Below are 72,089 nucleotides of genomic sequence, written 5' to 3' on the forward strand. Positions count from 1 at the left end.
AGCAGATAGGACAGGACTCCTCCATCAGATCCTGCACTTCTCTGTCCAGCTATGTACAGCGCTCCTCTGGTCCTCCTCCAGACCTTGCATTTTCTGCTTCCCAGCTCAAGCCCCCAGTTAATTTCCTGGCAGCAGCACAAGGCAAGGGGGTGCACTGATGTAAGGGATAGTGGGGGGGGGAAGCTCAACTTCTGATGGTGGGGGGGGGTCTTGACATCTGATGTAAGGGGGGTGGGGTGCTGATACAACCGGCCCTTTTAAAGGGCAACCATAATGCTGATGTGGCCCACAAGGAAATGGAGTTTTGACACCCCTGTCCTAGAGGGATCACCTGTATCATGTAGGTGCTGGATGGCAGCTGATGGCCAATAGTAAGGCGTTGCCGGCACAAGCCTTACGATAAATGTGAGTGTGTGTAAAGTCCCCGTTGAGCTACATCCCTCCAGTGTAATGTCCAGAATATGTAATGACGCCATCATGACAAATCAAGATTCAAATGATTGTCATTGACAAAAGTTACAAAGGGTACAATGTTGTCTGGAGGACCTTCCCATATAAAGGAGCAGGTCATCTATAAAGCGACCGTACCACTTAATGCAATTTTTTTTTTCTTATTTATTTTACTTAATTTTTTCTTAATTTTGACACTGTTTTAAAAAAATAAATAAATAAATAGGGTCACTTTTATTCCTATTACAAGGAATGTAAACATCCCTTGTAATAGCAAAAAGCATGACAGGTCCTCTTATATATGAGATCTGGGTTCAAAAAGACCTCAGATCTCAAATTTACACTAAAATGCAAAACAAAACAAAAAATAAAATAAATGTCCCTTTTTAATCACTTAACTACTTGCCTACTGGGCACTTAAACCCCCCCTCCTGCCCAGACCAATTTTCAGCTTTCAGCGCTCTCACACTTTGAATGACAATTACTCAGTCATGTAATACTGTACCCAAATGAATTTTTTGTCCTTTTTTTAATACAAATAGAGCTTTCTTTTGGTGGTATTTGATCACCTCTGGGTTTTTTATTTTTTGCGCTATAAATGAAAAAGGACCAAAAATTTTGAAAAAAAAACGCATTTTTCTTAGTTTCTGTGATAAATTGTTAATTTTTCTTCATAAATTTTGGCCACAATTTATACTGCTACATATCTTTAGTAAAAATAACCCAAATTAGTGGATATTATTTGGTCCGTGTGAAAGTTAGAGAGTCTACAAGCTGTGGTGCAAATCATAAAAAATTGATCACACCTGATGCACTGGTGGCCTATCTCATTTCTTGCGACACGAACAAGTCGGGAAAGTACAAATACCCCCCAAATGACCCCTTTTTTGAAAGTAGACATTCTAAGGTATTTAGTAAGATGCATAGTGAGGTTTTTGATGTTGTCATTTTTTCCCACAATTCTTTGCAAAATGAAGATTTTTTTATTTTTATTTTTTCCCACAAAATTGTGATTGTAATAGGTTATTCCTCTCACATGGCATGTATAAACCACAAATAATACCCCAAAATACATTCTGCTACTTCTCCTGAGTATTACGATACCACATGTGTGGGACTTTTTCACTGCCTGGCCACATACAGAGGCCCAACATGCAGGAAGCACCATCAGGTGTTCTAGGAGCATAAATTACACATCTAACTTGTTGACTACCTATTACACTTTTGTGGGGCCCTGGAGCACCAGGACAATGACACGTGACACTGACGTGGCACTGATGACAGATGGCACTAATACATGGCACTGATGACACGTGACACTGATGACAGATGGCACTGATACGTGGCACTGATGACACATGACACTGATGACAGATGCCACTGATATGTGGCACTGATGACACGTGACACTGATAACAGATGGCACGTGACACTGACAGGTGGCCCTGATGACAGATGGCACTAATATGTGGCACTGATGACAGATGGCACTGATGACAGATGACAGTGGGGACAGATGGCAGTGGGGACAGATGACAGATGACAGTGGGGACGGATGGCACTGACGTGACTTTTTTTTCGTTTTCTTTTTCACTCACCGTTGCAGCGGTTCGCTCTCCCTCCTCACACGCTGTCTCTGTGTGAGGAGGGAGAGCCGGCGATGAGAGAGGATCTCATATGTTTACATATGAGATCCTCTCTCATCGGCACCGCCGATCGCACTGTAAACGGAGACGACCAGCATAGAACTTTCCCGATGCGCGCCAGCGGGAGCGCGCATCGCGGAAGTAAACAGCAGGACATCCAGGGACGGCCACCCGGCAGTTAGCGTCCGCGTTGCAGACGTCCTTCGGCTATAGCGCAGGTGCGACTTGGTTAAGGACCGAGCCTCTTTCTGAGATTTGTTGTTTACAAGTAAAAAACAAGTTTTTTTTTGCTAGGAAATTACTTAGAAAAAAATGTGTAATATTTGAGGGTTCTAACACCCTAGAGAATAAAATGGCAGTCGTTCCAATACTTTTTGTCACACCGTATTTGCGCAGCAGTCTTACAAGCGCACTTTTTTTTTGGAAAAAAATACACTTTTTGAATTAAAAAATAAGACAACAGTAAAGTTAGCCCATCTTTTTTTTTATTGTGAAAGATAATGTTACGCAGAGTAAATTGATACCCAACATGTCAGGCGATGTTTATAAAAATTCTACAGGTTGCATGTTTTGAGTTACAGGGGAGGTCTAGGGCTAGAATTGATATGGCAAAGTACTAATGCGCTACCAAAAGTGTATCAATACAAATAGTGCTAATTAATAAAGTGCATACATATAAAGTGCTAAAGTGCTATAAAGTGCTAAATGAAAAAAGCAGCTAAACTTCTATAGTGTAACCAACACCTCTAAAAATGTATATCGTGTAGTGAAGTAGCGCTAATATAGCACATAAAAAAAAATATATATATATATATATATATATATATATATATATATATATATATATATATATATATATATATATATATATATATATACATATATATATATATAAAGGAATTTCTCAAATGCTCATGGCAAATATAAACTCATATAAAGGTGTTCAAAGTCCTAAAAAGGTGCATCCCATAATATATATCTGAGCAATAATGCATTGAAATCCAGTAAAGTGTATCACATAAAACTAAACTAAAAGTAAATTGTTTCCCAGGACTAATAATAATAAGGGGGATAAGGACAGGTGAAATAGTCCAAATTAAAAATGTGAGATGGTAAACATGTCTTTCTGCAATCCTCCTCCAGTAGTGCTAGCCTCTCACCTTATACAGTCAGGTCCATAAATATTGGGACATCAACACAATTCTAATCTTTTTGGCTCTATACACCACCACAATGGATTTGAATGTGCTTTAACTGCAGACTTTCAGCTTTAATTTAAGGGTATTTACATCCAAATCAGGTGAACAGTGTAGGAATTACAACAGTTTGTATATGTGCCTCACACTTTTTAAGGGACCAAAAGTAATGGGACAATTGGCTGCTCAGCTGTTCCATGGCCAGGTGTGTGTTATTCCCTCATTATCCCATTTACAAGGAGCAGATAAAAGGTCCAGAGTTCATTTCAAGTGTGCTATTTGCATTTGGAATCTGTTGCTGTCAGCTCTCAATATGAGATCCAAAGAGCTGTCACTATCAGTGAAGCAAACCATCATTAGGCTGAAAAATCAAAACAAACCCATCAGAGAGATAGCAAAAACATTAGGTGTGGCCAAATCAACTGTTTGGAACATCCTTAAAAAGAAAGAACGCACCGGTGAGCTCAGCAACACCAAAAGACCCGGAAGACCACGGAAAACAACTGTGGTGGATGACTAAAGAATTCTGTCCCTGGTGAAAAAAAAAACACCCTTCACAACAGTTGGCCAGATCAAGAACACTCTCCAGGAGGTAGGTGTATGTGTGTCAAAGTCAACAATCAAGAGAAGACTTCACCAGAATGAATACAGAGGGTTCACCACAACATGTAAACCATTGGTGAGCCTCAAAAACAGGAAGGCCAGATTAGAGTTTTCCAAACAACATTTGGAAAAAGCCTTCACAGTTCTGGAACAACATCCTATGGACAGATGAGACCAAGATCAACTTGTACCAGAGTGATGGGAAGAGAAGAGTATGGAGAAGGAAAGGCACTGCTCATGATCCAAAGCATACCACCTCATCAGTGAAGCATGGTGGTGGTAGTGTCATGGCGTGGGCATGTATGGCTGCCAATGGAACTGGTTCTCTTGTATTTATTGATGATGTGACTGCTGACAAAAGCAGCAGGATGAATTCTGAAGTGTTTCGGGCAATATTATCTGCTCATATTCAGCAAAATGCTTCAGAACTCTTCGGACGGTGCTTCACAGTGCAGATGGACAATGACCCGAAACATACTGCAAAAGCAACCAAAGAGTTTTTTAAGGGAAAGAAGTGGAATGTTATGCAATGGCCAAGTCAATCACCTGACCTAAATCCGATTGAGCATGCATTTCACTTGCTGAAGACAAAACTGAAGGGAAAATGCCCCAAGAACAAGCAGGAACTGAAGACAGTTGCAGTAGAGGCCTGGCAGAGCATCACCAGGGATGAAACCCAGCGTCTGGTATTGTCTATGCGTTCCAGACTTCAGGCTGTAATTGACTGCAAAGGATTTGCAGCCAAGTATTAAAAAGTTTGATGGATGATTGTTAATCTGTCCCATTACTTTTGGTCCCTTAAAAAGTGGGAGGCACAGATACAATCTGTTGGAATTCCTACACCGTTCACCTGATTTGGATGTAAATACCCTCAAATTAAAGCTGAAAGTCGGCAGTTAAAGCACATCTTGTTTGTTTCACTTCTGATCCATTGTGGTGGTGTATAGAGCCAAAAAGTTTAGAATTGTGTTGATGTCCCAATATTTATGGACCTGAAAGTATGCAGGCATAGGACAAACCCCTTGCCACGCCCCCTTAAAGGAAAATTGTACAAAAAAACAATATTAATATATAAATAATAATAATAATATATAATAATATTATATGTTATTTTTCATACGCCCCAGGTGACCCCCCCCCCCCGGGTGTACACTCATTGGCGCTGGGTTATTATCGTTGCTGTTTGTACAAAAAAATAAGATTGCTTTATATTGGCTTTTGGAATTTACAAATGTAGCAATTTAGAAATCAGATTTTTTTGATAGATAAAAAGTGCATTTTATATACGGCTATATAGATCAGACCAAAATGAGGGACAAATGAGGAGGAATGAGGGACAGAGGGACATTGTTCCAAAATAGGGACAGTCCCTCGAAGTCTGGGACAGTTGGGAGCTATGGCGTAACAGAGTTTACAACCACTTTAAAGTCCTTGTAAAAAACACGTAATCTGTTTTGTAAAAAGATTATATAATATGCAGTCTGTCTCCTTGTGTAACTTTATTGTGGAAAATACCTTATTTACAGTGCCGCTAGGTGCTCACGTGACCCCCTGGAAATCTTCTCCTCTCCTCCCGGCCCCTCCTCAGCGGGCCCTCTCTCTGCAGCACTCAGAGCGAGCTGATATCAGCGGGGATCTCGGCCCCTCCCTCTGCAGTATTTGGAGCGGGGAAGAAGAGCTCCAGGGGGTCACGTGAGCGCCCAGCGGTGCTGTAAATAAGGTATTTTCCACAATAAGGTTACACAAGCAGACACACTGCACATTATATAATCTTTTTTTTACAGAATGGATTACATAATTTTTAAAAGACTTTAACCAAGGTTTTGGGATTACAGAATTTCAAAATGCTGGCTCCTGAGCTGACAGGGGAAGAAAAGACAGGGGACACAGGAACTTTTAAAAAAAAAATGTATTGTTTTATTCCAGGTTTTATAGACCATAAGACCCCTTTCACACTGAGGTGCTTTGCAGGCGCTATTAAAAAAACGCCCCGCCGTTAAAACCGGCCCGTTAGTGGCCGAATATCGCCGCTAAAACGATGGTAAAGCGGCGCTAAAAATAGCGCCGCTTTAACGCTGATGCCGGGGCGGCACAGTGTGAAAGGGGTCTCAAGAGGGGTAACTCTGTGTCTGCATGTGCTGTCTATCAGGATTTTTTTTTTTCCAGAAGAAGATGACATGACTGTATTTGAATAAATTTAGATTATTGTACATACCGTAAATTCCCTGAAAATAAGCCCTAGTGTGTTTTTTGTAGCAAAAATGAATAGAAGACTCGGTGTTATTTTCGGGGAAACACAGTATATGTGTTTTACTAATGCACGCATTAGTATATGCGTGTGGGGGTGCCATTGAGAATAAATGGCACCACCACTTTCTTATGCACAGAAAAAGGTGCATGCGCTATTTTTTGTAACGCAGCGCACCACAACACACTGTAGTGCTTTATCGTGTCTTGTGGTGCACTGGAACTCACGTGCATTGGCAGGGCCATGCCAGGGGCAGATACTGACAGAGGCTGCCATTTTTATTGTAAACACCCGCCTGCCAGTCATTGCTAGTATGCAGTCAGCTGAGTCACACAGATACCTTGGTTCCTAGGATGTAGTCAGCTGGGCCACACAACACCTTTGGTTGCTAGGATGCAGATACTGAGTAACAGAGCGACTTCAGTTGCTAGGATGCAGTCAGCTGGGCCACACAGAGACTTTGGTTCCTAAGACACTGTCAGCTGGGCCACACAACACCTTTCATTGCTAGGATGCAGATGCTGAGCCACATAGCGACTTCAATTGCTAAGATGCAGTCAGCTGGGCAACACAGCGACTTTGGTTGCTAGGACACAGTCAGCTTGGCCACACAGCTTCTTTGGTTGCTAGGATGCAGATGCTGAGTGACTTCAGTTGCTAAGATGTAGTCAGCTGGGTCACATAACAACTTTGGTTGCTAGGATGCAGTTAACTGGACCACACAACAACTTTGGTTGCTAGGATGCAGTCAGCTGGGCCACACAACAACTTTGGTTGCTAGGATGCAGTCAGCTGGGCCGCACAACAACTTTGGTTGTTAGGATGCAGTCAGCTGGGCCACACAACAACTTTGGTTGCTAGGATGCAATCAACTGGGCCACACAACAACTTTGGTTGCTAGGATGCAATCAATTGGGGCACAAAACAACTTTGGTTGCTACGATGTAGTCAGCTCGGGCCACACAACGATTTTGGTTGCTAGGATGGAGAAGCTGAGCCACACAGCGACTTTGGTTGCTAAGATGCAGATGATGAACCACAGAGCGACTTCAGTTGCTAAGATGCAGTCAACTCGGCCACACAACAACTTTGGTTGCTAGGATGCAGGCAGCTGAGCCACATAGTGACTTTAGTGGCTAGGATGCAGATGGCTGGGCCACATAGTGTCATTGGTTGCTATGGTGCAAGCATCATAACAACCAGTGATGCTGCGCAACCTGGGGACTGAACATACACAGGGCTGCATATACACTGAGGAAGGAGTGCCCCGGTATGGACACTTTGGCCTCTGTGCCGCCCCCTCCCTCATTGCCTCCATGAGAGCAGGCAAATCATTGACAGAAATGAAATCCCTACAGGGGTTCTAACACTTCACCACTCCACCCTAAACATAATATTATCCACTTATGGACCGCCCGCCACAGTTTTAAGGCGGTACTTTGAGTGTAAATATGAGATCTGAGTTCTTTTTGATCCCAGATCTCATATTTAAGAGGTCCTGTCATGCTTTTTTTTTTCTATTAGGGCTCTTTCACACGGGGCGGATCAGTGATGATCCGCCCCGTGAACACCCGCTGGCTCAGCGGGGATCGCTCCGCCGATCCCCGCTGAGCAGAAAGATGACAGGTCCATCGCTGCACGCTGTGCAGCTACGGACCTGTCAGAGCGCTGCTCTCCCCTATGGGGGATCGGATGATGACGGACCGTAGTGTCCGTCGTCACCCGATCCGATCCGAAAACGGATGGAAAAGTAGGTTTTTCCTCCGTTACACTTTTCGGATCGGAGCGGCGTCGGATGTCAGCGGACATGTCACCGCTGACATCCGACGCTCCATAGGGATACATGTATGTCCGTTTTTCATCCGAAAACGGAAGGATGAAAAACGGACATACGGATCCCCCGTGTGAAAGAGCCCTTACAAGGGATGTTTACATTCCTTACAATAGGAATAAAAGTGACACATTTTTTTTTTTTTTTTAAAGAACAGTGTAAAAATAAAAAGCAAAAGGTAAAATAAATAAGAAAAAAATATTTTTTTTAATGCTCCCCGTCCCACTGAGCTTGCGTGCAGAAGCGAACGCATATGTGAGTAGCGCCCGCATATGAAAACAGTGTTCAAACCACCCATGTGAGGTATCGCCGTGATCAGTAGAGCGAGAGCAATAATTCTAGCCCTAGACCCCCTCTGTAACTCAAAACATGCAACCTGTAGAATTTTTTAAACGTCGTCTATGGAGATTTTTTAAAGTGGAGGGCCACCCTGAAAAAAAAAATTGCACCAAAAATCCTAAAAAAATTAAAAAAAAAAAAACATTTGAAAAAAAAATGTTTTTTAAACTTACCTGAACCCTTGTTGCTAGGCAGTCTTCCTAGTCTGCCTCTTCCTATTCCACGGCGTGTCCTGTTCCTCGGTGAGCGGCCCCGTGAGCGGCACGCATGCGCAGTAGGAAACTGGCAGTGAAGCCGCAAGGCTCCACTGCCTGTTTCCCTTAGTTAGGGTGGCGGTGCTGGGACCCGAGAGCCGAAGGATGGGTCGGCCTCGGGTGGCCGACATCGCGGGAACCCAGGACAGGTAAGTGTACTTATTTAAAGTCAGCAGCTACAGTGTTTGTAGCTGCTGACTTCAAAAAAAAAATATTCGCTGGCCGGAATCCCGCTTTAAGGGTAAAAGTTTGTCGCCATTCCACGAGCGGGCGCAGTTTTGAAGCGTGACATGTTGGGTATCATTTTACTCGACGTAACATTATCTTTCACAATAAAAAAAAAATTGGGCTAACTCTACTGTTGTCTTATTTTTTAATTCAAAAAAGTATATTTTTTCCAAAAAAGGTGCTCTTGTAAGACCGCTGCGCAAATACGGTGTGACAGAAAGTATCGCAACGCCCGCCATTTTATTCTCTAGGGTGTTAGAAAAAAATATATAAAGTTTTGGGGTTCTATGTAATTTTCTAGCAAAAAAAACTGTTTTTAACTTGTCAGAAATAGGCTTGGTCTTTAAGTTGTGAGTGGAGTCAGGCTTTGTTCAGGAACAGTCACTGTATGTGAATATGTGGGTCCTGGGATGTTCCTGGAGATGGAGGACATGTAGCAGGGTCACTGTCATCTTTATTATTCTCACAAATGTATAATATTCAACCTTGAGGGCTACAAATAAAGGTCACGTGACCTATGCCAAATAGCACTAATGTGTCCTCATCACCCTCTCTTATACCACTACTGTCTATCAGAGGTTACTAGGTGACAGCAGGCCACTCCTCCTAGAGACAGGGGACCACGCCCTCGGTCGTCTATTACTGGTTATTAGGTGACAGGAAGCCACACCCACCGGCTGCTATAAGCGAATGTATTATGACAGGAGGCCACACCCCTCGTCCCGCCTATTAGTTAGTGTACTGTGACAGCAGGCCACGCCCCAGGACTTCTATCATTGATTGCCGGGCGATAACCCGCCCCTCTCTTCTGGCACCGTCACATGGCTGTCAGAAGATGTGGGTAGGGCCGACGTTGCCATCAGCGTGATGACGCGTAGGCGTACGCAAAGGTGAGAGGTCACGGCGGTGGACGCGGTGTGCGTCTTCTCGTTCCGTTATATGAGAGATCGTTATCCGTCCGCCCGGGCTCTCTCCATGCGGGGGCAGAACGGGCGAGAGCATGACCCGGAGAGCAGTTAGCAGGAAGAGGAAAGCGGCCCCGGGAACCGGAGATCAGGTGACATACGGCGGGGCGGGCCTGTGAAGGCGGCTGGGGCCTTGTGTGTGTGTGTGTTGTCAGGGGTGACGGATGTGGGGTTGTGTCCTCAGTGTGTGAGAGGTAGGCAGATAATTGGTGATGGGGAGGTCTTTGATCGTTCTGGAATAAGGAGATGACATCTGCAAATGTTGGATGTCTGCGGTTTGTAGGGGAGGGGATAGCGGCGCCTGTGGTTGTTGGGGAGGGGAAAGCGGCGCCTGCGATTTGTTGGGGGTGGGACAGCGGCGCCTGCGATTTGTTGGGGGTGGGACAGCGGCGCCTGCGGTTGTTGGGGAGGGGACAGCGGCGCCTGCGGTTGTTGGGGAGGGGACAGCGGCGCCTGCGGTTGTTGGGGAGGGGACAGCGGCACCTGTGATTTGTTGGGGAGGGGACAGTGGCGGTTGTTGGGGAGGGGACTGCGGCGCCTGTGATTTGTTGGGGAGGGGACTGCGGCGCTTGTGATTTGTTGGGGAGGGGACTGCGGCGCCTGTGATTTGTTGGGGAGGGGACTGCGGCGCCTGTGATTTGTTGGGGAGGGGACTGCGGCGCCTGTGATTTGTTGGGGAGGGGACTGCGGCGCCTGTGATTTGTTGGGGAGGGGACTGCGGCGCCTGTGATTTGTTGGGGAGGGGACTGCGGCGCCTGTGATTTGTTGGGGAGGGGACTGCGGCGCCTGTGATTTGTTGGGGAGGGGACTGCGGCGCCTGTGGTTGGGGAGGGGAGGACAGCGGCGGTTGTTGGGGAGGGGACAGCGGCGGTTGTTGGGGAGGGGACAGCGGCGCCTGCGGTTGTTGGGGAGGGGACAGCGGCGCCTGCGGTTGTTGGGGAGGGGACTATGGCAGTTGTTGGGGGGGGGGGGGACACGGACATCGGCGGTTGTTGGGAAGGGGACATCGGCGGTTGTTGGGAAGGGGACAGCGGCGCCTGTGATGTTGTTGGGAAGGGGACAGCGGCGCCTGTGATGTTGTTGGGGAGGGGACAGCGGCGCCTGTGATGTTGTTGGGGAGGGGACAGCGGCTGTTGTTGGGGAGGGGACTGCGGCGCCTGTGATTTTGTTGGGGAGGGGACAGCGGCGCCTGCGGTTGTTGGGGATGAAGGGGTGGAGTTTGCGATTTGTTGGGAGTGGGTTAACGGCGTCTGTAATTGTTGGGGATAGCATTTACGAGTTGTTGGGAATGGGATAAAAGCGTCTTCGATTGTTGTCATCCCCCCATCTCCAGTTGCAATTATTGATTGTTGGGGATGGGATAGCAGCATCTGCAAATGTTGGGGATGAAGGGATGGAGTCTGCGATTGTTGAGGATGTGATAACCATGTATGCGATTTGTTGTGAGGGAGGGGATGGTGTCTGCCTTTATTGGGGACGAAGTGATTGCGTTTTTGATTGTTGGTCATGGGATAACAGCATCTGCGGTTGTTGGGGGTGAGGGGTTCTGGTCTCTGGTTGGAATGGGATAGCGGTGCCTCCTGCGATGATTGGGAACAGGAAGGATAGCAGCACCTGGAAATGTTGGCGACGGAGGGAACATCCTCTGCGATTCTTGGGGATGGCGTCTGCAATTGTTGGAAATGAGATGGCGACGTCTGATATTGTTGGGGAGAAGGTGACGGCGTCTGGTCTTGGGGAGGAGGTGACGGCGTCTGGTATTGTTAGGGCCAAAAGGATGGAGTCAGCGATTGTTGGTAATGGGATAGCAGCATCTGTGATTGTTGGGAATGGGATGACAGCGCCTTGCAGTTGTTGGGGATGACATCCACGATTGTTGAGGGATCGGCGCCTGCGGTTGTTGGGGGGAGGGGACATCGGAGCCCTTCGCGTTGTTGGGGAGGGGACATCGGAGCCCTTCGCGTTGTTGGGGAGGGGACATCGGAGCCCTTCGCGTTGTTGGGTGGGGACGGCGGAGCCCTTCGCGTTGTTGGGGAGGGGACGGCGGAGCCCTTCGCGTTGTTGGGGAGGGGACGGCGGAGCCCTTCGCGTTGTTGGGGAGGGGACGGCGGTGCCCTTCGCGTTGTTGGGGACGACATCCGCCATTGTTGAGGGGCGAGGTATCGGCGCCTGTGTGTGTTGGGGGAATGGGATGGCACCTTGGGTTGTTAGAAGAAGGGGTCATGGCGTTTCTAATTGTTTGGGATATGGGGACTATGTCTGCTGTTGGGGATGGAGCCATGGTGTCTGATTTGTTTGGGACAACAACTCCTGCGGTTGCTGGGTGATGCTACCATTGTGTCTGTTGGTATCGCAGCACCTACAGTTGTTATGGGACGGGACTGTTCTGTCAGTGATTGTTGGGGTAAGGGTGCCTAAGGTTATTAGGGGATGGGTCGATGGTGTCTGAGGTTGTTAGGGACGGGAAGGCTGCCCCTGTGGGTGTCTGTGAATTTGTCTGTAAGCAGAATGCATTTCTCATATTAGCTCAGTGATGGTGTAAAAGATGGGACTTCAGCTGTGATCATTGTCTTAGTCTGGATCAGTATGTGGGGGAGGGGGAGAGTCCATGAACACATTGTGATGTCAGAGCTTTGGCTTCTCATTGGCTGGTCTTTCCTCTGATCTGGAAAGCGTGTGAAGTGATTTGCAGATCAATGTCCATCTACTGAGTGTGCCTGTATGCAGGGCAATATACATACGTTTTTCAATTTGGCTTATTGAAGTCAATGTACTGTATATCAATGATTACAATAAATGTGAACAAGAGACTGGAACTTAGTACAGAATGCTACAGCTAGCATTTTGTTGGAACCATATCTGTCTTTACCGTAACATGGAATTAGTGTCTGTTAAATTAAGCTCTGATATTTTTTTTTTTTTTTCAAAGTAGATCTGTGGCCATGTATAGCCACCCAACTATTTATATATTCTTAATGAGCAATAAAAATGCTTTCTATTTCTATAGAGACTACAAGCATTCCACGGGAGGTGGCCAGAGGCTGCGGCCAGAGGCTGCCGTAGGTGGCCAGAGGCTGCCGTAGGTGGCCAGAGGCTGCGGCCAGAGGCTGCTGTAGGTGGCCAGAGGCTGCGGCCAGAGGCTGCCGTAGGTGGCCAGAGGCTGCGGGCGCACTGCAGGAAGTGCTTTTATCAGTGCCACACTGTCTATTCTGGAAATCTTCTCCACATGGACCTGTAAACTTGTGCCGCAGTGAATGTTGTTTATTCATCACTTGTTTGTCATTTTGGGCATCGTAGCTCATCACCTTTTCACAAGTGCACACAATTTTATCTTGACACTGTCTTATTTTTCTATTTAATGAAAAATTCCAATTTGTATGTGTTCACTCAAAATTTGTGTTCCTCTTCCAGGCTGACTGGGACCATGCCCCTCAGAAGCGGAGGAGGCTTCCTCTACAGAAGAAGTCCGTGGTGTATTACCTGAAAACGAGGGAACTGAAAGCTCCGGGTGACAGCAGCTACCACCACCTGTTGCGTAGCTGCGCTGCTCAGACGCTCCCCGGGATTCTCAAGGAGAGCGAGTTTAATCTTGGCACACTCAACAAGGTGTTTGCTTCGCAATGGCTAAACCATCGGCAGGTTGTTTGTGGAACCAAATGCAATACGGTAAGTTTATTTCTGGTCGAATGTTGTATATAATAGAGAGTTCTACTGGCTGTACACTCAAGTGAAACACGAGATAGCAATTTATTATGTAGTCTCCTTTTACCCTATTTTATAGCATAAATCATTTTAAAGAATATTTAAGGGGGTAACATGTAACATGCTCCTACTCACCCACCTCCCGTGCTCCCTTCTCTGACAGGCAGGGGATCCTCTCCCTGCATCGGCTGTTTGAATTTGAAAACAGCGCGGCCCTGTGCGGCTATGCCAACACGGCCTTGTTGTTCATTCAGTTTCCTGTGAATGAATAGACTAGTACCATCATCCATTGTGGCTGATGGCTTGTTCTCAATGGACTGCGAGGGTGCTAGTGTGCACCCTCATAGTTCATTGATTCTTCCTGCCATTCAGTCAGGCTGGGTTCAGATATATGCGAATTGGATGCGTTTTAAACCGCATCCAATCCGCATGACTTGTGAGCATGACCAGCTCTCAATGGAGCTGGTTCACACATGTCGGGGGGGGGGGGGCGTCACTGTGGTGCTGTTTCAAAAAGGGTCCTGTGTGTTTTTGGGTCTGGTTCAGGTGCGAATTCAGGCAAAAATTTGCAACTGAACCAAGGAACAGGAACGCTCTGGACTCCAGACTGCAAACCGCAGCCACACATATGTGAACCCGGCCTGCCTGTATCAGAGGTACAGGCAGATGGTGTACAGAGTCTGCAGGATCCAGGCATTGAATCCACGATCTGCTGATTGCGGTTGCAATGTTAATATTAAAGTTAATTTATTTTTTAAGCTAAACACTAGCTTTTTCAGTCTTGCACAGCTGTACAGGCTCCTCTCCTGGACTGAGATAGCTTTTTCAGACTTTTTTGACCAATTGTAGAGGGGACTCTTGTCCACTTATGGTCCAAATCTGGCACCCAGGGGACCTACAGCCGTCCGATACCGACTCCCCAAAGATGGCGCCCCCTAGACACCCATTTAACATTGGGATCTATGGGAAAACTGGGTCAGCTTGGGACACGGTTGCTCCACGGCCATAGGTCTCCTGGACCCCAAACTTTGACGACTTGTAGAGGGGACTCTTGGCTACATATGGTCCAAATCTGGGGCCCTTGGCTTACATTGCTGGCATGGTTCCTGTGTGCTGGCACGACTCGCTCATGTGCATGCACAGGAGTTCTGTCATCCTGTGCTGGCCAATCGATATGCCTGAAGAATGCCACCCGGGGAGAAGGCTCTGGTGATGGAATCAATCCATTAGAGAGGAGGTAAGTAAAGTGCCTTCAGTTCCGCTGTAACCCTAGGTTCACACCCCTAGGTTCATTTCTATGGGCTGCTCTGTCTGCGTTTCTAAAAAAAAAAAAAAGGGGGCATGTACTTTTTCAAAAACACTGCCGCAGGGAAATCACATGGAGGGTAATCTCCCCAATGGGACACTGTCTGGACTACCCCCAATTTATCAGGGCTCAAAAATAGCGGTGTAGGTAAAAAGTACTCTACTGGGTTAAATGATGGTTATTTAGAAACTTCAAGTACCTAAGTACCCAGTTTCAGCATCTGATTGCAGCGCATTATAAAGCCAGTGGCATTCTGACTACCACTGTTTGGGGGTGGAGGAGGTGAGGGCGTTTTTCCCACTGACCACCACCAATGGTAGGGGTTTTTCCCAATGAGACCCAGCCAGCCCCAAATGGATCTTAATCTTAGCAGGGGTAAAAAGGTTGAGAGTCGGCGCTAGATTTTTTTGGCAGTAGGCCTGTTATCTTGTTGGCTCCATTAACAATGCTCTCTTTCTTTCTCTCACAGTTGTTTGTGGTGGACGTCTATACTGGGCAGATTACGAAGATTCCCATATTAAAGGATCGTGAACCGGCCAATACGGCACTACAGAGCTGCGGCATCCATGCCATCGAGCTCAATCCTTCCCGAACTCTACTGGCTACCGGAGGTGATAACCCCAACAGCCTGGCCGTCTACCGGCTTCCTACCCTGGATCCTGTCTGTGTGGGAGATGTGAGCTGCATTACTTTGTTTATTTGTACATGCAGGTCTTTGTCTTGTATAGTTTGAGGTTTTTAGGTGAAGATCTTCTCTGGTGTGGTAATCGTGGGCACTGTACCTTCTGAAATCCTCTTGGCTCAGGGCTTGACAAATGTGCTTTGAATCTAGGAGCCAGCTAAAAAAAAAAAGTTGGGAGCAATTTTTTTTTTTTTTTTTTAACAAAGCTTACGGGTAGAACATGTTGCATGTTCCCGAAGGTGTGCTTATCCTTCAACCCGTTCACTGCCAGAGCAGTTTCTTGCACACATTTAAAAAATCATTTAAGGCTTGAAGATGACATAAAACATTACATATTTTCTGAATGCAGACACCTTAGAGAATAAAATAGTGGTAGTTCAATAAATATATATATATATTTTTTTTTTTGCCACACAATATTACCACAAAATTACAGTAAAAAACACATTCAAGTTAATTTTAGGGGGCACAAAAACGCCATAAATTACCTGATTTTTTTTTTTTTTTTACTTGTACTCGGACAAATGCTCCGATGCTTAATCCGATACCTGGACAGTCAGGGGTAATCGGTGCGGAGCTGGGGAGGAGTTAGAATCACCGATCTCCCTGTATACATTTCAATAACAGCTGACAGCCATGGGAGGGAGAGGAGGAGAAGCGGCTGTCAGCTGCTTTATTGAAATAAACAGAGAGATCAGTGATTGTAACTCCTCCCCAGCGCCACAACGATCACCCCTGACTGTCCCCCATATCCTCCTCCAGTCCCCCTCTGTACTCCTCTGTCCTCGATCTGTCAGGATGGAGAGTGGAGGAAGGAGCTGGTAAATATGTAATTTGCCACCTCCTTCCTTTTCCGAATGCAATGTTCATTCATAACTGTCACTGAGCATCGTAAACTTTATTTACGATGCTTCAGTTTATGAATGGAGGAGCCGCTGTCTCCTGTTCATCTTCACATTTTCATATCTCACCAAAGCCCCCCCCCCCCCCCCCAAGCAGGGCTAAAAAAAAATGTTTGAAAAGGCTAAATTGTAAAAATAATCAAAAATAAAATAAACACGCTGACACCCCCCCCCCCCCCCCCCCAGAAAATAAAAGCATTGCAAAAAAAAAATAATTGTAAAAAAAAAAAACTACTGACACAGTCCACAAGTTTTTTTCCTCTGATTTTAAATGTTAAATGATTTTAAACTTTTAAAATGTGTAATTTGTAAGCCTGCTAGAAAGCTGTTCTTTCTGTCAGGTGTTTTATAATTTCCCTGTAAGCTTTGGGCAATATATATCAGGTGAAATAAGTTGACTGTATTGTCAACCTGACACCACTTCTTTAGCAGGATTAGTTCTTAATGCAGGCTGATTATCTGCGCTAATGTCTTGGCATACATCGCCTTCAGACTGATTGCAAACTTTGCAGTCCAAAAGTGTAAAGAAAAAAAGTGGCTTTGTAAGCTGAAATGTTCTTCACAACAGCCCAACATTGCCATTGCCTATTAGGCTCAGTTCACATCTATGCAGTTTGCGATTGGTGCGTTCTACAGTGACTCTTGCGTTTTTTTGTTTTTTTTTTGTTTTGTTTTGTTTTTTCAAATCGCGGCAAAAATGCACTACCTGCTTTTTTGCAGCTTCTCCTTTGATGTCTATAAAGCAAAAAAAAGCACCATTTTGCATTTAAAGTCCCTGACCCTTTCAAAAATGCAGTGGCTGGAAAAAAAAAGCATAGATGTGAACGTGTCCCGTGGGAAACCATGTTAAATGGACTGTAGTGCGTTTCTGCCAAAAGTACCAAAAAACGCATAGGTGTGTGCCAAGCCTTAGTGGAGAATAGACAAACCGGCACCCAGTATCCTGTAGTGGAATACCCAATTTCTTGAACTATGGAGATGCCTAAGCATTGGTAAATATTTGGGGACAGTCTATTTTGTGTCGAACATAAAGAGACGCTGCCACTACTTCCACCAATACACCGGAACTCAGACCTCAGTGTAGAGTTTGAAAAATGTGATTTGGTCTGGCTTTGCAAACTCTGTGTGTAATGAGTCTCTGGATTACTTTTTGCTCCTTCGTGGAGAGCTCAGGCACGCTCCTCAAAACCTAAAAGGAGCCTTTGACTCACCCAGAAGTTTAGAAGGTTCCACCGAATTGCACAGCAGATTGCTCTGCAATGGGAATACTTATAGATTTAAGAGGCAGCAAAAGTACTCCCATCACTATATTTAAAGCATGGAAAATCCTTGCATTTTTTTAAAGGGATCAGATTGTACCCTAAGGTATAAAATGGCATCTCACCAGTCCTTTAGCTACAGCGCTGCCTAAAATGCTGGGAGGACAACCATGGATGTCCTCCCGTGCTCGCACTGCCACAGGAGGTGCGCTCTGTGATCACTGATTCCTTTCGACTCAGGTGATCACAGATCGGGTTAGAGGGCCAATCACAGCGGCCCTTTCGCACGTGATCAGCTGTCAGCCAACAGCTGATCACAAAATGTAAACCAAAGCCAGTTATTGACTTTTTTCCCCATCACGCTGATAGTGAGGAGAAAAGAATAAAGCCGATAACCAGCTTCTGTAAAAGGCACGTTGGTCCCAACATTTTGCCCTGCAGTGCCACCTATCAGTGCCCACCAATGAAGCCTCATCGGCGCACATCAATGAAGGAGAAGTTACCCATTTGCAAAAATTTTTAACAAACTATGAAAAATGTTTTTGTTTTCACAGATTTCGGTCTTTTTTTGTTTAGCAAAAAATAGTGGTGATTTAATACCACCAAAGGAAAACTCTGTGTGAAAAAAAGATAAAAATGTAATTTGGGTACAGTGTTGTATGACCGCGCAATTCTCATTCAAAGTGTGACAGCGCTGAAAGCTGAAAATTGGCCTGGGCAGGAAGCGGGTGAAAGTTCTCAGTAGGCAAGATGTTAAGGGTTAATTTACCGCATGGTAAAACGTCTGTCACCACAGGAAACCGTTTGATGTGTGTCCCATTCACACTGCAAAGGTAAAATGCAGGCATGCTGCATTTTAGCGCAGCACTCAATGCCTAAACGCACTACAATGTAAGGCGGCACATCACGCTGCCCTATATTGCAGTGACTGAAGTATAAGTTTTGTACACTTAAACTAAAGTTTATTGAAAAAGAAAAGGGGCAATCGCTAAATCTCTCACACCACTCTGCCCTCTACCGCAGCCGTTAACACAGAGCGGCGAATCATACCAGCTCCTCTTCGTTGCAGTGTGAATTCGCCCTTAAAGACCATATACCGTATATACTCGAGTATAAGTCGACCCGAATATAAGCCAAGGCACCTAATTTTACCACAAAAAACTGGGAAAACTTAATCACTCGAGTATAAACCTAGGGTGAGAAATGCGCAGCTACTGTAAGTGGAAAAGAGGGTCAACAATGCCCATTTGCATGCCTCACTGTGCCCATTTGCAGCCATAGGTCCCCCAAACTTCAAATTCGGTAGTTATAGGTTCCTAGATGCCCCCTAGCTGCAGCCAAATTTGGGGTCTCTGGACCCAAAGGGTCCCGAAATGACATTGCTGCAGATGGACACAGTTGACCGACTTTGGGGCCCTGTATCTCGGGGCCACTTAGTGCTAGGCACCCCAAATTTGGTGCGCAAACTCTGTGGAACTAGCTCCACAATATATGCTAGCACCAAGTGACCCCGAGATACAGGGTCCCAAATATCGGTTCAGAAAATGTCAAGCACTTTTCTACAGCAGAGAATGTCATTTTCCAAAGCGATTTTGGGGCCCCGTATCTTGGGGCCACTTGGTGCTAGGAACCCCAGCTTGGATATGTTGTACTAGTTTCACTGGGTTTGCACACCAAATTTGGGGTTCCTAGCACCAAGCGGCCCCGAAATACGGGGCCCCAAAGTTGGTTCGGAAAATGAAATTTTTTGCTGCAGAGAAGTGTTTGACGAGTATAAACCGAGGGGGGCACTTTCAGTACAAAAAAATGTGCTGAAAAACACGGCTTATACTAGTATATACGGTACCCATATGGGTTATGATGAGAAGGGACTAAAAAAAAGGCCTACAACCAAATCCGATGTCTCATTCCAAACATAGGATTATTCCTCATTTTAGGACAGTGGGCAGAACCATGCATATCATTCCATTACATCCCATCACCCAGATATACAGTGGAAATAAAGTCTACACACCCCTGTTAAAATGTCAGGTTTCTATGATGTAAAAAAATGAGACAAAGATAAATCATTTTAGAACTTTTTCTACCCTTTTTTAATGTGACCTAAAAACTGTACAACTCAATTGAAAAACAAATTGAAATCTTTTAGAGGGGGAAAGTAAACATAAACTATAAAATGATATAGTTGCATAAGAATTAAGCAATTGCATTCAAACTCATGTTAAATGGGAGTCGGTACACACCTTCCATCATGTAAAGTGCCTCTGATGAACCCCAAATAAAGTTCAGCTGTTCTAGTAGGTCTTTCCTGACATCTTAGTCGCATCCTACAGCAAAAGCCATGGTCAGCAGAGAGCTTCCAAAGCATCAGAGGGATCTCATTATTAAAAGGTATCAGTCAGGAGAAGGTACAAAAGAATTTCCAAGGCATTAGATATACCATGGAACACAGTGAAGACAGTCATCATGAAGTGGAGAAAAAATGGCACAACAGTGACCTTACCAAGAACTGGACGTCCCTCCAAAATTAATGAAAAGACGAGAAGAAAACTGGTCAGGGAGGCTGCCAAGAGGCCTACAGCAACATTAACGGAGCTGCAGGAATATCTGGCAAGTACTGGCTGTGTGGTACATGTGACAATAATCTCCTGTAGTCTTCATATGTCTGGGCTATGGGGTAGTGTGACAAGATGGAAGCCTTTTCTTACCAAGAAAAACATCCAAGCCCAGCTGAATTTTGCAAAAACACATCTGAAGTCTCCCAAAAGCATGTGGGAAAATGTGTTATGGTCTGATGAAAACCAAGGTTGAACTTTTTGGCCATAATTCCAAATGATGTGTTTAGTGCAAAAACACTGCCCATCAACAAAAGAACACCATACCCACTGTGAAGCATGGTGGTGGCAGCATCATGCTTTGGGGCTGTTTTTCTTCAGCTGGAACAGGGGCCTTAGTCAAGGTAGAGGGAATTATAAACCGTTCCAAATACCAGTCAATATTGGCACAAAACTGTCAGGCTTCTGCTTGAAAGCTGAACATGAAGAGGAACTTCATCTTTCAGCATGACAACGACTCAAAGCATAAATCCAAATCAACAAAGGAATGGCTTCACCAGAAGAAGATTAAAGTTTTGGAATGGCCCAGCCAGAGCCCAGACCTGAATCTGATTGAAAATCTGTGGGGTGATCTGAAGAGGGCTGTGCACAGGAGATGTCCTCGCAATCTGATGGATTCGGAGTGTTCTTGCAAAGAAGAGTGGCCAAATATAAGTCAAGATGTGCCATGCTGATAGACTCATACCCAAAAAGACTGAGTGCTGTAATAAAATCAAAAGGTTCTTCAACAAAGTATTAGTGTAAGGGTGTGCACACTTATGCAACCATATTATTTTAGTTTTTTATTTTTACTTCTCTCCACCTAAAAGATTTCAGTTTGTTGTTCAATTGAGTTTATAGGTCACATTAAAGGCGGAAAAAGTTCTGAAATTATTTGTTTCGTTTTTTTTTTTTTTTTTTTGTATAGTGCTCATATAGCCTAATATTATACAGTCATTTATTTCAAACTGCATACAGCTGTTTCAGACCATTTTACTATCAGTGGAGTATATAGAAACTGGTTTCTATGGAGTAAGGCTTGGCACTAGGGATGCACTGAATTGTTTTTTTGGTGCCGAAACCGATACCGAAAATAAATCTTCCTTGATCCCGAAAACCGATACCGAAAGTGACTGTTTTTAAAAATATTTTTATACAGGAGATGGTCAGAGACTGGGGACATGGTACAGGAGATGGTCAGAGACTGGGGACATGGTACAGGAGATGGTCAGAGACTGGGGACATGGTACAGGAGATGGTCAGAGACTGGGGACATGGTACAGGAGATGGTCAGAGACTGGGGACATGGTACAGGAGATGGTCAGAGACTGGGGACATGGTACAGGAGATGGTCAGAGACTGGGGACATGGTACAGGAGATGGTCAGAGACTGGGGACATGGTACAGGAGATGGTCAGAGACTGGGGACATGGTACAGGAGATGGTCAGAGACTGGGGACATGGTACAGGAGATGGTCAGAGACTGGGGACATGGTACAGGAGATGGTCAGAGACTGGGGACATGGTACAGGAGATGGTCAGAGACTGGGGACATGGTACAGGAGATGGTCAGAGACTGGGGACATGGTACAGGAGATGGTCAGAGACTGGGGACATGGTACAGGAGATGGTCAGAGACTGGGGACATGGTACAGGAGATGGTCAGAGACTGGGGACATGGTACAGGAGATGGTCAGAGACTGGGGACATGGTACAGGAGATGGTCAGAGACTGGGGACATGGTACAGGAGATGGTCAGAGACTGGGGACATGGTACAGGAGATGGTCAGAGACTGGGGACATGGTACAGGAGATGGTCAGAGACTGGGGACATGGTACAGGAGATGGTCAGAGACTGGGGACATGGTACAGGAGATGGTCAGAGACTGGGGACATGGTACAGGAGATGGTCAGAGACTGGGGACATGGTACAGGAGATGGTCAGAGACTGGGGACATGGTACAGGAGATGGTCAGAGACTGGGGACATGGTACAGGAGATGGTCAGAGACTGGGGACATGGTACAGGAGATGGTCAGAGACTGGGGACATGGTACAGGAGATGGTCAGAGACTGGGGACATGGTACAGGAGATGGTCAGAGACTGGGGACATGGTACAGGAGATGGTCAGAGACTGGGGACATGGTACAGGAGATGGTCAGAGACTGGGGACATGGTACAGGAGATGGTCAGAGACTGGGGACATGGTACAGGAGATGGTCAGAGACTGGGGACATGGTACAGGAGATGGTCAGAGACTGGGGACATGGTACAGGAGATGGTCAGAGACTGGGGACATGGTACAGGAGATGGTCAGAGACTGGGGACATGGTACAGGAGATGGTCAGAGACTGGGGACATGGTACAGGAGATGGTCAGAGACTGGGGACATGGTACAGGAGATGGTCAGAGACTGGGGACATGGTACAGGAGATGGTCAGAGACTGGGGACATGGTACAGGAGATGGTCAGAGACTGGGGACATGGTACAGGAGATGGTCAGAGACTGGGGACATGGTACAGGAGATGGTCAGAGACTGGGGACATGGTACAGGAGATGGTCAGAGACTGGGGACATGGTACAGGAGATGGTCAGAGACTGGGGACATGGTACAGGAGATGGTCAGAGACTGGGGACATGGTACAGGAGATGGTCAGAGACTGGGGACATGGTACAGGAGATGGTCAGAGACTGGGGACATGGTACAGGAGATGGTCAGAGACTGGGGACATGGTACAGGAGATGGTCAGAGACTGGGGACATGGTACAGGAGATGGTCAGAGACTGGGGACATGGTACAGGAGATGGTCAGAGACTGGGGACATGGTACAGGAGATGGTCAGAGACTGGGGACATGGTACAGGAGATGGTCAGAGACTGGGGACATGGTACAGGAGATGGTCAGAGACTGGGGACATGGTACAGGAGATGGTCAGAGACTGGGGACATGGTACAGGAGATGGTCAGAGACTGGGGACATGGTACAGGAGATGGTCAGAGACTGGGGACATGGTACAGGAGATGGTCAGAGACTGGGGACATGGTACAGGAGATGGTCAGAGACTGGGGACATGGTACAGGAGATGGTCAGAGACTGGGGACATGGTACAGGAGATGGTCAGAGACTGGGGACATGGTACAGGAGATGGTCAGAGACTGGGGACATGGTACAGGAGATGGTCAGAGACTGGGGACATGGTACAGGAGATGGTCAGAGACTGGGGACATGGTACAGGAGATGGTCAGAGACTGGGGACATGGTACAGGAGATGGTCAGAGACTGGGGACATGGTACAGGAGATGGTCAGAGACTGGGGACATGGTACAGGAGATGGTCAGAGACTGGGGACATGGTACAGGAGATGGTCAGAGACTGGGGACATGGTACAGGAGATGGTCAGAGACTGGGGACATGGTACAGGAGATGGTCAGAGACTGGGGACATGGTACAGGAGATGGTCAGAGACTGGGGACATGGTACAGGAGATGGTCAGAGACTGGGGACATGGTACAGGAGATGGTCAGAGACTGGGGACATGGTACAGGAGATGGTCAGAGACTGGGGACATGGTACAGGAGATGGTCAGAGACTGGGGACATGGTACAGGAGATGGTCAGAGACTGGGGACATGGTACAGGAGATGGTCAGAGACTGGGGACATGGTACAGGAGATGGTCAGAGACTGGGGACATGGTACAGGAGATGGTCAGAGACTGGGGACATGGTACAGGAGATGGTCAGAGACTGGGGACATGGTACAGGAGATGGTCAGAGACTGGGGACATGGTACAGGAGATGGTCAGAGACTGGGGACATGGTACAGGAGATGGTCAGAGACTGGGGACATGGTACAGGAGATGGTCAGAGACTGGGGACATGGTACAGGAGATGGTCAGAGACTGGGGACATGGTACAGGAGATGGTCAGAGACTGGGGACATGGTACAGGAGATGGTCAGAGACTGGGGACATGGTACAGGAGATGGTCAGAGACTGGGGACATGGTACAGGAGATGGTCAGAGACTGGGGACATGGTACAGGAGATGGTCAGAGACTGGGGACATGGTACAGGAGATGGTCAGAGACTGGGGACATGGTACAGGAGATGGTCAGAGACTGGGGACATGGTACAGGAGATGGTCAGAGACTGGGGACATGGTACAGGAGATGGTCAGAGACTGGGGACATGGTACAGGAGATGGTCAGAGACTGGGGACATGGTACAGGAGATGGTCAGAGACTGGGGACATGGTACAGGAGATGGTCAGAGACTGGGGACATGGTACAGGAGATGGTCAGAGACTGGGGACATGGTACAGGAGATGGTCAGAGACTGGGGACATGGTACAGGAGATGGTCAGAGACTGGGGACATGGTACAGGAGATGGTCAGAGACTGGGGACATGGTACAGGAGATGGTCAGAGACTGGGGACATGGTACAGGAGATGGTCAGAGACTGGGGACATGGTACAGGAGATGGTCAGAGACTGGGGACATGGTACAGGAGATGGTCAGAGACTGGGGACATGGTACAGGAGATGGTCAGAGACTGGGGACATGGTACAGGAGATGGTCAGAGACTGGGGACATGGTACAGGAGATGGTCAGAGACTGGGGACATGGTACAGGAGATGGTCAGAGACTGGGGACATGGTACAGGAGATGGTCAGAGACTGGGGACATGGTACAGGAGATGGTCAGAGACTGGGGACATGGTACAGGAGATGGTCAGAGACTGGGGACATGGTACAGGAGATGGTCAGAGACTGGGGACATGGTACAGGAGATGGTCAGAGACTGGGGACATGGTACAGGAGATGGTCAGAGACTGGGGACATGGTACAGGAGATGGTCAGAGACTGGGGACATGGTACAGGAGATGGTCAGAGACTGGGGACATGGTACAGGAGATGGTCAGAGACTGGGGACATGGTACAGGAGATGGTCAGAGACTGGGGACATGGTACAGGAGATGGTCAGAGACTGGGGACATGGTACAGGAGATGGTCAGAGACTGGGGACATGGTACAGGAGATGGTCAGAGACCGGGGACATGGTACAGGAGATGGTCAGAGACCGGGGACATGGTACAGGAGATGGTCAGAGACCGGGGACATGGTACAGGAGATGGTCAGAGACCGGGGACATGGTACAGGAGATGGTCAGAGACCGGGGACATGGTACAGGAGATGGTCAGAGACCGGGGACATGGTACAGGAGATGGTCAGAGACCGGGGACATGGTACAGGAGATGGTCAGAGACCGGGGACATGGTACAGGAGATGGTCAGAGACCGGGGACATGGTACAGGAGATGGTCAGAGACCGGGGACATGGTACAGGAGATGGTCAGAGACCGGGGACATGGTACAGGAGATGGTCAGAGACCGGGGACATGGTACAGGAGATGGTCAGAGACCGGGGACATGGTACAGGAGATGGTCAGAGACCGGGGACATGGTACAGGAGATGGTCAGAGACCGGGGACATGGTACAGGAGATGGTCAGAGACTGGGGACATGGTACAGGAGATGGTCAGAGACCGGGGACATGGTACAGGAGATCAATGCAGCCTCACCAGTGCCCGTCAGATGCAGCCAGCCAGTGTCCCCATTGCAGCGCTGGCCAGTGTCCCCATTGCAGCGTAGCCTGGCCAGTGTCCCCAGTAGTGTAGCCAGTGAAGGGAGAGGAGAGCCATCGCCGCCTGTTTGATTACAGCGCCGGGAACATCACAGCTTTCATTTCAATAGCTGTGTGTTCCTCGCTGCGCGCCGTCCCATACAGCCCCCCCCTTGTCCGGGGAACTTTGATAGACAGATCACCCGTCCCAGGATTGGACAGGTGATCTGTCTATCAAACTGCCCGGACAAGGGGGAGGGGCTGTATGTGACGGCGCGCAGCGGGGAACACACAGCTATTGAAATGAAAGCTGTGATGTTCCCGGCGCTGTAATCAAACAGGCGGCGATGGCTCTCCTCTTTCAATGATATAGGAATATAGTGCCCCCTTTCAATGATATAGGATAGTGCCCCCTGATAAGCGGCACCAGGGGCGGAGCCACGCCCAGGCCCCGCCCCATTTTCGGCGCCATTATCGGCAAAAATTCTCTTTCGGCTACTTGCCAAAAGGGCCATTTTCGGCCGAGATGTTTCGGTGGCCAAAATTTTGGTGCATCCCTACTTGCCACCCATGACAGTAGAGCCATAGAGGTTATGGTGAGAGAGGACAAATAGAACCAATAAGCACAGTAAAGCCCCTTTACCCTCATTGCATGACATCTCCCCAAAACAAGAAGATTATTTCTCATTTCAGTAGATGTTTACTGAAGCTGGATAATGAGTTGGTACCCATGCAGTTATTGCGTAAAGTGATCAGTTCATGTCTGAGATTCTCTGGTTATGAAGAGGCTGCAGCCATACAACTATTGTGATACAGCTTAGTTATCCAAGTGACCATATAGCTGTCTGACCAGCGTCATCATGGATTTGGGTTGCTTGTAATGGTTTTCATTTTATTTCTCATCAGGAGGGTCACAATGACTGGATTTTCTCTATTGCATGGATTAGTGACACCCTGGCAGTTTCAGGTGAGTTCCATACTCTCCCTTTAAAACTACCTCCTTCCAGACTTCCATCATTTCCTACCTAGTGACACCCTGCAGTCAGGACGCTAAAGCCTCGTACACACTTTTTTTGCGGATTTTCCGCAGACAAAACATCAGCCTTTTGTCCGAAGGGCGTGTGCCAGGAACTTGTCTTGCATACAAACGGCACACAATTGTCGGCCAACAAACACAAACGTAGTGACATACTACGTGGCTTTTCAGCTCTTTAGCGCCACCCTTTGGGCACCTTCTGCTAATGTTGTGTTTGGTGAGCATTGATTCAGAGCAGGTGTGTTTGTACTTTGGAATTTTTTGTGACGGACTTGTGTACACACAATCGGAAAATCTAACAGGCTGTTGTTCGCAGATAATTTATAAGCCCGCCATCCAACATTTGTCTGCGGAAAATCTGACAACAATTCTCCGATGGAGCGTACAAACGGTCGAATTTTAGGCCAACAGTTTGTCATCACACGATTCCCGGCGGAAAATCCAATCGTGTGTACGAGGCTTTAGGGACACAGACCATGATACAAATCTGTATGGGTTTCTACTTCTTTATCCTTACTCCGTTTTTAAAGCAGGGGTTGGCAAGCTATCGATCCTGATCTACAGGCGACCACGGGCAGCCGACAGATCGGGAACACGGCCCTGCATTGCCCCCCACCCCCAATTTACTGGATAGCGGGACATATCACGGTGCTGGATGGAGAGCGAGAGCTGCCCTGTTTACTGAACTGTTTACTTTAAGCAGGTGATTGGTTGCTAGGAAGATGGGCGGTCCTAGCAACCAATCACCAGCTTGTTCATGTGAAAAGTTAACTCCCGCCCTCCATCCAGTACTGTGACACCTCCTAGTTCTCCGCTCTGCTGCACGGTGTACACCAGTTTAAGGTAGGAGACTGCTACCTACTGTGTGTATGTGTGTATTTTCAGATGAAACTACAGTGGGAGGGTGTGTAAGGGACAGATGACACTGGTTTGGCAGGGACACAGGACTCTACAGGGAGGGTGATGTGAAGGGGGGGCAGGGCAGAGGGCACAGGACATTATAGTGGGGGGAATGTGGTGAGAAGGGGACAGAGGGGAAGGTGATGGGGTGATGTGAAGGGGGACAGAGGACACTGTTATAGGGGTTGGGGAAGGCAGGGGACACTACAGTGGGAAAGCATGTGAGGGAGGGGGCCCCAGAGGACACTGCATTTGGGGGGAACACAGGACACTACAGGGAGTGGGGGGGGGGTGATGTGGAGGACACTGTTGTAGAGGTGGGGGATAGAAGACACTACACTGGGGGTGATGTGAAGGGGGGCAGAGGACACTGCTATAGGGGGCACAGGACACTACTGTAAGTTGGGATTGGGGGTGTCAAAGGACACTATGCTGGGTTTTTTTTTTTTTTTTGGGTGTCCCCTCCTTCGTTCCTATTTGGGGATTTTTGATTTCCTCCATGTTGTCCAGGTAGATCTTAACCTATGAATGTTTGCCTACCCCTGACTTAAAGCTTTTGTTGGAAATGGGTTTCATATTCTAGGACTAGTGGTGAACTGATTGATGAAGATGTTGCTTGTTCTTTCGCTAAAGAGAGCCTATTAGTGCAGTTCACATTGCAGAAGGATTCCCCTGGGATTTCTAGAGGTGATGCTCCATGATGTATACTAGCTCCAGCCTGTTACTGTGAAATCTTTTCCTCTTGCAGGGTCCCGGGATGGTTCGATGGCTTTGTGGGAGATAAACGACGAGGTGATGAATAAATGTAACTTTCAACACAGCCATTCTCGGGTGCCGGTCTACGCACATATTGACCACAAGGCTTTGAAAGATATCCCAAAAGAAACTAACAACTCCTCCAACTGTAAGGTGCGCGCCCTGGCCTTCAACAGCAAGAACAAGGTAATTTGTGGCAGCCCCTTTTGCTATGTTACCGTCAACTTAATTCCAGACATCAGCAGAATGAATTCTTTGGTTGGTGAATGTAATTGTCCTTGATAGCCGTTCTTCCCAGAAAGGGGATATTTTACCAGCATGGATAAGAAAACTCAGTGGTAAAGACATCCTGTTGTAAGACCATGTCAACAAAAACCTTTCACATTATTTCAAACTGTATACCTCAATATTGGATGTATTGTCCGTAGCCCCAGCAGATGTTGCATTCTGTAACAGCCTTTCTTTACCATCTCTACCCCGATGACACCCAAATCTATCTGTCTACTCCTCACCTCACTCCTTCTGTCTTCTCTCACATTACAGACTGACATATTGGCATGGATGTCACACCACTTCCTTAAACTAAATCTCTCTAAAACCGAGCTGATAATAATTCTGATTTTAATGATAAATTAATGATTTTAAGCTGTTATGAGCAGGGCCCTCATAACCCTCCTTGTATTTTATTGTATTGTAATTGTCAGGGTGGATTTGATTTTAAATCATTGATATTTTTTTTTTATCCACCCTGGTAATTGCACTGTCTCCCTTTTTTTTAGATTGTAAAGCGCTGCTTGAACTGTTGGCTTTATATAAATCCTATATAATAATCATATTTGTACCATGGAGGAACTCTTAAAATAATTGTAAAAAGTGAATACAAAATAGAAATGATACCTAGATGGCTGTAGTACCAGTCCTAGCTGCAGCTGTCCCTTGCTGGCTCTACACAGAGAATTGAGCAATCAAAAACCACTGATCGCTCAGTTCTTGGTATTCAGTCTGCAGAGAGCCGGTGACTGTCAGTCACTGGCTCTCTGCTCCTGTCCCTCCCAGCGCTCACTGGAGCGTCGGGCTGTGCAGAGGGGTGGTTGGCTCAGTCTCCCATCAGCTCGCTGAAAGGCTGAGCCAGCTTCCGGTCCAGACATCTGGGTGGATATCCCAACTGTAAAGTCAGGATCTTTCCAGAGCCTGGACTGGCTGAGTGATGTCAGCCGACAGAGAACTGTAGCCCGGTGAGGGCTAAAAAAAAGTCACAGGAGTGCAGAACCCAAGTGCACTCCTGTGATCCATAGGAAAGTAGGGCCAAAATAGCATTGGCCATGCTTCTTTAAGTTGACAGGGTCTGTTTTAATCATTATCCTTTTTCCCTGCACTGGGGGGAAAAAAAAGCTTTTGCTGCAATATTCCACTTTCATTCCAGTGCATCCCACCACAGAAAATGCTCTTCCCCAGTAGAGGCCGCTACTCTACGTGGTTGCATGACAACCAGAGGATTTCAACCCACCTAATGTGAGCCCAGGCCGCCATGGACACATCCCTTGAGAGTTAGCTTGAGCACACAATTCTTCAGCTGAGATCTTCATTCATCATGTGAGAACTATTCAGTGCGATGATAAAGACTGCTACATAGGAGACATAGGAGGGCATGTATTAACGAGAGATGTTTCCATCTTGATGAGATTTAAATCAAACTAGTCTTTTTATGTACAGTGAGTATAGAAAAGAATAGCCCCCCCCCCCTTTTTTTTAAATCGTATTTTGTTGCTTTGCAGGCAGAAATGAAGAGAGACAGTTTTTGTTTTTATCCAGGTGTAGTTACTCAGTGCAACTTATAACATCCAAGTGAAAGATCTAACACCAGCATGTCAGGGAAAAAAAAAAATTCAAAAACAGAATCACTGAGTAAAAAAAAAGGACCACCCCCTCCTAAACAATTACTCAAACTCAATCAGGTGTAGCTAATCACCTTCTCAATGGCACACAAAGCCATTTTACTTTTAACTGTATTCAGCTGTGGTCATTTTGATTAGCTCAGCATGAAGAGAGCTTTCTGGAGCATTTCAGTCCCTGGTAGTGCAACTGAAGCAAACAATCAAGAATGGGTGTCAAGGCACGGGATCTCCGGGATCAAGTTGTGAAGAGGTGCAAGTCAAGAGATGGATATCAAAAAATTCAAAGACTTTATCAATGCCTAATAGCCCAATGAAGTCTATAATTTAAGAAGTGGAAGGTATTTGGTACAACACAGACCCTCCCTGGATTGGGACGTTGCTCCAAACTTAATGAAAGAGCCAGCAGGAAACTGGTCAGAGGCTACCAAGAGGCCTACACCAACTCCTGAAGCAGTTGCAGGAATTGATGAGTGAGTGGTCATTGTGTACATGTGACAACAATATCACAAATTCTCTACAAATGTGGCTTGTATGGGAGGGGTGCAAGAAAAAAAGGCGCTCAAAGGCCACATGCAGTCACCACTGAGCTTTGCCAGAATGCACCTTGAAGATTCTGAGGCCACATGGAAAAGTGTTCTGGTCAGAAGAGACTTTGCAGATTAGAAGGAAAATGGATGGGGCAAAATACCATCAAATTCTTGAAAATCTGCTGCCCTCTGCCAGAAAGTTGTCAATGGGAAGAAGATTTCCCATCCAACATGACAATGACCCAAAGCACACAGCAAACATGAGCACACAAAGGTTGAAGGAGAAAAAGGTGAATGTCCCTGCATGGCCCAGTCAGAGCCCAGACCTAAACCCCATTGAAAATCTGTGGAATGATTTGAAAACTGCAGTTCATAAATGTAACTGAACAAGAGCAGCTCTGCAAAGAGTAGACAAATATTGCAAAGTCTAGATGTGCAAAGTTAGTAGAGACAAATCCCAACAGACTAAAGGCTGGAATTAAAGAAAATGGTGGTTTAACAAAATGTTGACACAAGGGGGTGATCCTTTTTACAACTCGGTGATTCTGTTTTTTTTTTTATTTTATTTTTTTTATTGTTTTCCTAACCTGTTGGTGTTTATATTGGTCACTTGGATGTTATAAGTTGTATAAGTAAACACAGCTGGATAAAGCAAAAAGTCTGTCTTCATTTCAGGCTGCAAAGCAAAATGTAATCATTTTAAGGGGGTGATTCTTTCCTATACTCACTGTATATCCAACAAAATGGAAATACTATTTTTTAATTTATAAAAGTACAGTATGTTTCTACATTTTATGTGTTTCTTAATGAAGTATAATATATGCAGGAACTGGGTGCCGTGTCCCTGGATGGTTACTTTCACCTGTGGAAAGCGGAACAAACACTAGCTAAGGTAACTTTTATTTATATATTTTTTTTCATTCTCAGCAAATCTGTACAATTATGCGAGACCAGCCGCTCAGGGAGTGCATTGTTTTCAACAAGTCAGCCAGCTTATAGAAGTGCCTTGGAAGCTAAAGCATTAACCACTTCAGCCCTGGAAGATTTGGCTGCTGAATCACCAGGCCATTTTTTGCAGTTTGGCACCGTCGCTTTAACTGACAATTGCGCGGTCATGCGACGTTGCTCCCAGACAAAATTTTCGTCCTTTTTTTCCCCACAAATAGAGCTTTCTTTTGGAGGTATTTGATCGCCTCTGCAGTTATTTTTTGCGCTATAAACAAAAAAATAGCGACAATTTAAAAAAAAACACAATGGGGGTTATTTACTAAAGGCAAATCCACTTTGCACTGAAAGTGCAAAGTGCACTTGAAAGTGCAGTCGCTGTAGATCCGAGGGGGACATGCAAGGAAAATAAACAGCATTTTAGCTTGCACATGATTGGATAATCAAATCAGCAGAGCTTCCTCTCTTTTCAGATCTACCCCTCAGATTTACAGCGACTGCACATCCAAGTGCAAATTCAAGTGCACTTTGCACTTGTAGTTTGCACTTGTGGTGCAAAGTGGATTTGCCTTTCGTAAATAACCTCCTATGTTTTGTACTTTTTGCTATAATAAATATCCCTATTTGCTTTTAAAAAAAAAAAAAAAAAAATTTTCTCAGTTTAGGCCGATATGTATTCTACATATTTTTGGTAAAAAAAAATCGCAGTAAGCGTATATTGATTGGTTTGCGTAAAAGTTAAAGCGTCTACAAAATAGGGGATAGATTTATGGCATTTTTAATTTAATTTTTTTTTTTTTTTTTTACTAGTAATGGCGGCGATCTGCGATTTAAATTTTTTTTTTTTTTATCGGGACTGCGACATTGTGGCGGACACTTTTGACACATTTTTGGGACCATTGGCATTTTATACAGCGATCAGTGCTATAAAAATCACTGATTACCGTAAAAATGTCACTGGCGGGGAAGGGGTTAACACTAGGGGGTGATCAAGGGGTTAACTGTGTTCCCTAGTGTGTGTTCTAATTGTAGGGGGAGGGAACTGACCTAGAGGAAATGACAGATCGTGATTCCTAGCTATTAGGAACACACGATCTGTCACTCCTCAGAGAACACAACAGGGATTTGTGTGTTTACACACACACTTCTGTTCTGCCTCTGGTGCCTGCGATCGCTTGTGGCCAGTGGTCATGGCGACCATCGGCCACGAGCGTCGGCACCCCCGCAGTGCAGCGGGCGCGTGCGCTCACCCCTGCTATCCCGATCCCACGAGCCGACGTATAGCTACGACGGCTCGCGGGATCGTTCCGACCCGCCGCAGTAAAATGACAGCTGCTGGTCGGCAAGCGGTTAAAGCGCAACCCCTATGCAATGTGGCACAGCAGAAATTAGGACCAGGGAAAAGGGATTATGTCATTGTTTCCAGGCAGACTGAAAATCAGACTTCTGAAGGCAGTACTTATTTTTTTTACATAGTTTTCAAAGTTGCTATGTGGGAATTGCTGTAAGAGCTTGCGCCCCAGAGTTGCTCATCCCTGGGCATTGTACCGAGGTTGTACACTAAGCAGTGCATGCATGGCTCTGTGTACAACCAGGGCTGCAGCGGGAGGGGCTGAGACCCCCAGCTGATGTCAGCTGGGAGGTCATGTGGCTGTTGTGCTGTCCGCTCATGTGACCAAAGGGAACTGATCTAAGGCTGGGTTCACACTGCAGCACGGAGCAGCTTACATCAGGGGTCTGGTGTGTCCCTGTTTACTGTTTTCAGGTCCGATTTCAGTCTGAATTTTTGGCTTGAAGACCAGAAGATGCACAGGACTCCTATGCAATTCGCACCGGAGCCACTCCAGGCATGTGTTAACCAGCTTCATAGAGAGCCGGTCACAATCTCAAGCCCAATCTCTCAAACCCAGCCTAAAAGAGGGTATTTAGAGGAATAGTTTTAAACAAACAAGTACACAGTGTTGTATAGCTTTGTAGAATAGAGGGGCTGGCAATATTCCTCCTTTGATTTTATTGCCAGCTACTAATGGCAGCGGGAGAGGTGGTTTTATTATTGGCTCAGACACTGGAGCTGATGGGCAGGGAGGAAGGGAGGTGGGGAGGAGAGAGGAGAGCAGCAGGATGGCGGAGGCACATAAATTGACCACAGTATCATGGATCAGCAGCCATAATTACTGTGGTCAGTTTACATAGGAGGACACAGGTATAGGCAGGATCAGCCAGGTTTTTTTATAACGTAGAGAGGGACAAATGGCTGTGCATCCTGCTTTAAAGGAACAGGATCCACTAAAATCGCAGCCTTTTTCCTTTTATTTTCTAGGGAGAGTAGAATCTTGTCAGCCTGCCATGACTCCTCATGTCAGAGGGCACAGCAGAAGCCTTAGTGTGACATACTAGTGGAACAAAGCAGGCAGGTACTACAACAGAGAGCCACAGTCCTCTGTAAAGGAAGAAGCTTTATACCTTGCTCTTCGGCAGGGACTGTGCTAACATTTTTGCACTTTTGGAGAGACCATGGCACCACTTCTATCCAAAACGGAGTGTCCCCCTATGGGTGGCATGGTTTCTCCTGCCCAGATCTCTTCAAGAAATATAATTTTCAATGCAGCGCCCACTGGAGAGGCAAATATAATGCTTCACGTTCAGGACATTCTGCTTCACCTAGAGACAGGATCGATTTATTGTCAGAAGAATTGCCCAGTACTTGGTGAAGTTGTAAGTTCCATAGAGTGTAAGGTTGGACATAGATTTAGTGCTTTGCAAAAATCAGCTGTTATGATCCAGTTTAGTCTGTCTTTTATATGAGTTTGAACTGTAAGAGGAGAATGAGATTGCACAAATGTATCAACTGGCATTTCAGCCTGTATGGATTTAAATATGTATTGATTGCTGTGATTTCTGGTTTTGTGCAGCTTCTCTCCATCAAGTTACCGTACTGCAGAGAGAACGTGTGCCTGTCCTATGGCCTGGAGTGGTCTGTCTATGCGGTGGGATCGCAGGGTCATGTTTCTTTCTTGGACCCCCGGCAGCCTCCACAGAACGTCAAGTCCGTGTACTGCAGGGAGCAGGGCAGCGGTGAGTGTGGTCATAGTCTGTATCAAACTGGAAGTTGGACAATTCTTTTTCTTGTCATTTTGATGTACAGAATATCACATCCCCCCCCCCCCCCTTTTTTTTTTTTTTTTTTTTTTTTAAATTTATTTAACCGCTTGCCAACCAGCTGCCTTCATACTGCGGCAGGTCGGCACAATCCCGCGAGCCGTCGTAGCTATACGTCGGCTCGTGGGATCGGGATAGCAGTGGCGAGCGCACGCGCCCGCTTCACTGCGGGGGTGCCGATGTTCGTGGCAGATGGTCGCCATGACCGCCGGCCACGAGCAATCGCAGGCATGAGAGGCAGAATAGGGACGTGTGTGTAAACACACAAATCCCTGTTCTGTTCTGTGAGGAGCGACAGATTGTGATTTCCTAATAGCTAGGAACCACGATCTGTCATTTCCTCTAGGTCAGTTCCCTCCCCCTACAGTTAGAACACACACTAGGGAACACAGTTAACCCCTTGATCGCCCCCTAGTGTTAACCCCTTCCCTGCCAGTGACATTTATACAGCAATCAGTGCATTTTTATAGCACTGATCGCGGTATAATTGTTAATCGTCCCAAAAATGTGTCCGCCATAATGTCGCAGTCACGATAAAAATTGCAGATCGCCACCATTACTAGTAAAAAAAAAAAATTAATAAAAATGCCATAAATCTATCCCCTATTTTGTAGACGCTATAACTTTTGCGCAAACCAATCAATATATGCTTATTGCGATTTTTTTTCTTTTTCTTTTTTTTTTTTTTTTATTACCAAAATTATGTAGAAGAATACATATCGGCCTAAACTGAGGAAAAAAAATAGCTTCTCTTTTTTTTTTTTTTTTTTTTTTTTTTTTTTAAAGGGGATATTATAGCAAAAAAGTACAAAATGTGGTTTTTTTTTTTTTTTTTTTTTTTTTTTTTTTTGTTTATAGCACAAAAAAAACAAAACGCAGAGATGAACAAATACCACCAACAGAAAGCTCTATTTGTGGGAAAAAATGTAAATGTAAATTTTGTTTGGTACAACGTTGCACGACCGCGCAATTGTCAGTTAAAGTGACGCAGTGCCGTATCGAAAAAAAATGCTCTGATCATTAAGCAGCCAAGTCTTCCTGGGCTGAAGTAGTTAATCAACAATACAAACAAGTTATTCAGAAAAAAAAACACAATAAACAAAACCAACACTGCATAAAAGGATAAAGGGAAAGAAAGAGGGAAAAAAATCACATCCCAAAAGTGGAGTTCCAGTCCCCCAATCCATATTTTTTTTTTTTTTTTTTTTCTTCTAAAAGCTGCCCCGCAATTATTACTTCCACTGCAACATTAGCATAATGACAGCAATGTGGTCTTTTTTTTTTTTTTAATTAAATTATTCTAAACTAACCTGATCTTGGAAGCAGGCAGGGTCCATGACTGCTGTGGGCATCGGAAGCATGCTTGTCTTCATTTCCGGGATTCAGTGCAGCTGTCTTCCCAGAATGCACCTCGCGATCTCGCATGCCCATTAATGCCACTGCTATGGTATATGGCTATGGTAATTCCGGCAGGTTGCCATAGCAATGGCACCTAACTCCTCCCGTTCGCTGCGTTTCCAATCTTGAGGTCATGTGAGATTTTGGCATTGGGCGACTCCCATGGACACCTGGGATAGGTGACGCCTATATTCCAGGAATCCATGGGAATTGCCTTGTGACGTAATCGACTAGGCGCCAAAGGCGGAAGTGTGGCATGAAGACAGAGAAAAAAGGTATTTAGAGAAAAAAAATAAAATAAATGATTGCCATTTAGAATAGCAGTGAGGATGTCCATGAGAATGACTGACTGTAAATGGGGGGGAAAAAAAAAATGTGAGGAACTCAGCTTTAATAATGGTCCCCGTATTCCTTCAATCGCACTATTAGCAACTTGCCTCATCTGTACAGAAGTCCGTTGGATAAAGCAGAGGTTTACATTATAACGTTGGCAGATAATTAATAATTATATACACACACTTCTTTAATACAGACAAGTCACAGAACAAATGTGGAGGTTAGACCTTACAGAGACACAGACAGGAATGCAACCCTGAACGGGAGTCCTACCTCTTCTCCAAATAAATACATTTTTATAATATTATTATTTATTTATTTATTTGGAGAAGAGGTAGGACTCCCGTTCAGGGTTGCATTCCTGTCTGTGTCTCTGTAAGGTCTAACCTCCACATTTGTTCTGTGACTTGTCTGTATTAAAGAAAGCAAGGGGGAATTCCACAATTTTTGTTTGTCACTGGAGCAGAAATTGAGGGGAAACTAGAAGACATTTTTTTGGGTGACAACTGTCAGAGATGCAGTTTCTCTCTCTGTTTCAGGGAAATTTCCACTTCCTGTTTTCAGGGACAGCACATGCAGGAAAATCTCCCCAAGGGGGCACAGATGGAAACAAAGCCTAAAGTTCCCCTTTCTACACTTTGCAAAACCTTCTTCTTTTTTTTTTTTTTTTTTTTTTTTTCTTTTCTGGAATTGCATTTTAATGTAGGTTTCTATGTACGTGGCGTCTGCTTTTTTGACCTTTACCCAACAAAAGCAGTAAGCTCTCTACAGCAGTGTTTCTCAACTCCAGTCCTCAAGTCGCCCCAACAGGTCATGTTTTCAGGATTTCCCTCCTGATGAAACGGCTGTGGTAATTACTAAGGCAGTGAAACTGATCAAATCACCTGTGCAAAATAATGGAAGGCCTGAAAACATGACCTATTGTTGGGGCGCCTTGAGGACTGGAGTTCGGAAACACTGCTCTGCAGTCATGATTGGTAGCTAGTTATGTTTGTTTTTGTTTTTTAACCACTTAGGGACTGAGCCTCTTTCTGAGATTTGGTGTTTACAAGTTAAAAACAGTTTTTTTTTGCTAGAAAATTACTTGGAACCCCCAAACATATTATAATTTATTTTAAAATAAATGAGAAACCAGGCCTATTCCCAAACAAACAAGCGTTCTTAGAATAGTGAAATAGATTGTGTCAATTATCTCAGCCAAGGTAATGGCAACTGCTGCTGCCTAAAAATAGACTTTTTTTTTTTTTTTTCTTTAAAACAAAAAAAGGTCAAAATTTAAATGAAAGCCAAAAAGTGCGATAGACTTGGGCAGCGCTTATACACATGATTATTCACATAACGTGAGCAATCTATTCAACATATGTCCATTCTATGCAGTCCGTGCACAATATGCAAATGAAGTTTATCATCAAATGGTACAGAGAAAAGCCAGTCCTTTTAAAATCACTTGAGATAAAATTTGCTGACACCGAAAGATAGCACCTTCACAGGTGCACAGAGAGAAGAGAGGGGGGTGTGCAAAGGAACCCCCTCTTAAAAAAATCTTACCAGAAAAGAGCAATAATCATATATATATATATATATATATATATATATATATATATATATATTAGGGCTGCAACTAACGATTATTTTCATAATCGATTAGTTGGCCGATTATTGTTTCGATTAATCGATTATTCGGTAATAACCTTAAAATAAAGTGTGGTGTATAATTTAGTTAATGTGTAAAGTTTAAAAAAAAGTTAATTTATTCTTAAATATCTCTATGCAGTAGAAAATAACAATAACCAACTATATGGTTAGGGAGCAAAATATTGAATCCACTCTGAGCATAACAGACAAAAGAGATATACTGTATATACTATTATGCCCTGTACACACGGTCGGATTTTCCGACGGAAAATGTGTGATAGAACCTTGTTGTCGGAAATTCCGACCGTGCGTAGGCTCCATCACACATTTTCCATTGGATTTTCCGACACACAAAGTTTGAGAGCAGGATATAAAATTTTCCGACAACAAAATCTGTTGTTGGAAATTCCATTCGTGTGTACACAAATCCGACGGACAAAGTGCCATGCATGCTCAGAATAAATAAAGAGATGAAAGCTATTGGCCACTGCCCAGTTTATAGTCCCGACGTACATGTTTTACGTCACCGCGTTCAGAATGATCGGATTTTCCGACAACTTTGTGTGACCGTGTGTATGCAAGACAAGTTTGAGCCAACATCCGTCGGAAAAAATCCTAGGATTTTGTTGTCGGAATGTCCGAACAAAGTCCGACCGTGTGTACGGGGCATTAGAGGAGATATACTGTATATACTATTAAAGGGTGAATCTGGTAAATATCATCAGTCTCAGTGATCAATTTTTTTTATTAAAAACAAAAACAATGTCTTCCTTTAAAATTTAATGTCATTTTAAGAACGTTCATTCTTTCATTCAGCGAATGTACAAAGATTTTTCGACTGAATATTCTCGTCTGAAAATTGATCCGTGTGGCCAGCATAAGGCTCGGTACACACCTATGCAGTTTGCTTTTGATTGTTTTTGCTGTGCGTTTTGATTTCTGCGTACGTGATTTTGCTGCAATTTGCATTTTTTTTTGCCAGTTTGTTGGGCAGATTAAAAAACACAAATTGCTGCAAAAAGGCATTACATGCTTTTCTGTAGCTTTTCAATTGAAGTATATTGAACCAAAAAAAGCACTGTTTTGCGTGAACGTGTCCCATAGGAGACCATGTAAATGAACTGTAGTGCGTTTCTGCAAAAAGCACCAAAAAAACACATAGATGTGTACCAGGTCTAAGACGTTTAGTAACCTAATGGGGTTAAAAAAACTAAAATTAGCCCTTTATAGTACAAAAAAAGCAGATAATCACTACTGTAAGGGGTTAATTTTTTTTAGTGTAGAACTGTGAAAGTAATATTTGCAGTAGCGATTATTTGCTCTTCTATAAAGGGCTCATTTTAGGGTTTTATTTAACCCTATTATGTTACTGGCCGATTAATCGATTATGAAAATAGTAATCGATTAATTTCATAATCGATTAGTTGTTTCAGCCCTAATATAAATATATATATATATGCGCTGCCCGAGTCTATCGGACTTTTTTGTTTTCATATTATAATTTAATTTAAATAATTTATTATAATTTATATATTTTCTAACTCCCTAGAGAATAAAATGGCGGTCATTGCAATACTTTCTGTCACACTGTATTTGTGCAGCGGTCTTACAAGCGTATTGTGAAAGATAATGTTAAGCCGAGTAAATTGATATCCAACATGTCACGCTTCAAAATTACGCCCGCTTGTGGAATGGCGACAAAGTTTTACCCTTAAAAATCTCCATAGCTGACGTTTAAAAAAATTCTACAGGTTGCATGTTTTGAGTTACAGAGGAGGGCTAGGGCTAGAATTACTGCTATCGCTCTAATGCTCGTGGCGATACCTCACATGTGTGGTTTGAACACAGTTTTCATATGCGGGCGCTTTTTTACCTTTTTATTTTTACACTGATTTATTAAGAAACAAAAATTGACACTTTTTTGTTCCTATTACAAGGAATGTAAACATCCCTTGTAATAGAAAAAAAACATGACAGGACCTCGGATCTCATATTTACACTAAAATGCAAAAAAAAAATAAAAATTTTTTTGTCGTTTGAAAGAAAAAATGTCCCTTTAGGAGCTATGGGCGGAAGTGATGTTTTGACTTCGCTTCCGCCCTGCAATGGTATGGAGACGGATGGGGGCCATCTTCCCCTCACTCTTCTCCCATACCCAGCACCGAGAAGGATCCGATCGCTTTCCGCCGCTGTCGGCGGCTCCAGTAAGCGGCGGAGATATAAGTGATCTCTCAACGAATCTGCTGCGGAGACCACTTTTATCGGAAACCAGACTGCTCACTGAAGAAGAGGATACCGAGGTTATGGAAGCTAGCTGCTCCCATAACAATGATATACATTGGCACTTTGAAGAAGGATATCGGCGTGAGCCGGTCTGGAAGTGGTTAAACGGATTTCAAGCCTATCAGAGCTGCGCGATTCTGGCTAAAATGAGAATCACAATTTTAATTTTTTAATTTTTTTTCTTGCTTAGAATAAAGATCACGATTCTCGCGGCACAACATCATCTTTCACATTATACAATAAAATTGGGCTAACAGTGTTTTAGGATTTTTTTATTTTTATATTCATTAAAGTGTTTTTCTTCCCAAAAAATTGTGTTTGAAACAGCGCTGCGCAAATACAGTGTGACATAAAATATTGCAACAACTGCTATTTATTCTCTAGGATCTCTAAAATATATATATATATATATATATATATATATATATATATGGTTTGAAGTAATTTTCTAGCAAAGAATGGTTAAACCTCTGCACTGCAGCTGTGGTGACACTACAAATACCATCACGTCTCTGCCTCTAGGAGTCATGCCTGTGATTGTCAGGGTCTTGCAATGTCTAATGGGACTTTTCACCACAACTGCAGGGCTGGGGTAGCCTACCCCTGGGTTAAACTGCCCTCATTTACAAACCGAAGTTCATCCCTTTTTGATCTAAATAAAATAACTCAATTTTACCATGTTTCTCTTTATCTTGGCTTAGGCGATTTTGTGATATACTTGGCAGGCTGTCTTCTTTTTTTTTTTTTTTTTGGTCAGCTGTAAGCAGAGAATGGCTCTGCACTGAATTAAGGAAATGCTTTTTTAAGATCATGAGGGGGATTGAATCGCGATCTCGATTCTTTAACTATTATTCATGCAGCGCTACTATTGGACAAGGGGCAGTATGATTAGAAAACAAAGTTCTGCAGTCTGCTTGTGAACCCAAAGAGTGCTTTTTGGTAAGCACAGACTACGTGATATTTGCCGGGGCTTGAGGCCACGTGAGAATACTCGGTTTCTTTATGGCAGGAAAAGGGTTCTGTTTGTTATTTCTTCTTTAGCGCAAAATAAAGATTTGGATATGCTTATGTGCCCTGCTACAGTAATCCATTTTTGATCTCACAAAAAAAAATTCCCTCCACTGCTGCTGTTTGTAGTACTTGGCACTTAGGGGCCCTTTCACAGGGATCTAGTGCCCCCACAGCGTTATGAGCCACAGAGATGTACAGCAGGGGGCAGTGTGATGTGCATTTTTTTTGCATCTCACTGCTCCCTTTTTGTTAAAAAAAAAAAAAAAATCTTTTAAAATGTTCATACAGACACTTCATTCGTATGACTGCACAGAAGCGCAGTTTGCTGCAGTTCTGTGCAGTGACACAGATTTCCCAATAAACCGTGCATGTCACTTTTAACTACTTGCCGCCCGCGCTATAGCCAAAAGACGGCTGCAGCACGGGCCTTAATGGCCGGAGGGTGTCCATGGACGTCCTCCCGAGCAAGCGATGTCTGCGCGACCCGCTCTGTGATCACCGAGTCTGAGACTCGGCTGATCACAGATCCGAGTAAGGGATCGATCCCGGCCCCTTACCACGTGATCAGCTGTCAGCCAATGACGGCTGATCGCGTGATGTAAACAGAAGCTCGGTAATCTGTAATTTTTTATTTTCCTCGCACTAGCGAGGGGAAATAAAGCCGATCACCGGCTTCTGTCAGAGGGACATCGGCCCCTCACTCAGAAAGCAGCGACTGTACCCACCAGTGCCACCTGCCAGTGCCCACTGTGTCACCTGCCAGTGCTGGCAATCGATGCCCATCAGTGCCACCTATCAGTTCCGCCTTATCAGTGCAGCCTCATCAGTGCCCATTAGTGCAGGAGAAAACTTACCTGTTTTCAAAATTTTATGACAAACTATGAAACTGTTTTTTTGGGTTTTTTTTTTTTTTTTTGTTTAAATTTTGGTCCCTTTTTTTTGTTTTATTTAGCAAAAAATAAAATACCCAGCAGCAATTAAATACCACCAAAAGAAAGTGTGGAAAAAAAAAGATTATTTAATTTGGGTAAACTATAGCATGACCGCGCAATTGTCATTCAAAGAGTGACACCACTGAAAGCTGAAACTTGGTCTGGGCAGGAAGGGGGTTTGTGCCCAGTAAGCAAGTGGTTAACAATGCTTTTAATTGGTGGGCACACGACCATTCAGTTCCTCCTCTTCTACCTGCAACTCAGAGGGCTGTGACTTCTTTTGCTAAAGTCACAGTGGCTCCTTTGTTCTATAGAGACCTCACACATGTTCTCAGGCTGTAGAGAAGATACAGGAATGATCGACACTTCCTTCCTACAGCAGTCTGAAAAGCAGCCAAACTTGATATCAGTTGGGGTGGTGAGGGCTGTGACGACACATTCCATCTGTCAATGCTACAACGTGTCCAAACCCATTGAGAGCATTGACATAATAACTCAAGAAGCAGGGTCAGAAGTTGAGATATTGGTAGGAGCATCAGAGATCCAATAAAAGAAAAAAGGGAGCCTGAAAATAACACTTTGAATGTTTTGAATGAGTTGAATTAATTTTATTTCATCATATATCAATAAAAAACCTAAACTTGGTGTATTGTACAATCTTGACCGTAAAGTCTTCAGGAAAGGTTCAGATCTCAGTATGGCCAACTCCAAACCTGCTCTGTCTTACTAAAGTCTTAATTATTTTTGTTTGAAGGTATCCGGTCGGTGAGCTTCTATGAACATATAATCACCGTGGGGACTGGACAAGGTTCCCTCCTGTTCTATGACATTCGAGCTCAAAGCTTTCTGGATGATTCTATTGGCAGTATCCAGCCTTCAAAGTCAAGAGGAGAGATGCTGAAACTGACTACAGGAAAAGGCTGGTTGGTAAGTACTCACCTGGGTGTGCTTGGAGTACACGGGATTATCGCAAACTAACAATTCATAGCTGTCAATTTTGTTGGAGACATCTGTATAATTCTGGCCACACAAGATTTTTTTTTTTTTTTTTAATCTGAATCATGTTTTAGGGTCTGTACACACTGGTCTTAAAAAAAAAAAAAAACAAAAAAAAAACCAAAAGCCAGTTCTTTTGTCAGAAAAAAATGCTGATTATAGAGCGTCTTTGTACAGGCATTTATGAGCGTTTTAGCCTTTTTTTTTTTTTTTTTTCTTCCAGAAAACTCCTCTCAAAAACGTAAACCAGAAGGTTTTTTTATTTTTTTATTTTTTTTTTCTGCCTCAAAACACTTAAAGCTTAAAGCTTAAAATATGCCTCTAAATATCCTAATGGACACATAGGATAACATTGAGCTGCTTCTACAGGCAAAACGCAAACCTGTAGAAGCAGTATTTACTTAAGCTCAATGTGCCTAGATGCTTAACCTCACCCCCCCCTTTCTCACTGGGAACCTAGTGCACATATGCATGCATGTGCACACACCCCTTACTGGTGTCTTAAACCTTTCGCTGCCAGGTACGTACGTTGTACGGACCTAACGGCGGGGGGTATTGTACACAATCCAGTGGCTGCAGCCATCGGCATTGTATGTGAAATGGACAGGCAGCCTGCTGCCTGCCAGGTGAGAGCGTTCAGGCAGCTGCCGCCTAATCGCTTTCGCACACCCCCCCAGTACGGGCTCCCGCCATGCTTACCGGGCTCCGCTTGCCCATCCGTGGGCCCGGGACAGTTATGGCGGCTGGAGGGGAAGGAGAAGAGCGGCTACACATCCGCTCTCCTCCCCAGTGACCCAGAAAGTGACGTCTGACATCACTTCCGGGTCAAGTTTTCTTCGTCCCTGGCTTGCTCAGTCGGGGGGGAGACATGCAGGGTTATTTAGACCCTGAATGTCTCAATAAAGAGAACCTGTCAGCAAAAAACATCACATAGGGAACTTTTTGTCTCCTATGTGATTAAAAAAAAAAGTTACACCCAATTTTTTTTGAGGGCACCACCACATCCGTCTGGCAGATCGGATGAAAACTGACCTGCTTAGCGGGGATCAACGGAGTGCATCCCCCCCCCTGCTGAGCAAGCGGAGTCCACCGGGTCTATGTGAAAGGACCCAAAGATGAACAAATGCTTTCTAAAGACATTATCCTACAGTGATGTGAAAAAGTATTTGCCCCCTTTCTAAAAAAAAATGTTTGTGTATATTTATCGCACTTAAATGTTTCAGATCCTTAGACAAATTTTAATATTCCATAAAGATAACCCAAGTAAATGCAAAATGCAGTTTTTAAATATTTTAATTTATTAAGGGGAAAAAAGTTGTTCAAACCTGCCTGGCTCTATGTGGAAAAAGTAATTCCTCCTTGCTAAATCATGATGCAGATGCAACTGTGTTTAACCACATTTTTTGGAAAAATTTGTTAAATTTCACTTGCCACACCCAGGCCTGATTCCTGCCAGACCTGTTTAATCACGAAATCGCTTAAATAGAAGCTGTCTGACAAAGTGAAGCACGCTAAAAGATCTCAAAAAGCAACGCATCATCCCACGATCTAAAGCAATTCAAGAACAGATAAGAAACGGTCATTGACATGTATCAGTCTGGAAGAGGTTACAATGCCTTTCCTACGTTTTTGGGATTCCAGTATACCACGGTGAGAGCCATTTTCTACAAATAGAGATAACTTGGAACAGTGGTGAACCTTCCCAGGAGTGGTCGGCCATCCAAAAATACACCAGGGCCACAACAACGACTCATCCAAGAGGTCTTCAAAGAACCCAGAACAATATCCAAAGAACTGCAGGCCTTACTTGCCTCAGTTAATATCAGTGTTCATGATTCAACAATAAGTAAGGGACTGGGCAAACATGGCTCCATGGGAGAGTTCCAAGGTGAAAGCCACTGCTGACCAAACAGAACACAAATGGTGGTCTCACATTGGCCAAAAACATCTTGTTTATCCCCCAGACTTTTTTGGAAGTTGTGCATCCCGTTACATCTGGCATAAAGCTAACACATCATTTAAAAAAAACAAAACATCATACCAACAGTCACACATGGTGGGGTGGAAGTATGATGGTCTGGGGCTTCTTTGCAGCTTCAGGACCGAGATGACTTGCCATAATCGATGGAACCATGAATTCTGTGCTCTACCAGAAAATACTGAAGGTAACTGTCCGGCCATTAGTTCCTGACCTCAAGCTCAAGCGCACTTGGGTTATGCAGCAAGACAATGATCTGAAACACACCAGCAAGTCCACTTCTGAATGGCTCAAAAATAAAAAAAATTAAGCTTTTGGGGTGACATAGTCAAAGTCCGGACTTAAATCCCACTGAGATCCTGTGGAGTCACCTTAAACAGGCCGTTCATGCTGGAAAACCCTCCAATGTGACTTAATTCAAACAATTCTGAAAAGAGTGGGCCAAAGTTCCTCCACAGCGATGTGAGACTCATTGCCAGTTATCACAAACGCTTGATTGCAGTTGTTGCCACCAAAGGTGGCACAACCAGTTATTAGGGGGCAATTACTTTTTCACATTACCTTTTTAAATAACACATCTGGCTGACGTTTTAGCTCTCCCAGATTTACTTAATCAAGAGAGGAGACTTGAAAGGGTATTAGTCAGCCAAGTCCTGGATAAACATGAGAAAACAATAAAAATAAAGCACCTCTGAGTGCAGGTATTTATTGATGGCAATAAGCAAGTATTCACACTTACAACGAAGTAAGGAAAGTTCAGCTCCGAAAGGGAAATTATCCTTTCAGTCTCAACGTCCATCGCAGGAAGTTGCGAGATTTCTCCGAGGGGATGGCTGCGGTCCCCTGCACGGAGAGACAGGCAGCTGGGCTAGATGGAAGCTCCGTAATTCCGACAAGGCGCTCGTGGGCGTGTGACATCACCGGGATAGAGAGGAATACACAACGCGTTTCAGAGCATTCGCGAAGCTTATACTGGGCATGCGCGCTCCTTTTTCAAGTGTGGCAAGTCCTGGATAAACTGCCAAGACTCGGTTGAAATAGTTCTTAAAGCAGTTAAATGACAATTTGCAGTGACATGTAAATGATACCAATGTACACAATAACAGACAGTAAGTAAATGGATTTTTCAAGAAGGCTATTGGTTGCTGCACGTAATACTACTGCTAAAGGGGAACCCCAGGCTGGCCTACAATACCTTTTTGATCCTAATGAGAGATGAAGTAATATAGATGCCAGTAACGTGTCCCCTTTTAAGAGCAATAAAATAGCAGTGTTCAGAATGCAAGGCCTTGCAATTATCTTGTATGGCACAGTGATCAGCAATCCATGCAGGGCAGCTTGTTCTGACTAGTGGCAATCCTCTTATCAATCCAAGTATAAGGTGTCTGTATACGGTGTTCAGAGTGATGTATTAGTGGCTGGTAACTGGCGTTTGGGCAAGTGCCCTCTCACCAATCCTGAGAAACTTTAATGACTTCTTGATGAACGATCCAAGTCGACTCTCCTTACTGCAAGTGGGCTGAGATGGCTGTAATCTGCTGACTCAGCGATGCTGCTGGGGGGTACCCCTGGTGTAGCGAGCGACGTCTGTAATGCCTGGGCTGGAGTTGCAAATATTGTTAGTCGCGTGGTAGCCTGCGATCCTTTCACACAGCGGCGAACTGGTGCACCCTCGATGGATCCCAGGAAGCAAAAGAGCGTGAGCCTGGTCAGCAGATCCCTTTTTAAAGGCTTTCCCACAATTCTCCTCTGAAGCAGATGGCTTGCTGGGAGGTATAGTTCATGGATCGTTCTGCAGTTCAGTGGTGTCTGTTCAGGAGACTACAGTTCCCACAATGCTCTTCACTGGACTCAGGAGTATGATGCGCGTAATCCGAGCCCAGCACTAGGGGAATATAGAAACAGTCTGGGATGGTAGAGGACAAGTCTGCAGAATTAGAAAACTGTAGTCTGCTCCTGGCTACAGAACTTATAGTGGAAGGCAAGGGGCAGAGTCCTCCAGTGACCAGAGTATTTCAGGAGAGGGGAGAATAGCGGCAGGAACGGTGGAGTTTTAGTAAAAGCAGTGTTTTAAAGTGGAGCCCAACCCCACTTTTAGCACCTTTCAGGGGGAGAGCGGGTACCTGGTTTTGACATCTACCCGCTCCCACTTTCGGGTGACTTTGCTGCAGGAATCATCGGCCGGAAGTTCGGCGCCCAAACCCCCCCCTTTCTCCTTCCCCCTGCTGTCGGGCCACTCACAAAGCGCACGCGTAGTAGGGAACCTGCTGTGAAGCCAAAAGGCTTCACTGACAGTTTCCCTTAGCCGAGGTGGCGGCAGCAGCTCCCGAGAGCCGATTTTAAAAAATCGGCTCAGGTGAAGACACAACTGGATTCCTGGACAGTTAAGTGTCCTAATATTAAGTCAGCAGCTACAGTATTTGTAGCTGCTGACTTTTGTTTTCTAAAGGAGCCTGGAGCTCTGCTTTTTAAAGTGGGGTTCCACCCAAAAAAACAAAAATACCTCAAAAATTCTAAAAAAAAAAAACAAAAAAAATTTGGATATTTTTTTTTTTCACTTACCTCTAAATGCCTGTTGCTAGGTGGTCCCTCGGCACAGGAAGGGCTCCGCTCTGCTCCCTCCCTCCTGTCAATCATCTGGGACCCATTACAGGTCCCAGGTGATTGAGCAGCCAATCGCAGCGCCGCTCGCGCATGCGCAGTGGGTGCCAGGCTGTGAAGCCATGGCGCGGCGCCCACAGTTGAAATGCCGGCGTCGACGAGTGGAGGGGGGGGGGGGGGACGAGCGGGGCTTTGATCCCCCACATCGCTGGACCCAGGGACAGGTAAGTGTCCAATTAAAAGTCAGCAGCTGCAGTATTTGTAGCTGCTGACTTTTAATTTTTTTTTTTTTTTTGACGGCCCCCCCTGGGTGGAACTCCTCTTTAAAGTGATATTAAAGTCTTCTTTTTTTTTTTTTTATAACAAACATGTCATACTTGCCTGCTCTGTGTAGTGGTTTTGCCTCCTTCTCTGGTCCCTCGCTGGTGCTCCTGCCAAGTGCCCCCACAGCAAGCTGCTTGATGCTGTGCCTTAAAGTAATCACACCCCTTGAAATTTTCCACATTTTTGTCATGTTACAACCAAAAATGTAAATGTATTTTATGTGGTAGACCAACACAAAGTGGCACATTATTGTGAAGTTGAAGGAAAACGATAAATGGGTTTCAATACTTCTTTTTTTTTTTTTTTTTTTTTAAATAGCTGAAAAGTGTGGCGTGCGTTTGTATTACGGCCCCTTTAACTCTAAAACCCCTAACTAAAATCTAATGGACACAATTGCCTTCAGAAGTCACCTAATTAGAAAATAGAGTCCACATGTGTGTAATTTAATGTGCACACACCCCTTACTGGTGTCTTAAACCTTTCGCCGCCAGGTCCGTACGTCGTACGGACCTAACAGCGGGGGGGTATTGTACACAATCCAGTGGCTGCAGCCATCGGCATTGTATGTGAAATGGACAGGCAGCCTGCTGCCTTCCAGGTGAGAGCGTTCAGGCATTTAATCTCAGTATAAATACAGCTGTTCTGTGAAGCCCTCAGAGGTTGGTTAGAGAACCTTAGTGAATAAACAGCATCATGAAGGCCAATGAACATACCAGACAGGTCAGGGATAAAGTTGTGGAGAAGTATAAAGCAGGGTTATGTTATAAAACAATATCCCAAGCTTTGAACATCTCACGGAGCTCTGTTCAATCCATCAGCCAAAAACGGAAAGAGAATGGCACAACTGGAAACCTACCAAGATATGGCCGTCCACCTAAACTGACAATCCGGGCAAGGAGAGCATTAATCAGAGAAGCAGCCAAGAGGTCCATGATATGATCGAGGAGCTGCAGAGATCCACAGCTCAGGTGGGAGAATCTGTCCACAGGACAACTATTAGTCGTGCACTTCACAAATCTGGCCTTTATGGATGAGTGACAAGAGAAAAAGCCATTGTTACAAGAAAGCCATAATAATTCCTGTTTGCAGTTTGGAAGAAGGTGCTCTGGTCAGATGAGACCAAAATTTAACTTTTTGGCCTGAAAGTAAAACGCTATGTGTGGCAGAAAACTAACACTGCACATCACCCTGAACAACATCCCCACCGTGAAACATGGTGGTGGCATCATCCTGTTGTGGGGATGCTTTTCTTCAGCAGGGACAGGGAAGCTGGTCAGAGTTGATGGGAAGATGGATGGAGCCAAATACAGGACAATCTTAGAAGAAAACCTGTTAGTCTGCAAAAGACTTGAGACTGGGGCGGAGGTTCACCTTCCAGCAGGACAACGACCCTAAACATACAGCCAGAGCTACAATGGAATGGTTTAGAGCAGGGATATGCAATTAGTGGACCTCCAGCTGTTGCAGAACTACACATCCCATGAGGCATAGCAAGACTCTGACAGCCACAAGCATGACACCCAGAGGCAGAGGCATGATGGGACTTGTAGTTTTGCAACAGCTGGAGGTCCGCTACTTGCATATCCCTGGTTTAGAGCAAAGCATATTCTTGTGTTCGAATGGCCCAGTCAAAGTCCAGACCTAAATCCAATTCAGAATCTGTGGCAAGACTTAAATTGCTGTTCAGACGCTCTCCATTCAATCTAAAAGCTTGAGCTATTTTGCAAAGAAGAATGGGCAGAAATGTGCAAAGCTGGTAGAGACATCCCCAAAAAGACTTGTAGCTGTAATTGCAGCGAAAGGTGGTTCTACAAAGTATTTCTCCTGAGCTTCTCCCATCCTTTGAAACTCCCTACCCCAATCTGTCTGACTGTCCCCTAATCTATACATCTTCAGATGATCCCTGAAAACCCTTCTCTTTAAAGAAGCTTATCCTGCTTCTAACTAATACACTGTTTTACTTTCTCCATCAGCTCATCCTTTTGTATCACTTGACCCTCTCTCCTAGATTGTAAGCTCTAACGAGCAGGGCCCTCTAACTCCTCTTGTACCAAATTGTAATGTCTGGCTTCATTTTGTTAAGCGCTGCGCAAACATTGGGGGTATATAAATCCTGTATAATAATATAATATTGACTCTGGTGCTGAATACAAATGCACGCCCCACTTTTCACAGTTTTATTTGTAAAAACATTTGAAAACCATTTATCATTTTCCTTCCACTTCACAATTATGAGCCACTTTGTGTTGGTCTATCACATAAAATCCCAATAAATACATTTACGTTTCTGGTTGTAACATGACAAAATGTGGAAAATTCCAAGGGGTATGAATACTTTTTCAAGGCACTGTATGGGGGCACCCGAGCTGAGCCGCTGCTCTGTGTGTCCATTCATTCAGACACAGAGCCGCGGCTCGGCTCTGTCTTTCTCCTCATTGGCTCACTGAATTTTACAGCAGCGGGAGCCAATGGCCCCAATCAGGAGGGAGAGTCCCTGGACTTTGTGGCTCTTGTGCAACATCGCTAGATTGAAATAGAGCTCAGGTAAGTATTAGAGGGGGCTGCTGCACACAGAAGGTTTATCCTAGTGCATAGTAATGTCATCTCAGCCCAGCCAATAAAAATACTCAGATGCCAGCAGGGAGCTCTGGGACACATCAACACTTGAGTAATGGCGAGTATAGTTCCTCTTTAACTTACAGTGAGAGGCAAATGCTGCCTCTGCTGCACTGAAATCCCAAGCAGAGTTGTCAGAGTTCTTCCCAGCTTGATTACAGAATTCCTTCTCCTAATGGTGGTGAGGCTTCTAACTTCAGTGTGCAGTGGGCTGCATTGTCAGCTGGATCTCTGGCAGATCGAGATTTCCTGTACTTGAAGCATTTTTAAATGAGCAAAAACATGGAAAAATGTGAATGTACAGTATCTCACAAAAGTCAGTACACCCCTCACCTTTTTGTAAATATTTTATTATATCTTTTCATGTGACAACACTGAAGAAATGACACTTTGCTACAATGTAAAGTAGTGAGTGTGCAGCTTGTATAACAGTGTAAATTTGCTGTCCCCTCAAAATAACTCAACACACAGCCATTAATGTCTAAACCGCTGGCAATAAAAGTGAGTACACCCCTAAGTGAAAATGTCCAAATTGGGCCCATAGTGTCAATATTTTGTGTGGCCACCATTATTTTCAAGCACTGCCTTAACCCTCTTGGGCATGGAGTTCACCAGAGCTTCACAGGTTGCCACTGGAGTCCTCTTCCACTCCTCCATGACGACATCACGGAGCTGGTGGATGTTGGAAACCTTGCACTCCTCTCCACCTTCCGTTTTTGAGGATGCCCCACAGATGCTCAATAGGATTTAGGTCTGGAGACATGCTTGGCCAGTCCCTCACCTTTTACGCTCAGCTTCTATAGTAAGGCAATGGTCGTCTTGGAGGTGTTTGGGGTTGTTATGTTGGAATACTGCCCTGCGGCCCAGTCTCCGAAGGGAGGGGATCATGCTTTGCTTCAGTATGTCACAGTACATGTTGGCATTCATGGTTCCCTCAATGAACTGTAGCTCCCCAGTACCGGCAGCACTCATGCAACCCCAGACCATGACACTCCCACCACCATGCTTGACTGTAGGCAAGACACACTTGTCTTTGTACTCCTCACCTGGTTACCGCCATACACGCTTGACACATAGTTACATATGTAGGTGAGGTTAAAAAAAGACTCAAGTCCAACCTATGTGTGTGATTTATATGTCCGTATTACATTGTATATCTCTGCATATTGTGGTCGTTCAGGTGCTTATCTTATTTTTTTTTTTAACTATCGATGCTCCCTGCTGAGACCACTGCCTGTGGAAGGGAATTCCACATCCTTGCTGCTTTTACAGTAAAGAACCCTCTACATAGTTTAAGGTTAAACCTTTTTTCTTCTAATTTTAATGAGTGGCCATGTTTCTTATTAAACTCCCATCCACGAAAAAGTTTTGTCCCTATTGTGGGGTCACCAGTACAGTATTTATAAATCATATCCCCTCTCAAGCGTCTCTTCTCCAGAGAGAATACGTTCACAATAAGCTCGCTACCTTTCCTCATAACTAATATCCTCCAGACCCTTTTATTAGCTTTGTTGCCCTTCTTTGTACTTGCTCCATTTCCAGTACATCCTTCCTGAGGACTGGTGCCCAGAACTGACACCATCTGAACCAAATTAATTTATCTTGATCTCATCAGACCACAGGACATGGTTCCAGTGATCTGTGACCTTCGTCTGCTTGTCTTCAGCAAACTCTTTGCGGGCTTTCTTGTGCATCATCTTTAGAAGCGGCTTCCTTCTGGGACGACAGCCATGCAGACCAATTTGATCCAGTTTGCGGCGTATGGTCTAAGCACTGACAGGCTGACCGCGCCCCCCTCCACCACCCCTTCAACCTCTGCAGCAATGCTGTCGGCACTCAACCTCTGGATAAGACGCTGAGCATGTGCACTCAACTTCTTTGGTCGACCATGACGAGGCCTGTTCTGAGTGGAACCTGTCCTGTTAAACCACCGTATGGTTTTTCTTGGTCACCATGCTGCAGCTCAGTTTCAGGGTCTTGGCAATCTTCTTATAGCCTAGGCCATGGATATGCAGTTAGCGGACATCCTTTTTTTTTTTTTTTTTCAGATCCTCAGAGTTCTTTGCCATGAGGTGCAATGTTGAACTCCCAGTGACCAATATGAGAGAGAGAGCGATTAACGACAAATTTAACACACCTGCTCCCTATTCACATCTGAGAGCTTGTAACACTAACGAGTCACATGACATCGGGGGGGGGGGGGGGGGGATGGCTAATTGGGCCCAATTTGGACATTTTCACTTAGTGGTTGTAACGAATCTTCCCGCACTCCGCTTGAGTGCTTTCGTCCATATACCGCTTCCTCCAGTCTGAATATAGATTTTAGATATTAGCGACCTATTACAACCAGTAACAAGGCAGGACTCGTTTGGCTGCTAGCTGGAACATGAACTGTTTTATTTGAGATCTCACACAAATATATACACCAGCATGACAATACAAACAGTAACCAGAAACCTAATTAACATGAGCTTATAAACTAATCATTTTGACAGCCTAGGTGACTCTGAGGCATGACCTTTCAGGACAGACTTGCCGTCTTTTAGCTCAGAAGACACAATCGCCGTTATCATAAATATAAACACAGGACACCTTTACACAATAGCAAAAGCTAATTACAATTAACAATACAAAAAGTGATCTCCCCCCTCCTCAGCCTAGTAGGCAACAGACTATAGTACAAGTAAACTGTCCGGCTCCTACACAGTTCTAGAGGCCTGTGATCAGCTCTTTCAATTAACATGTTGAGTTCAGAATCAAAGAAACTATATACATTATCCTGGGAGATATTGTGGATAAATATTACTGTTACATTTAAGTAACCACCTTCTCATTGTCCATTAAACGGCTGTCCATCAATTTTCTCAGTCACCCTGTGCCCCTAATGAACACAGGGTGACTTGGACATAGGAGGTACATGAGGAGCTGAAACAAGGGTTTGCCAACCTCCTAGGGATTCTGGGTTCTATGGGCCCCCACTCAAAGTGACTCGCGTCACATCTCTCCCCTTTTGGTAGCAGACTGACACAGGAGGAGACCCTAGACTGGTTGACTCCGAAGTTAGTCCATAGTTCCAGTCCCCCAATTCCTGTACCCACACAGTACCCCAAACAAATTGTTCCAAACAGAGCATTACTCACCCAGCCAAACTCTGCCTCTCTTGTAGAACATACCCGCTGCTGCCCAGCATCCCTGGGATATACAGGTGGAGACTGAAGTCCCATCCACCTTCACAGGAATCCCGTTTTGTGTTGAGGGCAGAGGCCAGCAGCACTCTGCCCTGTTGCCAGCACTTCTGTTGGGTTTCTGTTAGTGAAGACCGCAGGCCTATCCACCGACACCAGATCAAGCTGCAGTTGTGAGGTGCCGATTGCATTCACTGCTTGGGAGGGACCACCACCTCCTCCTCACCCAGGGCCTCCAGAACTGCCGCAGTCTTGGACCCTCTGTCCTGTTGCCAGTGCATCATCTGGGTTGGAGTCATCATTCTGGGGTGCCGTCTGCTGCTGGAACTCTTTCACTATGGTCTCCCAGGTGCATGTACCCTTGTTGGGGAGGGAGAATAGCTACTTCCTCTTCCTGCATCTCTGAAATTCACTGGGGAAGAGGATACCCCGCTTTCTCACCTCGGGCCTCCGAAACTGCCACAGGTGTGGAGCAGAAAGGTCGATTTAAATGACTGGTCTCTGGAATAACTGAAAATCCAGGGCACGGGGTGGTGATGCTTGGGCCTAGTGCCAGCACTTGAGCAGGTGAGGCATAATCTATAACCTTTTCTGACGAACAGTCCATTAAGTCCATATATTCTGTAATCTGTGGCTGGAGAGATGAGCCGACTGCTCCATCTCCCGTATCTTCGGCTGCTGAACAGATGCATTCCTCCACCCAAGATGGTCCTGTGCAGAAACAGGATCGTCAAGGTCAGTCAGCATATGCTGCATCTGCCATAAGACCTGCCAGACCTGCCAGAATAAGACACTGTTATTCTGCCACATTGCCGACTCTTCAGCCAGGATTTCAGAAATGTCTGCTGGTACTTATGGACAGTTCCAGGCAAAGGGAGCCCAGCCCTGGCGCTGAGTCTAGCAGCCGCCTGTAGGCGATCTCCGCCTCCCATTACTGAACGGCCAGAAACTATCTTCCAGTGCACTTCCGAGGCGTTCAGTATCTCTTCTCTGAAATTGATTTCGTCCAACTGCCACTCCAAATGTCTTCCAAAGTTATGGTCCCCTGTCAGCTTCACGTACAACAGTCCCAGGCCACCATAGCCAAAGCCTTCCGTTGGGCTGTCATCTGCTATCCAGGGACTTGCTTGGGATGCATGCCATCGGAGTGCTCTGTGGCTCTCCTCTAGCCGCATTTCTGCCCAGACCAGCCTGCTTAACTCAGCTGTTTTTTTTTTCTCCCAAAAACAGCACCCGCAATCCATACTGAGGCCAGTACCTCTCTTAAATGGAGGGGAGAATTTTTCTCTGGTGTCACTGCTCGCGGGCTAGCATTTCCTTCCAGAGTTCAGAGGATAGAATCATACCATCCCAGCAGGACCTGCTCTTATACTGGTCCTCTGTGCTGTATGTGCATCTCTCGCAACCTCCTTCCGACTTCCTCTTCCATGCGGGCTGGTATCTGTACCTCTCCTCTCCTGCTATGCAGACCTTGGATCCAGGTGGAGGTTTGGATGTCCCAGACTGCAGGAAGCATCCCACTGCTTGCCACCAATGTAACGAAATGTCCCACACTCCGCTTGAGTGCTTTCGTCATATACCGCTTCCTCCAGTCTAAATATAGATATTAGCCGCATGCTACAACCAGGAACAATGCAGGACTTGTTTGGCTGCAAGCTGGAACATGAACTGTTTTATTTGAGATCTCACACAAATATATACACCAGAATGACAATACAAACTGTAACCAGAAACCTAAGTAACCTGAGCTAATTAACTAATCATTTTAGACAGTTTTAGGTGACTCAGAGGCATGACCTTTCAGGATAGACTTGCCGCCTTTTAGCTCAGCTCAGAAGACACGATCAACGTTATCATAAATATAAACACAGGACACCTTTAAACAATAGCAGAAGCTATTAACAATACAAACCGTGATCTCCCCCCTCCGCCTAGTAGGCAGCAGACTATAGTAGAAGTAGACTGTCCGGCTCCTACACAGTTCTAGAGGCCTGTGATCAGCTCTTTCAAGTAACATGTTGAGTTCAGAATCAAAGAAACCAGGAATAGTCTTTTATATATATATATATATATATATATATATATATATATATATATATATATATATATATATATATATATATATATATATATATATATATATATATATATATATCCTGGGAGATATTGTGGATAAATATTACTGATACATTTAAGGTAACCATCTTCTCATTTTCCATTAAACAGCTGTCCATCATTTTTCTCAGTCACCCTATGCCCCTAATGGACACAGGGTAACTTAGACATAGGAGGTACATGGAGAGCTGAAACAAAGGTTTCCCAACCTCTCCAAGGGATTCTGGGTTCTATGCACCCCCCCCCCCCCCCGCCCATAGTGACTCCTGTCACAGGGCAGGGGTGTACTCACTTTTGTTGCCAGTGGTTTAGACATTAATGGCTGTGTGTTGAGTTATTTTGAGGGGACAGCAAATTTACACTGTAATACAAGCTGTACACTCACTACTTTACATTGTAGCAAAGTGTCATTTCTTCAGTGTTGTCACATGAAAAGATAGAAGAAAATATTTACAAACATGTGAGGGGTGTACTAACTTTTGTGAGATACTGTATATACAGTGTGTTTTAGTTGTTATTTTTTTTTTGCTCTGACATGCACCTTTTTTATAGGTGATCTGACTTTGCCTCTATTCTCTTCTCACAGAACCATAACGACATGTGGAGGAACTACTTCTCTGACATTGACTGCTGCCCAAATGCTGTTTACACCCACTGCTATGACTCGTCTGGAACGAAGCTCTTCGTAGCAGGTGGTCCTCTGCCAACGGGTCTTCACGGAAACTACGCCGGCCTCTGGAGCTAGTGAACGCAGCCCAAAAGAAACGGGTGCTGCCTATTGCCCCCTCCCGCACTGGAGGGCAGAAACCAGAACAAAGGGGGCTCCACTTAAATGACTCCTGCCCAGAATTTATTATTTTTTTTGTCTTTTGTTTTGTCAAGACGATGCTTTATTCGAAGATGTTGGTCATCCAATTTTGTCTTAAAATGAATCAAAGCTTTTACAAAAAAAAAAAAAAATTGCTTCTTTTTTAAGAAGTTTTCTTTTACCTAAATTTGAGATACTTTCACACACAGTCTTAAGATCCTCCCTATTTTTTGTTTTTTGTTTTTTTAAATGAAGCTGCAGTCCCTCTCCTCTCTTGAGAAGACTGGCCTTTTCCAGGAGGGAATGTCTGAAGTGTCTGACACTCTCAGAACCATCACCGTTGTTGTGACTGCTGCCATGCCAGGTACTCCTCCAGTAATAACAGCTCTCCCAGTTTTTGTCACCAGCACTCTGTATTTGTACAGCACCTGAGATCAGGAATACTCCAGAACATTCCAGCCTGAAGGACCCATGCCATGACCACTTTGACATACACGGTCAGGTCCAGAAATGACTGCAGCTCCACACTAAACCAGCTTGGCCTCCTGTAATTAGTTGTGGACAGGTTCATTAGGTGGACACTACTGGGTTTTCTGTGAAAATCCAGAGAGATATTATGTATGTGTGTGTGTGTGTGTGTGTAAGTAAATGCGTGTGTGTGAGTACTTTTTGTGCTAAGTACATTACATATGGAGTGAAAAAAAATTAGGTCATAAACATTATTGGTAAAAAGAAAAACTTTATCCATTAGGTCCTGCTTGGAGGACTTTTTATTTTATCTTTTTTTTTAAATGTAAAGAATTCTAACAAAACTGTATAATGAGAGCATTGAACCAATAAATCGTAAACAAAATGTATATGATGTGCTTTAAATTTTGTGATGAGAAAAATCCCAAAGCTGTACTCCATGTTAATATAAAATGATATTTTATTGGGAACTCGTAGAAATGTTAATTGTGCCTAAACGATACCTTGAAATATAACCTTTTATTGTCTTGCGTTCCTCTTGAAAATGGCAGTGCACGTCCTGTACCTATGCTCTCTTATTTAATAGCCTGTATATCTGCAGTGTGAGATCTTCTCCGGCACTGTTGACTCTGACTGCTGGTCTTACCAGATTTGCATTGGGATTTTGTGATGTCACTACTGTGCTGCTCATAGTTCTCCATAGGCTTCATTCACACCTGAGCGTTTTGTAGCTTGAAGCCTTCAAGCTACAAAACTCTTGAGAGGAAAAAAAATCCATTATTCTCTATGGAGATGGTTCACATCTTCCACTCCAAGTGTCCTGAAGCCCTACGCCTGAAGCTCAAACAAGTTCTGGACAATTTTTTGTCGCTCGAATCGGGCAGATTTGGATGTTTTTGGAGCAGGAAGCAGATGACAAAATCTAAAAACATAGCAACAGATGATGAAACAGATGACCATTTTTCCTATTGGCTAATAAAAAAAAAAACGCCGGAAAATGCTGCATGGCAACGCGCAAAAACGCCCGACAAAGGGTGCGGCGTAACGCCAGAAAAACGCTCAAACACGCTACGCTAAGGTGTGAATGGGAATACTGTAGAGCAGAGGTGCTCAACTGCTGGCCCGGGAGCCATATGTGGCCTGCAGCGACCTCAGATGTGGCCCCTCCACCTCCTGCTGTGGATTGGTGGGTCGGCAAGCCCAGATCGCGGGTACCTGACCCTCCATCCCTGAGCATCGATGTGAATAACTGAGCTGGCGTTCTAAAAGAATACCCGCTACTCAGAAGATTTAACGGAAGTGACGTTCAGTTGCAGCCACCCTGGTACACCAGCACTCGTCTCCAGTAAACCTACAGTCAGAAGGCAGCAAGCGGACATCTTTTTACACCCACCGAAGTCTTGCATTTTTACAAGTAATCTCTGCTTATATAGTGAAATACAATATTTGGAAGTCTGTGACACTGCTTTGATGTTACATTTTAAAAGCATTGGCAAGCCTGCTGATCTCACAGGTTTGCTAATCTGACAGAACACCGCTGCTTTTAATATTCAACATGATAACAGTTTGACAGATTCAAAATACTGTATTTCACTAGATAAGTAGAGTTTACTGGTAAAATTAAGTGTGAAATGCAAGACTTTGGTGGGTGTAAAAAGATGTCTGCTTGCCGCCTTCTCACTGTAGACTTGCTGTGTGCGGGTGTACCAAGATGGCTGTGAAGGAATGTCACTTTGGTGGCATTTTCTGATGGGTATCGGTATTCTGATAGAACACCGGCGCTAGAGGAAGTAGAGCCGATGCTTCCTGTATAGCACCGGCATTGATACCAAATGTACTCGGCCAGTGGCGGGAGCGATACAGGAAGCATCGGCTCTGCTCTCTACTGCAGCCGCATGCATCCTCTAGCGCCGGCTCCTATCACAATGATGCTCAGGGATGATGGGTTGGGAACCCATCAGCAGTATCCACCTGCAGTACCAGCCCTGGAGGACAGCCAGCAGCAGCCACCAGCCATACCCGCCTGGGGGACAGCAGCAGCCAGCAATCCCTGCATGAATCCTGAGGAAGAAGTCAGTGGAGGTGCAGGTAAACCACAGTGCATCAGTGTGAAAGCAGCCTATGGGTCCACCTATCTGTTTTTCAGGTGGACCCAATCCGACCCTCCATTCACCTACTATAGAGCTGCAGATGTAAACGGACTTGTCTGTTTACACCCGCCTATCTCCAATCCGAGCCACTTAAAAAAAAAAATCAAGTGAATCTGTCCCCTTCTGTCTGATCGGATCGGAGGGCTGTGTCCGCTCTTCAAATGCAGAGTGGACACGGACCTGTCATCTGCCCACTCTGCTCATTGTGGCCCGCAAACTAGTTACCAAGTCACTAAAGTGGCCCTCGCTCCTCAAAAGATTGGGCACCCCTGCTGTAGAGGAAGCTGCACCTGAGGACCTACAGTGCAAGGATTCCCCTGCTTCTACTTTATCCTTTCTGTGGATCTTCACTTTCTCTGTCTTTCCTGCACCTTCTTGTGTTTCCCGCCCAACCTGTCATCAGATCACCAGCCATTGGATCTCTAGCAAGATGGCTACCTCCACACACAGTGCAAAATGAGGCATTAATGGGGAAATGATCAGCTGCATGGAGACCACAAGCTAAAACGGTGTCTTGCCCATTGTACTCTCAAAAGAAAAAATTCCCCAGTAAAGGTGCTCTTTAAACAGCAAAGTACCAATTTAACAATTTTTATTGATCATAAGTAAAAGTCTGTTTCTTCTTTTAAAATGTTTTCTTCCTACTTGCAATGTTTTCTTACTTTTACAGTGCTGTTGACCATTTCATATTTGCGCTGTCTGCTTTGCCCTACAGTGGACCAAAAAAAAAAAAAAAAAAATGCACTTGCACTATTTTTTTGCAATGCCACACAGCACAAGAGTGTGCCATGGTGTACTGCGGCTTAGGCTCATTAGAGATGTGTTCTCTTTGTACATTGGGGTGCCATTCTAAATGCACACATGCTGGTGCATGGATGAGAGGCCAGTCTTAAATGTATAAATGTTTCATCGATAGTACAGATATGGGGTGAGATTTATTTAAAACTGGAGAGTGCAACATCTGGTGCAGCTCTGCATAGGAACCAATCTGTTTCCAGGTTTTGTTGTCAAAGTTTAGTTGAACAAGCTGAAGTTAGGAGCTGATTGGCTAACGTGCACAGCTGCACCAGATTTTGCACACTCCACCTTTATTAAAGCGGAGCTCCAGCTCCCCCACCACCAAAAATGTAAACGTCAGCAGCTACAAATACTGTAGCTGCTGACTTTTGTTATTAGGACACTTACCTGTCAAGAGATCCCACGAAGTCGGCACCCCAGTCGATTTTTTTCGATCCGTTCTTGGGTGCTGCTGCTGCTGCCATTCCTTGTAAGGAAAACTGCCAGTGAAGCCTTGCGGCTTCACAGCCAGCGCCCTAGTTTTGTGATTGGGGGGGGGGGCGAACTTCCGGGGGACTCCAGCGAGGTCGGCCGAAAGCGGGGATGGGAACATGTTAAAAACAGGTACCTGCTCCCCTCCAGGAGGGTGTCAAATGTGGCAGCGGAGGAGGGGAGCAGGTACCTGTTTTTGACAAGTTCCCATCCCCGCTTTCGGCCTTGCGGCTTCACAGCCAGCGGCTTAGTTTTGTGAATGGAGGGGGGGGGGTGCGAACTTCCGGGGGACCCCAGCGAGGTCGGCCGAAAGCGGGGATGGGAACTTGTCAAAAACAGGTACCTGCTCCCCTCCGGAAGGTGCCAAATGTGGCAGCGGAGGGGGGGGGGGAATAGCAAACAAGCAGAGCTTCCCCTTTTGGGTGGAGCTGTGCTTTAAATCAACCCCATCATTTACTAGCCACCCTCCACCCCGGGTACATTCTTGCCCAAAGCCAATGGTCGCAGTCTATCAATTTTCACATCCCATAGTCATGCCTGCATTGTTTATCCTCATAGACTTTAATGGGGCGGGCCTCCTTAGCCTGTTCTGAATCAGGAGATGGCAAAATTGAAGCCTGCGGTGTTCAACTGTGCAGAGGCAGACAGCGGAAGGTAAGATTCTGGCCGGGGCATGTGCAAGATTGCAGCAGGCCATGACCATCTGGTTTGGGTAAGCTTGCAGCTGAGGTGGGGGAGGATCTGCTTTCATGGACTAAGTACACTTTCTGTGAAACTACAATTTTTTTCCTTTTATTTTATTTATTTTTATAATAGTGCGGGTTACTTGTGGATGTGATGTTCTTCATTTGTCAGCTTGGTATCTGGCTCTAAAGCCGAGTACACTCGATCGGACTTTCCGACGGGAAATGTTCTATGACAGGCTGTTGGTGGTAAATCTGACCGTGTGTATGCTCCATTGGACAATTGTTGTCGGACTTTCCACGGACAAATGTCTGTTGTCGGGTTTTCCGCGGACAAATGTCTGTTGTCGGATTTTCCGATCGTGAGTACACAAAAGTCCAAAGTACAAACACGCATGCTCGGGAAGCAAGGACGAGCCAGAAGCGGTCAGTCTTGTAAACTAGCGTTCGTAATGGAGAATTAACATTTGTGACGCAGCAAATTATGAAATCTCCAAATGCAGCGCACAATTCTCTTCTTCTTTAATGGGATAATAATGAAGCTGCTTTGCTGGTGATACTGATGGAGTTATTGCAAACAAATTTTCAAAGCCTTTTTTTTCTAATGATATCAAGAATAATATTATTATCCTTTTTTTTTTTTTTTTTTTTTTTCCGGCAAGTTAACACTACACCATTATCCCGTAGTTTTTATGATCAAAGATACAACTATGTTGGTGTCCCTTGTTAATTTTACATTGTATTTTTTAAATGTAACTGCCTACTCCCAAGCTGTCATTTGAAGTAAAACACATAGCCAAGTATTATTCTCCACAGTTTTTTTATTGTGCATTAAAAAAAAGAAAACAAATAAAAATAGACATGCTATCTGCCAATAGAACTTAACCAAAAAGTGCATTCTGTGCATCCAAAAATATAGAAAATATACCAAATCAAATCATTATTCATCCAAAAAAATCATGTCAAAGCAATAACTCCAAGGCCAATAAAAAATAACACGTTATCTCCTCAGATTTCGCAACATGTCTGGTTGATGAACGGCTGTTCAGAAATAAACTGAAAAGCGCTAAATTAAAAAAGTGAAAAGAAAAACGCGAACCAACACTCACCAAACTCCTACTAACATGAAATTAGCAGAAGGAGCCCAAAGGGTGGCGCTAAAGAGCTGAAAAACCAAGTAGTACGTCACTACGTTCGTAATTGTTAGCCAACAATTGTGTGGCCGTGTGTATGCAAGACAAGTTTGGGCCAATGCCCTTCGGACAAAATTCCACGGTTTTGTTGGTCAACAATCTGATCGTGTTTACGAGGGTTTAGACTCTCACGGAAGCTAATCAATGCCCTGCTTCAGTTCAAAACCCATCACTGATGTTCTTTGTGGGCTACAGGAAACAGATGAGCTGTTTATCCACTTCACCTATGGATGATTTACCCCCCCTTCATGACCAGGCCATTTTTAAAATGTACGTCCTTTTTTTTCCCCCCACAAATAAAGCTTTCTTTTGGTGGTATTTGGGGGTTTTTTTGTGCTATAAACAAAAAAAGACCATCAGATTTGAAAAAAAAAAAACATTTTTTTTTTACTTTCTGCTATAAAATGTATCCATTAAAAAAAATATATAAAATCAAATTTCTTCATCAGTTTAGGCCAATATGTATTCTGCTACATATTTTTGGTAACAAAAAAAAAAATCCCAATAAGCGTATATTAATTGGTTTGTGCAAAAGTTATAGCATCTACAACCTATGGGGATATATTTATGGAATTTTTATATATATATATTTATTTATTTAGTATGGGCGGCGATCAGCAACTTGCGGCGGACAAATCGGACACGAAGTGACACTTTGTGGGAATTGGTGGCACCAATACAGTGACCAGTACTAAAAATATGCACTGTCATTGTACTAATGACACTGGCAGGGAGGGGGTTAACCTCAGGGGTGATCAAAGGGTTAAATGTGTTCCTAGGGAGTTCTTGCTAACTGCGGGGGGGGGGGGGGGGGTAGCTGCTTCTACTATGGGAAGGCAGAAATTCATGTTCCAGCTTAGCAGAAACACAGGATCACTACCTTCCCTACTGACCGAACGGTGATTTGACTTGTTTACATAGGCAGACCGCCGTTCTGCTTCTCAGTGGAACGATCGGCGGGTCCTGGTGGACATCAAGTACCCTGGACCCGCTGATTGGCTATTGCTGTGTCCAATCACAGCAGGATCGGGTCGCCGGCGGCACGTGTCCCAGACCCGAAAGTGCAAAATCACGTACCTGTACGTGATTTTGCACAGGAGAGTCGCCTTGCTGCTGTATAATATGGTCAGCAAGGGGTGAACAAGGTGTTTGGTTTTCTTTAATTTTATCTTTAAAGCACCTTTTATATGACAGTTTATAAAGTATTCAATACAAGTACTGATCTCGGGCAAGGAGCAGTATAGCAAAAATATTGTTTCTTTATTTAAAGTGGTTGTGTACCTTTATTTGTAACTTTTACCTACAGGTAAGCCTATAATAAGGCTTACCTGTAGGTAAAAAAAATATCTCCTAAACCTGTAAGGTTTAGGAGATATTCCCCTCGCAATGAGCCGCTGTCTGCAGCGGCGCATGCGCACAGGGGACTCTCGGCTGACAGCCCGGCAAACTCCGGAGCTTGCCGGGCAGAATTCTCCCGCACGCATGCGCGGGAGTGACGACATCGCGGCTCCGGCCACTCACAGCGCCGGAGCCGCGATACCCGGAAGATGTCAGCTCCCTCAGCGTGGACCAGGTGAGATGCCGGCGCCTCGTTCTAAGGTAAGTATCTCATAATGAGCTAGTATGCGGTGCATACTAGCTCATTATGCCTTTTCCCTTGCAGGTGTAAAAAAAAAAAAAAAAAGACAGCGGGTATACAACCGCTTTAAAGGACACAGAATTCCTTTCTTCTGATAGGATCGGGTTATGTGCCGCTGCTGACAGGAAAATTGCACATTGGCAAACAAAAAACTGTTGGCCAGCCAGGTATAAGCCCTCCCATTCCCAGCTTACTACAGGTTTATGCTGGGGTCCTTAGAGGATGGATGTCTTTTCTCCATTTAGAAATGTTTATTTCCTTTTTAACTAGCCATTTTATTTTTATCAAAATATTTTTTCTTCAATTGGGTCCTACTATTCCAGGCCCTGTGTAGAATATGAAGAGGGTAAAAATCCAGCAGCAGGATGTCTTGGCATAAAAAATTGATATCTTTATTTAATCCAGCTGTGGCAAGGTCCCGGGTCCCCTTTGGTCTAATGGGAACCTCCAAAATTAGGGATAGCTGACATCCTTCTGTGTAGAGTGAGTTACAAGGCATAGTGGATGTAATGCAAGGTAGATTCATGGGCGCCAGACACTTCTTAAATGCAAAGAGATTTATTTTCTCTTGAACAGAAGTCTGGGAGAGAGGGTTTAGGGCCAGGACAAGCCTTTAGTAGATGCAATGGTAATTAGCAGACTGAGACTTCTATAGGTAGACAGCAATGCAGGGAAAGGCACCCAGCAGGACACCACGTCTGCATATGTAGGATTTCTCTCTCCAATGGCAACAGTCTTGTAACAGTTTCTAACACAAGTTGTAACAAACTTCTGTACTCCCCCTACAATCACTTCTTGTAGATCTTCACTCCACTGAGCTCCCAGTCTCTCTCACTAGACTTGCTGATCCACTGCCACTGGATCTCCTGAGCTCTTCCAACCTTCTTCTGAGTATCTTCCTCAAGCGTCACCCCCGTGTCCCTGCTGGGTCCCTAGCTTGGCACTCAGATACTCCTAAAACGTCACCCCACTGGCCTGCTCGGTCCCTGGCTTGGCACACAAGGTTGCTCTGCAAACGTCACCTCTGCTGGCTGGGTCCCTGGCTTGACACCTGCTGAAGTTTCCCAATTCTTCACCGTACCCGGTTTGTGAGAATGCTGCTCCATTACTTGCTTCAGCTACTTACTGTGGTCCCTGGTAATAAGGTGGATGGTCCCTTAGTGGCGACAGCTTCCCCTCTACCTCCGACCACGACAGGTTCTCCGGCCGGTAGAATCGGTGTTGTAAAAATTCCTGCGATCTATGCAGAGTCTCGACCCACGTCACTTCCTGTGCGGCTACATCAGAACACAGCTGACGGGGGGGCTTTGCCGCGCGTGCGCGACTTCACCACGGCTTTGCCGCGCGTGCGCGACTTCACCACGGCTTTGCCGCGCGTGCGCGACTTCACCACGGCTTTGCCGCGCGTGCGCAGCCTCTGCTTTTAGTCGAGTGGACATGGGAGAAGGAGAGGGCTCCTGGGCGGCCGGGGGAGAATGAGAGGGCTCCTGGGTGACCGGTGGAAAAGGAGAGGGCTCCTGGGTGGATGTGGGAGAAGGAGAGAGCCCCTGGGTGACCGGTGGAGAAGGAGAGAGCCCCTGGATGGCTGGTGGAGAAGGATGAGAGCCCCTGGGTGGGCGGTGGAGCAGGAGAGAGACCCTGGGTGGCTGGTGGAGAGGGCTCCTGGGTGGATGTGGGAGAAGGAGAGAGCCCCTGGGTGGGCGATGGAGAAGGAGAGAGACCCTGGGTGGCTGGTAGAGAGGGAGAGGGCTCCTGGGTGGACGTGGGAGAAGGAGAGGGCTCCTGAGCCGCCGGGGGAGAAGGAGAGAGCTCCTGGGTGGCCGGGGCAGAAGGATAGAGCCCCTGGGTGGCTTAGTGAGAAGGAGAGAGCCCCTGGGTGGCCGGTGGAGAAGGAGAGGGCTCCTGGGTGGACGTGGGAGAAGGAAAGGGCTCCTGGGTGGCCGGTGGAGAAGGAGAGAGCCCCTGGGTGGCCGGTGGAGAAGGAGAGAGACCCTGGGTGGGTGGTGGAGAAGGAGAGAGACCCTGGGTGGCTGGTGGAGAGGGCTCCTGGGTGGCCGGGAGAGAAGGAGAGAACCCCTGGGTGGGCGGTGGAGAAGGAGAGAGACCCTGGGTGGCTGGCGGAGTGGGAGAGGGCTCCTGGGTGGACGTGGGAGAAGGAGAGGGCTCCTAGGCCACCAGGAGAGAAGGAGGGGGCTCCTGGGTGGACGTGGGAGAAGGAGAGAGCCCCTGGGTGGCCGGTGGAGAAGGAGAGGGCTCCTGGGTGGACGTGGGAGAAGGAGAGGGCCCCTGGGTGGCCGGTGGAGAAGGAGAAAGCCCCTGGGTGGCCGGTGAAGAAGGAGAGAGCACCTGGGTTTTTGGAGGAGGAGAGAGCCCCTGGCGCCGTCCTCCGGGGGAGAGAAGGCTGGCGCCGTCCTCCGGGGGAGAGAAGGCTGGCGCCGTCCTCCGGGGGAGAGAAGGGTGTCCCCGTCCTCCGGGGGAGAGAAGGCTGTTCTTGTCCTCCAGGAGAGAGAAGGGTGTCCCCATCCTCCGGGGGAGAGAAGGGTATCTCCATCCTCCGGTGTCCCCGTCCTCCGGGGGAGAGAAGGATGTCCCCGTCCTCTGGGGGAGAGAAGGCTGTCCCCATCCTCCGGTGTCCCCTTCCTCTGGAGGAGAGAAAGATGTCCCCGTCCTCCGGGGGAGAGAAGGGTGTCCCCAACCTCTGGAGGAGAGAAGGATGTCCCTGTCCTCCGGGGGAGAGAAGGCTGTCGCCGGAGGACGGGGACATCCTTCTCTCCTCCAGAGGTTGGGGACAGCCTTCTCTCCCCCGGAGGATGGGGACACCGGAGGACGGGGACAGCCTTCTCTCCCCCGAAGGAAGGGTGTCCCCGTCCTCCGGTGTCCCCGTCCTCCGGGGGAGAGAAGGGTGTCCCCGTCCTAAGGGGAGAAGGGTGGCACCCTCTCCTCCTCCAACCACTCAAGGACCAGCTCTTCCAATGTTGGCAACCCTGGGGCCATCTCCTCCTTCAAACAGCCAGGGGCCCACTCCTCTGCCAACCACCCAGGTGCCCTCTCCTTCTCCCCCAGCCACCCAGGGGCCCTCTTCTTCACTAAATGGCCACCCAGGGGCCCTCTCCTCCTCCAAAAACCCAGGTGCTCTCTCCTTCTCCCCCGGCCACCCAGGAGCCCTCTCCTTCTCCACTGGCCACCCAGGAGCCCTCTCCTTCTCCCACGTCTACCCAGGAGCCCTCTCCTTCTCCACCGGCCACCGAGGGGCTCTCTCCTTCTCCCACGTCCACCCAGGAGCCCTCTCCCTCTCCGCTGGCCACCCAGAGTCTCTCTCCTTCTCCACTGCCCACCCAGGGGCTCTCTCCTCCCCCGGCGGCCCAGGAGCCCTCTCCTTCTGCCACGTTCACCCAGGAACCCTCTCCACCGCCCACCCAGGGGCTCTCTCCTTCTCCACCGCCCACCCAGGGGCTCTCTCCTTCTCCACCGCCCACCCAGGGGCTCTCTCCTTCTCCCCCGGTGGCCTAGGAGCCCTATCCTTCTCCCACGTCCACCCAGGAACCCTCTCCTTCTCCACCGGCCACCCAGGGGCTCTCTCCTTCTCCACCGGCCACCCAGGGGCTCTCTCCTTCTCCACCGGCCACCCAGGGGCTCTCTCCTTCTCCACCGGCCACCCAGGGGCTCTCTCCTTCTCTACCGGCCACCCAGGGGCTCTCTCCTTCCCCACCGGCCACCCAGGGGCCCTCTCCTTCTCCACCGGCCACCCAGGGGCCCTCTCCTTCTCCCCCAGCCGCCCAGGAGCCCTCTCCTTCTCTACCAGCCACCCAGGGGCTCTCTCCTTCTCCCTCAGCCACCCAGGGACTCTCTCCTTCTCTACCAGCCACCCAGGGGCTCTCTCCTTCTCCCTCAGCCACCCAGGGACTCTCTCCTTCCCTACCGGCCACCCAGGGACTCTCTCCTTCCCTACCGGCCACCCAGGGACTCTCTCCTTCCCTACCGGCCACCCAGGGACTCTCTCCTTCCCTACCGGCCACCCAGGGACTCTCTCCTTCCCTACCGGCCACCCAGGGGCTCTCTCCTTCTCCACCGGCCACTCAGGGGCTCTCTTCTTCTCCCTAAGCCAACCAGGGGCTCTCTCCTTTTCCCCCGGCCACCCAGGGGCTCTCTCCTTCTCCACCGGACTCCCAGGGGCCCTCTCCTTCTCCCACGTGTCACCAGTACAGTACAGTGTCATCATATAACTGGTGTAAGGAGATCAGGGTGTCACCAGTACAGTGTCATCATATGACTGGTGTGAGGAGATCAGGGTGTCACCAGTACAGTACAGTGTCATCATATGACTGGTGTGAGGAGATCAGGGTGTCACCAGTACAGTGTCATCATATGACTGGTGTGAGGTGATCAAGGTGTCACCAGTACAGTACGGTGTCATATAACTGGTGTGAGGAGATCAGGGTGTCACCAGTACAGTACAATGTCATAACATAACTGGTGTAAGGTGATTAGGGTGTCACCAGTACAGTGTCATCATGTGACTGGTGTGAGGAGATCAGGGTGTTACCAGTACAGTACAATGTCATAATATAACTGGTGTCACCAGTACAGTACAGTGTCATCATATAACTGGTGTGAGGAGATCAGGGAGTCACCAGTACAGTGTCATCATATAACTGGTGTGAGGAAACCAGGGTATCACCAGTGCAGTACGGTGTCATCATATGACTGGTGTGAGGAGATCAGGGTGTCACCAGTACAGTACAATGTCATAATATAACTGGTGTGAGGAGTATAAGGTGTCACCAGTGCAGTACAATGTCATAATATAACTGGTGTGAGGAAACCAGGGTGTCACCAGTGCAGTACAATTTTATAATATAACTGATGTGAGGAGATCAGGGTGTCACCGGTGCAGTACGGCGTCATCATATGACTGGTGGGGCAGGGATCAGGGTGTCACCAGTACAGTACAGTGTCATCATATGACTGGTGTGAGGTGACCATGGTGTCATCAGTACAGTACAATGTCATAATGTAACTGGTGTGAGGAGATCAGGGTGTCACCAGTGCAGTACAATGTCATAATATAACTGGTGTGAGGAGATCAGGGTGTCACCAGTGCAGTACAATGTCATAACATAACTGGTGTGAGGAGATCAGGGTGTCACCAGTGCAGTACAGTGTCATCATATAACTGGTGTGAGGTGACCAGGGTGTCACCAGTACAGTACAGTGTCATCATTCATATGACTGGTGTGAGGAGATCAGGGTGTCACCAGTACAGTACAGTGTCATCATATAACTGGTGTGAGGAGATCAGGGTGTCACCAGTACAGTACAGTGTCATCATATGACTGGTGGGGCGGGGATCAGGGTGTCACCAGTACAGTACAGTGTCATCATATGACTGGTGTGAGGTGACCAGGGTGTCACCAGTACAGTACAATGTCATAATATAACTGGTGTGAGGAGATCAGGGTGTCACCAGTGCAGCACAATGTCATAATATAACTGGTGTGAGGAGATCAGGGTGTCACCAGTGCAATACAATGTCATAACATAACTGGTGTGAGGAGTATAGGGTGTCACCAGTGCAGTACAATGTCATAATATAACTGGTGTGAGGAGTATAGGGTGTCACCAGTGCAGTACGGTGTCATCATATGACTGGTGTGAGGAGATCAGGGTGTCACCAGTACAGTACAATGTCATAATATAACTGGTGTGAGGAGTATAGGGTGTCACCAGTGCAGTACAATGTCATAATATAACTGGTGTGAGGAAACCAGGGTGTCACCAGTGCAGTACAATTTTATAATATAACTGATGTGAGGAGATCAGGGTTTCACCGGTGCAGTACGGCGTCATCATATGACTGGTGGGGCAGGGATCAGGGTGTCACCAGTACAGTACAGTGTCATCATATGACTGGTGTGAGGTGACCATGGTGTCATCAGTACAGTACAATGTCATAATATAACTGGTGTGAGGAGATCAGGGTGTCACCAGTGCAGTACAATGTCATAATATAACTGGTGTGAGGAGATCAGGGTGTCACCAGTACAGTGTCATCATTCATATGACTGGTGTGAGGAGATCAGGGTGTCACCAGTACAGTACAGTGTCATCATATAACTGGTGTGAGGAGATCAGGGTGTCACCAGTACAGTACAGTGTCATCATATGACTGGTGGGGCGGGGATCAGGGTGTCACCAGTACAGTGTCATCATATGACTGGTGTGAGGTGACCAGGGTGTCACCAGTACAGTACAATGTCATAATATAACTGGTGTGAGGAGATCAGGGTGTCACCAGTGCAGCACAATGTCATAATATAACTGGTGTGAGGAGATCAGGGTGTCACCAGTGCAATACAATGTCATAACATAACTGGTGTGAGGAGATCAGGGTGTCACCAGTGCAGTACAGTGTCATCATATAACTGGTGTGAGGTGATCAGGGTGTCACCAGTACAGTACAGTGTCATCATTCATATGACTGGTGTGAGGAGATCAGGGTGTCACCAGTGCAGTACAGTGTCATCATATAACTGGTGTGAGGAGATCAGGGTGTCACCAGTGCAGTACGGCGTCATCATATGACTGGTGGGGCGGGGATCAGGGTGTCACCAGTGCAGTACAATGTCATAATATAACTGGTGTGAGGAGATCAGGGTGTCACCAGTGCAGTACGGTGTCATCATATGACTGGTGGGGCGGGGATCAGGGTGTCACCAGTACAGTACAGTGTCCTCATATCACTGGTGTGGCGGTGATCGGGGACACTGACTGGTGACAGTATGTAAAGAAAAAAAAAAAATTCTTTTTTTATTACAATTTTTTTTCTTTTCGTATGTTTTTATTTTTTTTTACATACTGTGACCACACAACACAGCCCTACCTCTTGGGAAGTAATCACATTTTTTTCTTTTATTTTTCACACGATGATTGCTTATAACAGTGAATATCACTGTTATAAACAACCATTTTTACTGAATGAAATGTGTATTGTTTGATTAGCTATGATTAAAAAAAAAACTAACCCACATTGGGACTATTATTATTATGTCAACATGTCACTATGTATTAATTAAATGGTTTAATGTAATGGTGACTGTCCCGCTGGCCTCATTTGCCCACCTCACTCAAAGCCCCAGCCTTCCTGTTTTTTGTATGCACAGGGATGGAGACTCACGTCTCTTTTAAAGTCCCAACCTCTCGCCTCTTTTAACTCGATTAGTTGTGATTGACCCTGTCTGTACCATGTGATCACTGTGACCAATCACAGAGATCATCACATTAGTACACAATGAATGGCATGAATGGAAGCCATCCATTGTGTACAGTTGTCATGTGATCTGCTGTGATTGGTCACATTGGGCTGGTACTCTGTCATTGGCTGTGCAACGGGTGATAGAGCGGGCCACAGAGGGGCCCGTGGGGCGT

The 72,089-nt window shown here is 45.9% G+C and overlaps 1 protein-coding gene across 1 annotated transcript; it reads left to right on the plus strand.

Annotated features, from left to right (window-relative positions):
* The first annotated feature begins 9,632 nt into the window (after nt 1–9,632).
* On the plus strand, nt 9,633–58,119 carry DCAF12 (DDB1 and CUL4 associated factor 12). Its single transcript, XM_073618262.1, has 9 exons — nt 9,633–9,852; nt 13,172–13,426; nt 15,238–15,444; nt 26,733–26,793; nt 28,511–28,704; nt 31,767–31,832; nt 34,798–34,960; nt 43,394–43,566; nt 57,041–58,119. The coding sequence occupies exons 1-9, from the start codon at nt 9,796–9,798 to the stop codon at nt 57,197–57,199; spliced, it is 1,335 nt and encodes a 444-aa protein (XP_073474363.1). The 5' UTR covers nt 9,633–9,795; the 3' UTR covers nt 57,200–58,119.
* The last annotated feature ends 13,970 nt before the right edge of the window (nt 58,120–72,089 follow it).

Source organism: Aquarana catesbeiana, linkage group LG01, assembly GCF_042186555.1.
Source record: "Aquarana catesbeiana isolate 2022-GZ linkage group LG01, ASM4218655v1, whole genome shotgun sequence".
Taxonomy (NCBI): domain Eukaryota; kingdom Metazoa; phylum Chordata; class Amphibia; order Anura; family Ranidae; genus Aquarana; species Aquarana catesbeiana.

Coding starts and splice junctions, on each gene's coding strand:
- DCAF12 (XM_073618262.1), top strand. CDS start 9,796: ATGACCCGGAGAGCAGTTAGCAGGAAGAGGAAAGCGGCCCCGGGAACC. Junction 26,794..28,510: donor TGACACCCTGGCAGTTTCAG/GTGAGTTCCATA, acceptor TTCCTCTTGCAG/GGTCCCGGGATGGTTCGATG. Junction 43,567..57,040: donor CTACAGGAAAAGGCTGGTTG/GTAAGTACTCAC, acceptor CTCTTCTCACAG/AACCATAACGACATGTGGAG.